Raw genomic sequence first — 72,089 nt, 5'->3', positions numbered from 1 at the left:
TTACACAAACCACGATGGAAATATAGGCACAGAGAAATAGATGGTTCATGTTTGTGGTGATGTAGATAGTGACCAAAATGAAAGATATTGAACGAATAAACCCAAAATACCATAATCTTACCAAAATTGCACCTTATCAGCGCTATATCATGGTTTTCGAATGGATTTATGATAATTTTTGGGTTCAACTTCATGCGTTCTTTTAGTATTTCCTAAAAATGACTTGTACATTAGAAATACAGAGAGCTCATAAGATTTCTTTCGAAGTCTATTTCCTGAAAAAAAAAATGTGGTTTAGGGCTTAAAGTCAAGTCAAGAGTGATGTCTATGGTTAGAAATCGTTGCTTACCTTGAATTTGCAATGACAGTTTCTACAATCATGACAGAAAAACAAAAAAAAGGTCACCGTTGAAATTTAGAGCTTGAAATCATAGGATGTCTCCTATCTGCAAAATATCAAGATCGAGAGTGAGTTTAGGGATTAAAATTGAGAATGTGAGTGAGATTTAGGTCTCAAAATCGTTCCAGAGACACACACAGTCATAAAAAGGTGAAAGTGTAAAGGAAACATAGAAAAACTTAAATCAAGTTTTTCATTTCAAAGAAACCAAAAATCGAGAAAAATGTTTGACAAAAAAATAATCTTGGGATACCATATATAGTTAACATATTTACATTATTTTTCCAAAACAATTTTACTTTATAAATTTTGAAAAAGCAATTTGTAATTTTTTTTATTTGATTTCAAAACCAGTTATAAACATTACATTATAATTTAAGGCTACGAAAATTTTAATTTAAAAAAATAGAGCTAAGAGTATTTTTAAAGTAGTATAAAAAGATAATTTAATCACATCATATAACGAATTACTAATTGCCTTTCAAGCTTAACTTTGAAAAAATGTATAACAAATATTTATATACGAACTCTTCTCATTATAAAATTCAACATATAAAACATTAAATATAATGAAAGATCTTTGAACTTAGAACATGTCAAACTCATCCAAAGGGACATCTAGATGTGGCTTATGACAAACAAAAATGGTCCTACATGGTAAAGTCAAAATACAAAAAACAAATCAAAAACAAATATCTGTACTAAATTCAAAAATCAGAAACTAACAAAGTAGAAACTTAACCTTAAGAGTCATTAAATCAAAACCATATGAGGTAATCTAATTTGCGAACAAATTAGTTATGGAATAAAAAGAAAATTGATACGAATTGTTGAGAGGGTATGTTGCCATATCTTGCATTTAGGCGTATTATCCGAAATTAATGCAAGATATAGCAACATACTTTCGTCGATTTGTTGATAATAATATCATATTTACATCATTGTATTTTAAGCATCTACACTATATGTACACACACTCAATTGCACCCTATTTTAATATTGTATAAAAGAATATAGTGTACCTCATAGTTTATTGTATGATTATCTCATAGCACAAAAAAACACATCATTAAGAATCAATTAAGTAACTGATAGAATAGACACAACTAATATACTAAAACCTCTTGAATATAAAGAAGACCATAGAAAATGAAGACGTATTAGATCTTCCTTAGGCTAATTTAGCAAGCAAAAAGAGCAGAGCTACCGACAAAAGCAAAGGCTATAAAATAGTAAAATGCTCAAAATAAAACGAATATATGCCACAAACAATGTTTTGCACCAAATCTACAAATATAAAAATATTGTCATAATTTCCAAAAGCTTGTCTGATTGAAATACCAAAATTTTTTCCAGTATTCTTCATTGATAGAAAAACAGGCATGCAGACATAAGGGAAAATAGTCATGTAAACTGACAAAAGCTAAGTCCATGAATTTGAAAATATAATACATTTATACGAGTTCCAAACAAACTACCTTAGCCATGAAGAATCTTAGTCTCTCAGCATCATTTTTGGTACAAATCTGGGAATATAGAAAACCCAACAAAAGACCCAAACAAAAACCATATATTTGTGTAGATTAGTAACCTGAGATAATAAATAAAACCCATAAAACAATGCTTCGATTCAGTTGAATATAATGAAGCAAAAATCAAAATAAAAAGACATAACGGTAAAAAAAAAAAGCAAAATCAAAGGTGTTCTACCTAGATCCGGGTAAACAGGAGAGATAGATCCAAGATTCAAGCCTAGGATTGAAAATCATAATATAAGAGGTGTCTGGTCGATTTGGGGTTTGTGGCAAGGTACAAAGCGATAGCAGCGAGCAAAGCATGTGATGGTCGTGGAGCAACAAATGATGGTGACGATAATATTTGGTGGTGAAGGGCACAACGTTTTTGAACAACAGTGGAGCAACTGATGTTACCAGTGAGGGAAACAACTTCGTAGCTCATTCTTTCCGGTAGTGGATGAGGTGGAGTGACTATCTTGCCTGCCCCCAAAAGTCTTAGAGAAGAGATGAGGCGAAGATGGCAATTTAGAGAGGTGTCGAGAGCGACAGACACCAGAGGTGATGTCGGTTGAGGTCGTGGAGGAAAGTAATAACACTAGCAGCTTGTAGTGACGTCCTTGGTGGCAGTAATGGACATTTCTGGACATTATTTGACATAAACCAGTAGCAATTCATAAAACACTCGCTTAATATTTGGTGGTGGACCAATCAACGAAGATGGAGAAAAATGGCGATGAAGCTAAGAGAAACCCTAATATAAAATACCTGGTAGTGCAGGAGTGCTACGATGCTAGCAACGATTTCAGGGTAGAATTGGTTGCCTGAGATGTGGGCTGGGTAGTACTGTGACGGCTACAAATGGCAGCGAAGGTTTGGGATTATGGTTGAAATGTAGTCACTGGTTAGAGAAGCAGGAGGTGGGAGCGAGGTCATGAAGCTGGTGGTGAGTGGTGTGATGGCTAATTAGAGTTGGAGAGAAGGAGAGATGATTGAGATAAGGAGGAAGGTTATATAAATGGTGTAGAAGATAAACAGGCAAGGTTCTAAATAACGTAAGGCGTGACTTGGCGGCAATGTCAAGCCTCAAGCTTTTCCGAGCCTTGGCGAGTCACGGCGTTTGTAAGGCGTGACTTAAGGTGGCATTTTCTATATAATTAATATTTTTACATGTATTTTCAACTATTATTCATTTTTATACACATATATGAGTTAAGGCGGCGTTTTGGCAAAGCTTGGTGGCAGGTGCAAGCCTTGGAGCCGTGGCGCGCCATGACGGAGCCATGGCGAGCTTTTTAGAACCTTGTAAACAGGTATAATATTGTAAGGCAGAAGAAAGGGCGACATGGTAGGGAGTCGTTGGACGGGATAGGAATAAGGACCGGGTCAAAGCCATAACACTTTGACAGGGGCGATAAGAACTTAGTTTGACTTTTTCACACGTTGACCAAACTAAGATCTATCATTTGGTAATGCATAAAATGATTGTAAACAATGCAATAAGGCTTGTACGACTTAAAATTCAGCATTTGACTAAAAATCCTTCATAAGGTAATATATATATATATATATATATATATATATATATAAGTTTATATATTTATACGAGTTATAGAACCTGTATCTTAGGCTCGTTTATGTGCTTGTACTCTATGTTTTATCAACTGCTTAAACAAGTATCTTACGTTCTTACACATACGCTTATCAAATATACTTGTCATCTATCCGTTTATCCGAATTCGTGGTCGTTAAATACAACCTTGGCAGATGACTCTATCTGTCTATCCGTTACTATAAAATTGACTACATGTTTATTACCTAAAAACCAATCAATATGTCTATTTGTACAAATTCGTTATTATAAACTGGACTAGACTTTTATTACCAAGAAATCATGGTTTATATTTGTATCTTTATATGCAACATCCTAAAATTCAAGACCAAAATTTTCATTTTTAGTTTATTAATTCATAAAACCAACAGTATAAAAACATCCATAAAACATCCCATGTCAAAACCAAAGTGCCAATAATCAAAACATGTTATCATAAAACAATATCAGATTGCAATCCCAAAGATCTCATGTGCGGAAAACATAGTGTGATGCGCTGCGATCGAGCCGACTCCTTTCCTTTGAAAACGAAGTACCTGAAACCAAAACTAAAAACCGTAAGCATGAAGCTTAGTGATTTCCCCAAATACCACATACCATACATATCAACATACCGCCTAGCATATCTAGGTGCTGGCCTACCCCTTCGGTCTCTTTTAACAGGATACTATCTAGCATTTAAGCACATAATCGTATACTGTCATATATATATATATATATATATATATATATATATATATATATATATATATATATATATGATCCATACATATATCATAATCAGTAAAGATGTTATGTGCCAAACGTAGTCTTGCCATTATGCCAAGGGCCGTCATAGGGTCTTTCTTGCCAAGTCGGGGGCCACCCCCTCGGTCATTCATACATATTGCCTAGCGCTAACCCCCAGGTCTTCCTACCATACATAATAACATACTGTATGCCAGGAGCCGCCTCATGTTCTTTCATGCATAATGTCTAGGGATAACCCCTAGATCTTCCTATCATACATAAACTAAATAGGCCGACATTGGTGCCTTAGACCCAGACAAATAGTGAGGAGACTCACCTCACACTGCTAAAGTCCCGCGGATAAAGATGTGGTTGCTGGCTGACAGATTCCCAAATATGTCAACATCAAAATAACACCCAATTAACAATTGGGTCCCAATACATATCCATAAGTCCATGCTTGGGGTAAAATACTACTTTACCCCTAACTTAGCTTGATTCAAGCCTAAAGACAATCCGAAGGCCTAAAAGTCAACTATGAGTTAAAGCTCAACATATGGCCTAATTTTCCAAATTGGGCCCAAACCTCCACATGGTCTTCCCTAAGGCCCAACCATTTATTCCAGTCCAAACAATTGGCATTTCTAATGGCACAATATCTCATAATCATAAAGACCCAATTATGGTCCATCTATGGCTTAATTTTCCAAATTAGGCCCAAACCCCTCACATGGGCCTTACCTAAAGCCCATTAAATTATTCTAGTCCATATGATTGTTCTTGGATGGCTCATCAATATCCAAATCACCAAATCCTAATAGAAAGGCCCAACTCAAAGCCCAAGTGAAATTAGGGTTTTCTCATAAAATGATGATTAGGGTTAAGTGTTTCTCACTTAACCCATTAAGGACTTAATCCATTAAGTCCATCACTCTACTTGATAAATCATATGGTGTGATTGGGTGTAATTCACAATCCCATTCCAATGGCCCAAAATGCGGGTCCCGATAAGTCAAACCAATAATTCCAAAATTAGGGTTTTCTAAACCCTAATTAGGGTTTCCAACCCAATAGGCCCAAAAGCTAAGTCCTTACTGTTGGATTAATGTCTAAGTCCATAACTATAAATGGTAAGACTTGACCCGGCTCGACATGGTCCATTTGGGTTGCATGGCATCGGGACAATTGGATGACAAGATGAGGAAAAAAAAAGATACTAGTGATTTATATTAATATATTATAAGTTTTAATATATTAATATATAATCATATTATTTAATTAGTATTGATCAAGAATTAATTTATAATTAATTAAGTGATAAAAAAGGAACTAATTAAATATGGACTCTAAGATATATGTGTGTGATGGGCCAAGTTCATTTAGGTTGGGCTAAGCTTTCATGGATAGTCCATGGAGTGTTTAACCCATGGATCATATGAAATGAAAGGTCATGGGTATTAGGGTTTAACCCTAATCTCCACACTATATAAAGATGTCCTTGGTTGGTGAAATTGACACTAGTGTGTGTACACAAAAGGGCAAGGCCGATTTCACTAGAGAGAACCAAAAGTATCCTTATTCTCAAGGTTATTCCAAGTGTTCACGATGTTGTGTGAACCATTTGAGTTGTCACACTTGGGGCACTAGGCACTCAAGCTTCATGAAGACAAGTTACATGATAAAGTTATGTATTCTATCTATTTTATTACCCAAGTATCAAAGATTGTATGCTATATAGGGTAATACCTTGGAATATTCATATTTGCATGTATAATAGAGAAAACATAGATCCAAAGTATTTAGGGTTGCATGTACACCATAGGAGTGTTAGAATGCTCATAACCCAACACTTAGATCCATTAGGGTTTCATTAGACCCATTAGAGTTTCGTTAGTCGGGCACCACCCACTACCACCTCGAGTAGTGATGGTCAACAGTAGCTCATGGCAGCGGCCACCACCCCACGGTGGTGGTTATGGTTTCTAGTCCATTTTTTGTCCAAGCATCCAAAAAGAAACTAAATGCAAGCAAAAGCACACCGCCACCCAACACGACGGTTGGTGGTGGTAGGAGGCGGGGCCACCACCTTACGGTGGTGGTTGTGAGTTTTCTTTATTATATTATTCACTAATTACAATTTACAATGATTTAACCCAAAAATAAACACACACACACACACACACTAATAGATGAACACACACACAACCACCCTTATGGTGGCTGGCAGTGGTAGATGGTGGCAGCTACCATGGCTGGCGTCCATGGTGGTTATCTTTTCAGTTTTCCAGCCATCAAACACCACATACAACACTCCATCAGAAATAAACACGTACAAAACACCAAAATCTACATATCCATCGCTAACAATGCACCAATCTCGGACACCGCTGTGGTGGCGTGAGGCAGTTAAACGGAAAAGTGGTAGAGACTCGCAAAGGTAGTAGCAGCGATACTAGCGTCCACAACGGCGGCGCCAACGACCGGGGAAGAACGTCAGCCACAACAAAATAGCGTTGGACGATAGGTTGGTCTTCAACGAGAACGGTAGCAGCGCGACGTCAGAAAGTGGAACAGCGTCGCGGTAATGGCTATGGTGGTCGGAGAAGCACCGACGATTGTCATGAGGCATTTGTGGATGGCGGCAGATGGCAGAAGAAGAAGAAGAAAGGTGGAGTGGGGACTGTGTTGATGACGGAGAAGGGTGCTGCAACTCGACCAGTCTAAGGGAGTGGCGGTGTTCATCGATTTCGGCGAGGCTAGGAGGTGGCGGCTGAAGGGTGGATAGTGTAAGTGGCGGCTAATATTGTTCAATAAGGGTTAGGGTTACATAGGATATATACCTGAGCCCTACAAAATTATTGCCATAATGGCAAAAATGGTCCCTCCCTAGAAACATCCTTTCAAATCAAGTCTATAACTTACCTTTTTAACCCCGCCTTCTGGAGTCCTTACAACTCAAGTCCGAATTTTACCAATCAGCCCCTCCCTTTGCAAATTATTTCTAGTCAAAGTCCTTATGTTACAATATGGCCCCTCTTCTATAAAACATCTTCAACTTAGGTCCAAATGATACCAAGCATCCCCTGTCTTCTAAAAATCTTTACAAAATAAGTCTCGAACTTATACTTCAACACCCGAATAATCCAAATTATAACATTTTGCTCCCCAAAACAAACACCCCACTAAATATTATGGATTTTAGGGCTACTATTCATCCATTAAATTTATTTATTTATTTAATAAACGGGGTGTTACAACTCTTGCCCACTTAAATTAGATTTCGTCCTTGAAATCATTCCTTACCATTCCTTACGCGCCAAACCACTCAAGTAACATGGACACAATACTGGGTACACCCTAGCCTTTCTAAGGCAATCCAAATCATCCCTCACAGGGTTCTAAAACCCAAAAATAAATGAACCCCTTGCAACAATCACGTCTACTCGGTCTGAAATCTGTAGTCTCGAGATGGCCTGACTCCTTGGCAGACCACCTATGCTGAGCTTTACCAAGCTCAATCTTCTTCGATTGACTGAACAAATGCACGCTTTATGCCTCGGTTACCTCAATGCTACCATTAGAACAAAATAACTGACAATAGTCAACAATAGAGCACTTATTCTTGACAGAAGGCTCAAATAATCCTTCGAGTAGAAGATCCATCCCTGTAACGGTTAGACTCAGACGAGAGTTGCGCAACAGGATCAAATCGACTACTCTGAGATTATTTAATCCCACTGTGATTGACTTGTTACTTCCCAATCAATCAGCTATTTCATCCGTACTTGCAACTACAACACAAATACTAATACTGCCAAAACACTGAAACCTCCCGAAGCACTGAACTACCTGAAATAGCATGCTGCCCCATGGCCGCTTTCCAAAATCTACCGAGACCTCCCTGGTCTCAATTCGTTCGCCAACCGTCTAAAATACAGGGTCCCATCCCGGTTGCTGAGCTAAAAGGACTCCCACACAGTCGTCCCCACACGAATTTCGAACAAAATCCTCTTCCGTCAATAATTACCACTTGTTATCTTACCACTGTGGTTCTAACGGCCTTCTGATCTAACTGATCGGGTCCATACTTTGAGTCCCGACGTCACCAAATCCAAGGCTAAAAGTGATTGCTACCTGAATAGTGGTAGCCTTATATCACAAGCAATCCTATACGGTCAATTTCTTCCCTGATCCCATAAATGTAGTGGCGCTCCTATAGTCTTATCACCGGCTCAACCAGATCTAATCCATTTGGGTAATTCCAAAATCCAATACATGGATTTCCATATCCTCACTGCTGTACTCGAACTGGTGGGTACTACTGTTCCTTCCGCGTTCTAACAACACACTCATGTCATCTACCAACCTAGTGAATGCTAAGGCTACACCCACAGTCTCACGACACTCTATCACTATCTGCCAACCTCATGAGTGCTACGGCTACACCTACAGACTTACAACATTCTATCACTACCTTACCGCTAGTGAATGCTACGGCTACCCCCGTAGTCTTACAACGCTTTCCATGCTAACTGATTGCTAGTGAATGCTACGGCTACCCCCGTAGTATTACAACACTTTCCATACTATCTGACTGCTAGTAAATGTTGTGGCTACCCCCGTAGTCTTACAACACTTTCCATACCGGGTCGAACACGCACTAGACCTAACACTCAACTGAACTTAAATTCTAATTGGACCTCTAACTTGGTTCCCTAAACCTGTTATTCGATGCCAAGGAAAAGCGTGAACCAAATGTTGAAACGTTTTCTAAACTCCCAACTCACCAAATCCTCAATCAAGACGGCCACTCGACTGCCTTCCTTCTGACGAGGATGCGAAACTCATCCTAGTTCCACACCTATTATGGCTCCTAAGTAATTGTTCGCTTCTCCCCCACTTAGATTCAACTAAGTCTTCACGACACGTGAGAATCGAAGGATTCCCAATCCTTCTTGCTTTCTTATAATCCACCGATGACAATCTATACTTACCAATGCTAGCGTTCACTTACCAGTTAAACCTAAGATCGCCCATCCTCTGAAATCTTGAAGAATACTCTTGAAATCTGGTCCATCCTGACACCTCAATCCATCTCTCATGCTGAAAATTGGAGACCTTAATCCTCACCCTGGTTGACGAATACTCGTTCCCACTTCAAATCTCGTAGCTCCAATGAACTCTAACCGAACACAACCCATGCATAAGTACAATTCTCTTGAACTTCCACTAACCAACCGCTTGTGCATATAACACTCGTAATTGACACTACCATCTTCATACTACCAGTCATTTCCTAGCATCGGTAGTGCCTTGAACTCCAAAGTTCTTTCATAGACAATTGTCGACCATACCTGTACAATGATAGAACCACTGAACTCTGAATTCAATGGAGAACTATCGCTCTAACCCTAACCTAATATCCTCTAAATAACACTCCTGCATAGGTCTCGATAAGGATCCGGAATGATAACGGTACATGCGGAACCCAATTCACAAGATACGTCCCTCTGTAGGTTCATCAAGGACTTTCCGGTATGCAGATTGGCGTATGACAATCCTTGATAACCCAGACAGTAGCAGAGAACCGACCCGAGATCTGACTTTTCCAAACTCACTCACAATTCCAAAACGATACTAATTCCCGACATCCACCTAGTAGCAGTAGAAGATGACATACTCACAACATCTGAAGTAATCCTGATCACCTTCTCCAGGGATACTTAGACCATCCTGAGAACACGGTACACAACTCTCTCCGATCCCGATGACAGGAACTAACAATAGGATCCTCCTTCCTGAAGGATTTTGAGGATCCACAGGCTTTGGGCTTCAGATGAGCCCCTAACTGCCTCGCGACAAATCTGGCCTGAAAGGCCCCAAGACGACTATAGAGATCTCCCTAAGTCCCTTCCTTGGCTGAATGAAAGACCACCAAGGTCCATTCCCAAAACATCGCGAGTAATCTTCGATGAGATGAACTTTTGCGATCGCGTATCGAATGGTCCAGGCCCTGCTCCTGAGTCGAAACCAGAATCTGAATCCCATTATTGAGTGCTATACACCATAATGAATTGACATTCCAAAGATCTGAATGTACCCAAGAATCCTTATCCCACAGGCTTCCTGGATTCTCCAGGACTCTCCCTGATTCGAGTATGGATCTTGTGCTTTCAGTAGTACGGGCCAATACTACCTTCCACACCTATCCATACTTTCCTCAAGAATCATCATGAATCCTCCAAGTCGCCTTCTCAAACTGATATACGCACTTCTCACTAAACCTCACTACTAACCCACTGAAGCATATCCTAGGCTTTCCTAGGTTCCTAAACCCACCCAGTCCTCAACTGCTGAAAGATTCCCAATAATATCAACTAGCTACCTTTTGAATATCGCCACATGCAACAGAGATCAGATAATCCTTCGAGTAAAAGACTCATCCCTAGAATGGTTAGACTCAAACGAGAGTTGCGCAATAGGGTCAATTCCATCACTCAAAGATTATCTGGCATGTGTCCCATGTGACTTAGCATATTCACTTAGTAGCTAACTCACATCACTAGGAGTCCCATAAAGCACAAAGCAAGCAACATTCAGACATTGGAAAATCTAACCATCATACTCCAATCAAACCATTCTATCCTCTAATCAGGAATCTATACATGCAATACAAAGGCTCATATAATTAGGCATAACCTAAACAGGCCATCCTATCACTGACTGATCAGTAATAGCATGTAGATCTACAAGCACATATAGTAGACATATAAGGCATCCTTCCTAGATCCTTATCCCTAATCTAGCATGAAGTTCTCATAATCATATCATATCATAACATAACATGTATGGGTATCTTGGGGAAAACTTACTTGAGATCGGCTGATTGCACTCATCTCACACCTTGTTCTTTTCAAAGTTCTTTTCTCTTTTTCAAATTCTTTACAAAATTTTAATTATAAAATGATTTTTCTTTTCAAAATTTTCATACCAAGTCCTCAGTCTGAGTCCAGACACACCCGAGAGTGTGCTCGAATTCCCCAAACTAAGGCTCTGATACCAACTTGTAACATCCCAAAATTCAAGACCAAAATTTTCATTTTTAGTTTAATAATTCATAAAACCAACAGTATAAAAACATCCATAAAACATCCCATGTCAAAACCAAAGTACCAATAATCAAAACATGTTATCATAAAACAATTTCAGAGTGCAATCCCAAAGATTTCATGTGCGGAAAACATAGTGTGATGCGCTGCGATCGAGCCGACTCTTTTCCTTTGAAAACGAAGTACCTGAAACCAAAACTGAAAACCATAAGCACGAAGCTTAGTGAGTTCCTTAAATACCACATACCATACATATTAACATACTGCCTAACATATCTGGGTGCTGGCCTACCCCTTCGGTCTCTTTCAACCGGATACTATCTAGCATATAAGCACATACTTGCATACTGTCACACATAACCCTGAGCCATACATATATCATAATCAATAAAGATGATATGTGCAGTACATAGTCTTGCCATTATGCCACATGCCGCCACATGGTCTTTCTTGCCAAGCCGGGGGCCACCCCCTCGGTATCACAAACAAGTGCCAAGAGTCACCTCCTGGTCTTCCATGGAAGCATCACAAAGACAACTAGCATACATACTACTCTACTTAGCTAATCAACATATAGTGTGCCAAGAGCCACCTCCTGGTCTTTCATACATAATAGCATACAGTGTGCCAGGAGCCACCTCTTGGTCTTTCATATATATATGTGTATATATATATATATATATATATATATTGCCTAGGGCTAACCCCCAGGTCTTTTTACCATACATAATAACATACTGTATGCCAGGAGCCGCCTCCTGGTCTTTCATGCATAATGCCTAGGGCTAACCCCCGGGTCTTCCTATCATACATAAACTAAATGGGCCGAAATTGGTGCCTTAGACCTAGAAAAACATTGAGGAGACTCACCTCACACTGCTCAAGTCCCGCGGATAAAGCTGTGGCTGCTGGCTGATAGATTCCCGAATCTGTCAACATCAAAATAACATCCAATTAATAATTAGGTCCCAATACATATCCATAAGTCCATGCTTGGGGTAAAATACTACTTTACCCCTAACTTAGCTTGATTCAAGCCCAAAGCCCAATCCGAAGACCCAAAAGTCAACTATGAGTCAAAGCTCAACATATGGCCCAATTTTCCAAATTGGGCCCAAACCTCTACATGGTCTTCCCTAGGGCCCAACCATTTAGTCCAGTCAAAACATTTGGCATTTCTAATGGTCCAATATCTCATATTCATAAAGACCCAATTGTGGCCCATCTACGGTCTAATTTTCCAAATTAGGCCCAAACCCCTCACATGGGCCTTACCCTAAAGCCCATTAAATTATTCTAATCCATATGACTGTTCTTGGATGGCCCATCAATATCCCAATCACCAAATCCCAATAGAAAGGCCCAACTCAAAGCCCAAGTGAAATTAGGGTTTTCTCATAAAATGACGATTAGGGTTAAGTGTTTCTCACTTAACCCATTAAGGATTTAATCCATTAAGTCAATCACTCTACTAGATAAATCATATGGTGTGATTGGGTGTAATTCCCAATTCCATTCCAATGGCCCAAAATGCGGGTCCTGGTAAGTCCAAACCAATAATTACAAAATTAGGGGGTTTCTAAACCCTAATTAGGGTTTCCAACCCAATCACAACCCAATAGGCCCAAAAGCTAAGTCCTTAGATCCATTAGGGTTTCATTTGGCCCATTTGGGTTTCGTTAATCGGGCACCACCTACTACCACTTCGGATAGTGGTGGTCAACGGTGGTGGTTATGGTTTCTAGTCTATTTTTTGTCCAAGCATCCAAAAAGCAACCAAACGTAAGCAAAAGCACACCGCCACCCAACACGACGGTTGGTGGTAGCAGGAGGCGGCAGCCACCACCTTACGGTGGTGGTTATGAGTTTTCTTTATTATAATATTCACTAATTACAATTTACAATGCTTTAACCTAAAAATAAACACATACACTAATAGATAAACACACACACACAACTACCCTTGTTGTGGCCGGCGGTGGTAGATGGTGGCAGCCACCATGGCTAGCAGCCATGGTGGTTATCTTCTTAGTTTTCCGGCCATCAAACACCACATATAACACTCCATCGGAAATAAACACGCACAAAACACAAAAATATGCATGTCCATCGCTAACAACGCACCAACCTCGGCCACCCCTGTGGTGGCATGAGGCAGTCGAACGGAAAAGCGGCAGATACTCACAAGGCAACAACAACTATACTAGCATCCACAGCGGAAACGCCAAGGACCGAGGAAGAACGCCGGCCGCAACAGAATAGTGTCCATCGACAGGTTTGTCTTCAACAAGAACAGCAACGGCGCGACGTCGGAAAGTGGAACAACGTCACGGTAATGGCTACGGTGGTTGGAAAAGCACTGACGACTGTCGTGAGGTGTTTGTGGATTGTGGCAGAAGGCAGAAGAAAAAGAAGAAGAATAAGAATAAGAATTAGAAGAAGAAGAAAGGTGGAATGGGGATTGCATTGTTGATGAAGAAGGGTGTTGCAACTCGACCAGTGTAAGGGAGTGGCGGTGTTCATCGATTCCGACGAGGCTAGGAGGTGGCGGCTGAAGGGTGGAGGGTGTAAGTGGCGGCTGATATTGTTCAATTAGGGTTAGGGTTACGTAGGATATATACTCGATCCCTACAAACTTATTGCCATAATGGCAAAAATGGTCCCTCCCTAAAAACATCCTTTCAAATCAAGTCTATAACTTACCTTTTTAACCCCGCCTTCTGAAATCCTTACATCTCAAGTCCAAATTTTACCAATCAGCCCCTCCCTCTACAAATTATTTCCAGTTGAAGTCCTTAGACAAGCTTTTAGACGGAAGATTTGTCATGGATTACAAACGACTTAGCTATCTAGTTTTTGTTATCTGCCTATTTGTTTAACACAACTACTATCTATTATCACTTGTAAGAACCTTGTATTCAAACCTTATGATGAAATATATATATATATATATATATATATATATATACATATATATGTTGTTTTGTTTATCGTTTTACTTGTGCTATATATTTAATTAATCTGTGATCCAAGAACTTAGTCGCATGTCCGGCGTGTTTCGCCTTGGCCGTGGGTGTGACACATGTAAGGGGTTTGGACCCAATTTGGAAAATTAGGCCATAATTGGGCCTTGGTTGATTTATTAGGCTTTTGGGACTTTTTAATTGTGAGTTGGGCCTTAGTCTTGGACCAAGCTAGGTTAGGGGTAAAATGATCTTTTTATGCCACGTATGGATTGTAGGATATGGTTTGGGACCCAATTGTTAATTGGGTGTTATTTTGGTATTGTTTAGCTCGGGGATTCGTTGGACCAGCAACCAGAGATTTTCAGTGAGATTCAACAGTCGAGGTTAGTTTCCTCACTGGGTTTAGCAGGTCTAAGGCCATAATGCCAACCCTTATTGTTATGTTATGATACCAGGAGTCTGCGTGACCTTTACATGTGTTATTGTGTTGCTATGTATATCGGGCGGGGCTCGATGCCGGACAAGGCTTAATGATTGAATCTTATGCTATCGTTTATGATCATTGTATGTGTTAGCATGATTATGTGATGTGTATTATATGTGTAAAGTGGGAGGGGCCCGATGTCAGGTGGGGCCTAAGAATAACAGATCTGTATACCGAGCGGGACTCTATGTCGGGCGGGGCTTGATGTAGGGCGGGGACTCAATATGTGATATATTATGTATGGTATGGCGTAGTTTGGGGAACCCACTAAGCTTTTTGCTTACGGTTTTCAGTTTATGTTTTAGGTACTTCTAGTTCCAAGGGGAAGAGCTCGGGTTGACTACATCACACACACCACATGGATTCTACTGTTGAGATGTACTATGATTAATATGATGTTTGATACACTTATTTTCATTTGGTTGAATGGATAATGTTTTTGGAATATTGTTTTATTTAATTTAAAAATAAAATTTTTGGAACATATTTTTGGGATGTTACACGCATGACACTAGAATCGACCATTACCTTTTTTCCATAACAAATGTATTGATGTATGATATTTAACGACGTGAAATTTAATTTTTTTTTTTCATTTTTCAAACATAACATTTCTCATATAAATCAACTCAAAACACAAGTGTATCAAATGTTATCACAATAAAACATATCCTAGAATCTCAAGTACAAAATCCTTTGTCAGTGTGTACAATCATGCTGGCGCCTTCCCGCGATCCTCGCTAGTACCTGAAACACATATCACACAATACGATAAGCATAAATGCTTAGTGAGGTCCCAAAATTACTACATACAACACATAAGCCACTCGAGGCTAGTCAATGTGTCTTAGGGGCCCTCCGGTCCCACAATCGGAGTAGACCTTTCGGTCCTACTCTGTCGACCTTCCGGTCCATACCATATTGACCTTCCGGTCCATCCACTGCTAAACTTCCGGTCCATACACTGTTGACCTTCCGGTCCATACCATACTACTCATAACATACATAACATATACATATCACATAGTAGCATATATCATATACTCGTCATAGCACATAAGACGTTCTGTTCAGACATAATTACCATTCTAGGTAAGGTATAGTGAGAAGACTCACCTCGTATGACGTTTAGTAACTCACGTGCTTGAATCCCCGAACTCAAAACAATGACCTAGCCCCCACCTAATTACATAAAGTAATTACCTCAAATCAATAACGACTCTCAAGGCTAGACCAATCCTTCCCTATGTTCTCTCCAGGCACTCTACTGTCTCTTAAATCAAATCAAAACACAAGTGTATCAAATGTTATCACGGTAAGACATATCCCAAAATATCAAATACAAAATCCTCTGTCAGTGTGTACAAATCATGTCGGCGCCTCCCGCGATCCTCGCTAGTACCTGAAACACATATCACATAATACGGTAAGCAATAATGCTTAGTAAGTTCCCCAAAATACTACATACAACACATAAACCACTCAAGGCTATAGCTCTACGAGACCTTCCGGTCAATGTGTCTCAGGGGCCCTCCGGTCCCACAATCGGAGTAGAGCTTCCGGTGCATACCATATTGACCTTCCGGTCCATCCACTGCTGACCTTCTGGTCCATACCTTGTTGACCTTCCGGTCCATACCATACTACTCATAACATACATAACATATACATATCACATAGAAACATATATCACATACTCGTCATAGCACATAAGACCTTCCGTTCACCCATAATTACCATTCTAGGTAAGGTATAGTGAGAAGACTCACCTCGTATGACGTCTAGTAACTCACGTGCTTGAATCCCCGAACTCGAAACAATGACCTAGCCCCTGCCTAATTACATAAAGTAATTACCTCAAATCAATAACGGCTCTCAAGGCTAGACCAATCCCTCCCTATGTTCTCTCAGAAGGCTAAAAGACCATTTTACCCCTCTAATGGTCCAAAAGTCCGCACGTTGACCAAATCTTAAAAGTCAACGAAAGTCAACTGTAGGGAGTTACACTGCGTGTACCAGCTCTATACGTGCGGCGTGCTTCGCGATCATCCAAAATCGTGGTACTCGACCCCCTACGCGGTGCGTACTGGGATTACGCCCAATGTAATGCCCAAAGTCGAAACCTTTAAAGGTCACCAATCACTTCAAACACATATCCTCTTTCCCCATTAAGCCCTAATCTCATGCATGTCTTAATCTTAACGTCCAATATTAGATTTTTATGGATCTACAACACAAAATACACTGAAATGGGGTAGATCAAGGTCGATGGAGTTCCTTTGCTCAATTAAACCCTAAAAGAATGCTCCTATATGATGTTAATAACAAAAGAGTGGTAAAATTTGAAGTTTTTTACCTTTGTGAGAAGCTCCCCACTCAGTTAAGCTCAAATCTAGAAGCTTGTACTCCAATCCTTCCTCTTCAAGGCCCTCTCTTCTTCTTCACAAGCACACAAAGACACTTTCAAGCTCCAAAAACACACACACTGTAACGCCCGTAGATCAAGGCTAGTCAATTTAGAGATAATAGGGGTCGAAAATGAATTTTCAACAAAAGATTATTTAGAATAAATAATCTTAGCCAAGTTGTAGAATATGTCTCAAGGGTTCCGTACATATAAAGAGTGCCGAAATCCGAGTTATAACGAAGAAATTATGACCCGTCGAAGTTTCGCGATGGAACCGACATGGCACCGGGAAGACGTAAATAGTGAATTTATGATAGAGAGACTTTTAGCCTTTGTAATCTAAATTAAATTCATAGAATATGTTAACCTGAGAGCGTCCATAAAAAGAACGCCCAAATCAGACTTCGTATGAGGAAGTTATGATTTTTCTAAGTTTCGGCTTTGCAGTGTACAAACCGAACTTAGAGTATTAGATCGAGCGGTTTTTAGCCGACACAACCTAAACGAGAATCGAAGATCTCATTATTAGTAGAGTAACGATAAAAAGACAGATGAAAATGGACATCGGATGAATAAGTTATGAGATTTTAACGGACCAATCCTATCCCGGCCTATTAAAAATATAACTTTAAAAATAAAGTCAAAATTAGCCGATGGAGTCTAAACGAAAGATGTAGAGTACTTCTCCACCTACGCGTGGATATAAATAACGTCAAAAACGGAGTTCGTATGAACGAGTTACAAATTATAATAGCATATTTACGTATTAAAATAAAGTATAAATCATATATACGTACACACACACACACACACACATATATATATATATATATATACATATGTATATATCATTAGAAAGGTAACGACGATGCGATCATTATAAGACTAATGTTGAGTTCTTTCGATATTAGGTTAGTACAAATATCGTTAAATCTATTTAAAATAGTATTATAAAAGGGTGTTTAGTTGTTTATATAACTATAAGGTCATTAAGTAATTATGGAGGGTAGTTTTTGAAAATTCAGTTAGTATAAATAAGAGCATCTAGCTCTCATATTTCTTGCACCATTCTCTTGATTCAAGAGTCTTTCTCTTCTTATCCCCCAAGCATTTCGGTCCCTCGTGATTCGACTTCTCTTTCTGTAGTTTTAGTATAGTAAGGTGAGCGCTGCACGAATCTTTCTTAGAAAGATTCAGCGACGAAGTTTTGCCCCTGCAGAGCCCGAATCCTAGCTAAAATCCCCTTGTAAGTAAGTTATGCTTACCCTATTTTAAATATAGTTTATATTTAAAATTAGTATTGTTATTATGAACTTATAATAAATATTTGAGCTATTATTATGACTTATATAAGTGTCGTTATAATATCTTTTTTACTACTCGCGGTACGGGGAATCTGGTTTAAAGGGCCGCATAGGGTTGTTGGATTTCAGAAGTGCTATATGCCAAAATGGTCCTGCCCTCCGGTGTTTTATGTCTGGCCCCTGTCTGTACATAGTGGTTGGAAAATATTGTTTAAACGCTTATATAATAATAATAAGACTAATAATTAGTCACGATAAATATTAGACTAAAATCTAGTGGTAATAATATTAGGTTTCGTCGAAGGAAATTATTTTAAAGTAAACGAAGCGTTGTCCGAGTACCGAGTCACCACCTTATCAAGTGAGTGCATAGTTACTTTCATCTTACACATAGATATGAAATATTTTATATAAATTACGTGTTATGTGTGCATATTATCTGAATACTTGTTGTCTATGCTAGATGAACGATTTTATACACATTTTAAATGATTTAAACTGTATATGTATTTTATATCTACGAAAATGTTGGGGTAAAACATGGGTAGATGTAATAGATGGAATATGAGTTGGACAATGAGTTGAGAGGTGTTATAGACCGTGAGGTGAGGGTGAAAGGTGGACGATGTGAGAAGCCTTTTTCCCAAATGATGGCTCCGTCATTCAGCAGAGTATGGATGACAACCACGGACTATTCTAGACAGTCCAGTGGAACACTAGCATGCTCACAACCTGTAGGTGTTGTGAACGATGTGTTCACCCGGTGTACTCTAAACCTTGGCGACCATGCAGACTTGGTGCCTAAACCTTGGCGATCATGCAGACTTGATACCTAAACCCTGGCGACTATATAGACTTAGTGCCCGTTGTGTAAACCTTGGCGATCATGCATACTTGATGCCTAACCCTTGGTGACTATGCAGACTTAGTGCCTGTTGTGTAAACCGTGGCAACGATGGACTTCGTGACGATTCCTTATGATGATCCTTAGGAATAAATGAATGAGGAATAGCTGATTCTTAAGGTAGATCCTTAAGAGTAAAGAAGATAATGGGGATGGGTAGGGGTGATTGTTTGATGTTTAAACATAATAATTATATTATTGTGGGTTGAAAACCCTTTGTACTCACCAGGTTTCCCAACCTGACCCACTCAGTTTATTTGTATCACAGGTGTCGATATGAAGTTACATTACACCGAGAGATTTAAAAGAGATGTAGGTCACTAGTGGTGAGGGTTTCAGTATACCCGATGTTGTAGAACATTAAGAAGAGCTGACCAGTGGCAATGGAATCAGGATTAACCATGGAGTCTTCATTTGCAAGCCCTAGAAGAGAGCAAAAACGATTCTTGGAGATTGAAGCTTTTTGGTTTAGAATGTCGAAGAAAATTTTATCTGCCCCTTTGTCATACGTTGCAGTGGAGTAGATTTGAGAGAGACAGGACATTGGAACAACTTAGACTGTGGTTAGGGATTTGACGAGTGGGGAATATTTCAGACATTCCACCACTTGATACATGTACGTATCATAAAGGAAAGGTGAGAGATCGATCATCAGGTTCTGATTGGGCTTGATGGCAAGAAGAGTGGAGCGAGCAGCTGTTTCTTGAACTGAAGATGATTTTGCCATTGATGAAGCTTGTCGAGGAAGAAGATGAACAGTGAGAAATTGATCGCCTGCTTGTGCTCTTGAGAATTGAAGTGTGGTAAGGAATAGTCGCACATAAATTAGCCCTTATATATGATCCAGGAGAGAGAAAAATCGTAAGTGATGATTGCTGAAATCTTGGAAACGACTCCTGAAAAAGCGTGATTTGACAACTTACAACCCCGATAAAGTAGTGATGACGATGATGACCGATTCAAATTGTGGCGCCTTCCAAACTTATCCATAAATCAAATCGTCAATCGTTTAAACTTCCTGCTGAGTCATCAGATGAAGCTTGAATAAAATTGCGATTTCCATAATAGCTCAAAAACGTTATAGCAACCCAACACTTTTAATTTGGAAACTGTTTGCATGAACTCGTAAAGAACCAAACAAAACCTTTTGGGGAATTTAGAAAGTGTGTGCATAAGAGTGTAAATAATAAAGAAAGAAAGCAAACTTTTTGTGGAAACTTGTGATGTCTGTTAAGACATAAAGTGATTGATCCCGGGCACGAATCTCTTCTTTCAAAGTCAAGAGAGACTTCAAAGTGCTTGTGTGGCTTCCCATTAAATAACGATCAAGTACTTGTTAAGAAGCATAAAGGGTGGCTTTCGCTTCAATTCATGATTTCGGTACTCGATATAAGACCGAAACAGAACGAAGTACTTGTGAGACCAATGTGGCCTGTTAAACAAGTAGGTAGGAAACATATTCAGTAACTTGTTGACAATTGAGAAATCCAAAAAAATATAACTGGATCCTTAGGGAAGAAAAGTCTTGGTTATAGACATTTTCAGAAGGATCGCTCAAAATAAGAAGAGATTTCAATTATGAGAGCTAGACCATGGTAATGGTGCACCGTCACTTCATTAAGGGTTTTGAATTATAGGTTTCACTTAGTACGTAGTGACACGAGACTAAGATCATTAACACAGATTTTTGTATAACCATAAACCTCAGTGGTGAGTGCTGAGAGTCTCAAGGGTTACATTAGTGAGATGAAGTGTAATGAAGAAAAATGATATAGGTGGTGTAAGAAGCGAATGTACCTCTGCTATAAAAGAAGGACCAAGCAGAAAACTCTAAACTCAATATGAGAAGAGTAAGGTAGCTCACGATTAGAGTGAATGTAACAGACTCGTTTGGGAAAACATGATTTGTATATATCATATTATTAAGGCTTCCTCAAAATCTGTAGAGGCTTTGGTCAACATGCAGCAACATGTATCTAGGGACACTTAACTAATTCATAGAAAAGAATTTATACCTGCTCGAGGTTAACCATTGAGAGTAGCATTTATTCAAAGAAAAACATGAGAACAATGAAATAAAATGAAAGATATTTTTGTATTTTGTGAAAATTTTTAATAAAACAAAAAGAAAAATATTTTGGATTTTATGAAATGAATAAAAAAAAAATGAAAAGAAAACATAAAAATGAGGATGGAAAAGAGTATACAATAGAATACAATCAAAATCCCTTTCAATGAAGACGAAGCGAACGAGTTCAGAAGGACCGAACCCGAAATAGACTGAGCGTTCGCTCTATTTCGCTTCTTACCTTTAGCGAAGTGAAGACGATTTTGGTATTGATTCTGTTTCCATCATTCCTAGGACTTGTAAGATCTTGTTGAAACTTGCTTCAGGTAAAGCCTTATTGAATATATCTGCTAGTTGATCAGTGGTTCTAACGAAATGAATTTCTACGTTACCATCTTCCACATGATCTTTGATGAAGTGATACCGCAATGCTATGTGTTTTGTCTTAGAGTGTTGCACTGGGTTATGACAAATCCTAATTGCACTTTCAGAGTCGCAATATAGTGGGATTTTCTTCATGTTCAGCCCATAGTCCATAAGCTGACTCTGTATCCAAACAACTTAAGATGTGCATGAGGCGGCGGCTATATATTCAGCTTCAGCCGTGGAGAGAGAAACACAAGTTTGTTTCTTTGATTGCCAGCTAACCAATTTACCATCAAGAAATTGGCATCCTCCAGTAGTGCTTTTATGATCCTATCCATAACCACCTAAGTCAGCATCTAAGATTGCTAGGACAAAGAAACCTGAGTTGGCTGGATACCATAGACCGAGAGAGGAAGTTCGCTTCAAATAGCGAAAGATGTTTTTCACGGCTAGCATGTGAAGTTCGCGTGGGTTAGCTTGGAATCGGGCACAATAGCAAAATGAGAACATGATGTCTGACCTGCTGGCTGTGAGATACATCAGTGACCCAATAATCTGACGATAAAGCGTCATGTCAGCGGCTGGCTTATCCAAAGATGGTGTAAGCTTAGTCCCAAAAGCCATAGGAACTTTCACTTTGGAGTCTCCCATCATGCCAAACTTGGCAAACAATGTCTTTGTATACGCCTCCTGATTGATAAAAATGCCTTCGGGTCCCTGTCTAATATTTAAGCAAAGGAAAAAGTTAATTGGACCCATTGAGCTCATCTCAAACTTAGTTTCCATCAACTTCCTGAATTCGGCTGTTAAGCTAGGATTCGTGGAGCCGAAGATGATGTCATCAACATAAATTTGGACTATCATAAGGTGGTTACCCTCTCTCTTATGAAAGAAGGTTGGGTCAACTGAACCTTGTTTAAATTTGGACATTTTTAAGAATCGAGTGAGAGTTTCATACCATGCTCTGGGAGCCTGCTTCAGGCTATATACTGCTTTGTCTAGAATGTAGCAGTGATCTGGATGCTTCTCATTCACGAAGCCTGGCGGTTGCTCAACGTACACAGTTTCTTCAAGTTCTCCATTAAGAAAGGCACACTTTACGTCCATTTGATAGACTTCAAAGTTTTTGTGTGCAACATAAGCAAGAAAGTTTCGAACCGACTCTAATCTTGCAACTGGAGCGAAGGTTTCTTCATAATCTATACCTTCCTCTTGGCAGTATCCTTTTACGACCACCTGGGCCTTGTTACGAATCACATTCCCCTCCTTATCCATCTTATTTCTGAATACCCATTTGAGACCGACAACCGAAGCATCCTTTGGAGTTGGAATTAAACGCCATACTTTGTTTCTTTCAAACTCGTTCAACTCGTCTTGCATGGATTGAACCCAATCAGAATGGTCAAGAGGTGAATTCACGGTCTTCGGTTCAACTTTGGAGACGAAAGAGTTGAACATGCAAAATTCTACTTGAGAGAATAGTGTAGCTTGTTTCGCTTTGATCTGTGATCAAGTTAATACCTTTTCTGAAGATTCCCCAATGATTTGACTTTGAGGATGGTCTTTGGTCCATTTAATGAGAGGAGGGTAATTTGGATCACAAGAGGGATCCAGTTCTGCATTGACTTCTTCTTCCAATTCTGATTGTGTATCATCATCATTGACATTTGTATTCTCCGCTCGAATGATGACACTATTTCAATTTCTGGATCAGAACGTTCCCCTTCGTTTGGACTTTCGTTTAAGCTACATGATTGTGATGATGAATTCTCCCCCTGAATTGATGAATCATGATCATTTTGTAGAGAGGACCCCTCCCCCTAGATAGAAGAACAGTCACCCGAAGGTTCGCTTGAGTCAGGCCTTTCGGTTGCCTTTGGTTGTTCAGCTGCCATCTTCTATGCAACATCGTCAATAATTTGCTTCAAACTGTCGACTTTGTTATCTTCAGCCGTGGATTCAGAATTGATAGCTTTTTCAGGTTCATCAAAGAGAAGCATATATTGCTTGAAAAGATTTGAGATAGGCACAGTGACTTGACTAGACTTTGAAAATTTCCTGCATTATACCTTCAGGTGTCTTCAACTTCTTGACATAATTGTCATCGAAAGTGACATAGTATGTCTCTTCAATCTTATTTGAGCGTTTATTCAAAACTCTATATGCCTTAGAGTGCAAAGAGTAGCCCAAAAATATCCCTTCATCGGCCTTAGCATCAAACTTGTTTCGATTATCCTTTGAGTTGAAGACGAAGCATCTTGAACCGAACACGTGAAAGAACTTCACATTGGGCTTGCGGTTGTTCAAGATCTCATAAGGAGTGATATAGAATCGCTTGTTTAGATATGATTTGTTCTGAGTGTAACATGCAGCAGCAATAGCATCAACCCAAAAATATAGAGGCAAGGAAGCGAAGCTTAGCATAGTTCAAGCCGCTTCGCATAGAGATTGGTTTCGCCTTTCGACAATTCCATTCTGCTGTGGAGTATATGGAGTAGAGAAATTGTGAGTCGTTCCCTTCTCAGCCAGAAAATATTCAAAATCCTTGTTCTTGAATTCTAAGCCATTGTCGCTTCTTACGTTACGAACCACCTTTTGCAGTTGAACCTCTACTTGCTTTATGAAGAGCTTGAGTTTAGGAGTTGCCTCTGATTTTTGCTTCAAGAAAAATACTCATGTGAAGCGAGAGAAGTCATCAACTATGACAAGAATGTAATTATTCCCACCAATGCTTTCAATGGAGGAGGGACCACATGGATCGATATGTAACAACTCCAATGGTTCTATCACCTTTGTGTTGATAATAGAAGGATGACTTTGTCGACTTTGCTTTCCCATTTCACAAGCTGTAAATAGATGCTCTTTGTCGAATTTGAGAACTGGAAGACCTCTAACATGATCTCCCAATACCAGCTTTTTGATATCCTTGAAATTGAGATGAGAGAGCCTTCGATTCCATAACCAGCTTTCGTCTGAGTGAGCCTTCGTTAGCAAGCAGACTGCAGGTTTCCCTCGAATTGGATTGAGATTCAAAGGGTACGTTTCCCCCTTTCGCTTTGACTTCAACAGTATGTTATTTGACTTCTTTTCGACTATCTCTGAGCCTTCATCATCAAACGAGACCTTTAATCCGGTCCCAACTACTAGCTGTGATACACTTATGAGGTTGTGCTGCAATCCTTCAACATATGCGACCTTTCTTATTGAGAAATCACCATTCGTAATCATTCCATAGCCTTTGATAGTTCCAAACGAATTGTTGCCATACTTCACTGTTCCACCATCCTTGAGAGACCGAAACTCCCTTAGTTCTTCCTTTCGTCCTGTCATGTGACGCGAGCAGCCACTATCAATGTACCATTCTTCGTCAAACTGCTCGTCACGTATAACCTGCAAAATATCAAGAAGATTTAGGAACCCAAAGTTCTTGGGCCCTTGTGAGCCTTTTACAGGACAGGGAATAGTAAGTGAAACATCAATCATATAAGTTCTTTTCTTAGAGTTGTTTCATCTTTTCTCTTTATTGTAAAAACTTTGATTATGTTTGACTTAGATTCATTTGAATTAGACGTAGGATTTGAAATTTTGACGTCTGCATGCTTTTGGATCTCTTTCGGGCATTTGTTATCTTCTGGAGAGAGCTTTCCTTTTCCCTTTGAATCTTTTGAGGAATAAGACTTAGAGTGAGAATGAGAAGAATAAGGTTTAGAAGCGTTATCAAAGCGTTGATTATTGCTCTTCCTTGGTTGAGAACGGGGACATTCTTCCCTTCGGTTCTTCTGATTGAACCTGGTACTGAACCCCTCCTTTCGGCTGCTATTATATTAAGGACCGAAACCTTTCTTTCAGTTGCTTACCTGCTGTGGACCGAAATCCTTCTTTCAGTTTCTTTCATGCCAAGGACCGAAACCTTCTTTTCGGTTGATTCTTGGTTCTCCTAGTGACTTATGTGTCATTTCATACCTTACGTAATGAGGATTCATAGATCGCCAAAACTGTTTTCTTTCTAAGAGACTCTTCTTGTATATCAGATTTCATTGGTGTTTTCGTTCTGCCACCCGTTTTGGATTTTTATGAATATTGGTCTTTCTCTTTGGTACTCGGGCATGGCTTTCACTCTTTGACGAACACGTCTCACTGGACGTTATCACTGGTTCGCCCGAGGATGTTTTGGTTCCACTTGTGCTTGGTACTATCTTGTAGGTTCAATAAGCGGTTCCGACACATACCTACCCTTCACTCTCCATGAGGTTTTCTGAGATAGGCCTTTTGTTTCATCAGCGTTATCTATTGGTGCTGACCAGAAGAACTCTTCACATCCATTTGCCTTATCTTCTTCTACCATTGCTGTCAGCTCTGCTGTTTGTTGAGGAGCGACTCCCTGAACTGTGTAGACTTGATTTGGAGTGGTTTGAACCTTTTGATATACAATAGATTTTGCCTTGAGAATTTTGGTCTTGTCTGTCGATGAGCGAGCGAACTCAACGAAGTTTTCAGAGATCAGATTTTTGTTAGGTTCAGGTTCGCTTTTGACAAATTCTGAACAGTTCACCACGTCCTCTACAGAGGTTTCACTCATGTCATCATCCTCATTAAGTTCAGATGCATTTTCAACATCAATTTTATTTTCTGAACTTAATTTGGCATTTAACGAGCCAAATTTCTGTACAGTTTCGATTCCTAATTTCTATTTATCATTTTCATCTAACAGATTTTTGAGCATGTCCTTATGGTCTTTTTGACTTTATGTAGGACTCTATTTTGTCAAAACCAATTTTGTAGGCAGGAGAGATTTCGTCAGAAGATACAACATCTTCATAGTTGTAAGCTTCAACATCGACTTCATCCTCCTTTAACTCAAGGAAGGGTAAAATCATGCGATGTATCTTCTTTCCTATTTCACAATCGAGATGCAATTGAGTGATATTAAAATAAAGTCTTTTCGCAATCAAACAAACAATGTGTCGTTGTTTTAAAATCTTAAGATTGTCTCGTTGCAAATAGATTGACTCATCCCTTAGACCTAATTAACTCTTTCTCCTTCTGCTCAATCCACATCCTCCTCTCCTCACTCTTCGAAGATATCCTACTAATTTGATCAGTCAGGTTAGAGTTTGTGACACGAGTTTGGGTAAGACTACTACTTATACTAGAAAATTTAGATTTTAAGCTATTCAGTTCCTTTTCATAGTTAGTAATAGGTATTTTTAGAGAAGCAATAATATTTTGTACCTTCTTGATCAATTCATCACAGTCGTTGATCTATGCACTGACAAGTTTCGCAGCGAAACATCTGTCCTCTCGCTCCTTCTCATCTTCCAGCCCACCATATGTTTTGTATCCTCACATCTGTGATACACCTTCTTGTTGGATTAGTGTCTAAGGCTGTAACTATATTTGGTAAGTACTTGACCCGATTGTGCATGGTCCTTTTGGGTTGCCTTCACCATAGCAACTTGACAGGGTGATTTATATAGAGAGAAGAGATATTAAAATTAATGTATTATAAGAATAATATGTTAAAGGAATAATAATATTATTTGATTAATATAAGTCATAAATTAATTAGGAATTAATTTGGTGACTTAAAGAGATTAATTGAAGAAAGGGGTATGAACTGTCAAATGTGTGATAGTTGTATTTTGAGCTAAGAATCCTTATGGATATGGGGTAGACGATCTTAGGGATGTGGATCACCTAGAAATCGTCCAAGGCCTTATCTAGAAGGGATATTGGATTGCTTTGAGGCTAAGTTATCCAATTAAGGTTTTAGGGTGAAACCCTATGAGCTCACAATATAAATAGACCCTTGGGGTTGTGGAAATCGAACACCTTGTTACTGGAGTAACCCTAGAGCTGATTTCCCTCTTCCTTACCTCTCTCAAATCATCTTCTTGCTAGTTGGTGTTTGTAAGCCATTAGAGGAGTGGCAATTGTGACTCTAAGCTCCAAGAAGAAATTTTCAAGCAAGTAACTCAAGGTATAATTCTAGATCTGTTTTCATATGTTTTGATTGTTAGTTTACATTAGATCTAGCCATGAAAGTCTTGGATATATTGCATGTTCAATTAGAGAAACCTAGATCCAAGCTATAGGGTTGTATGTGCACATAGGAAAGATCTTATGTCTAAAACCCATCAGTGGTATCAGACCCATGATTGGTTTCAATTGAATGTGATGCTTAACTTTTTTGCTTGCTGAAAATCATTTTTCTTCACCTCTGTCCGACCCAACTCGGCGAGTCAGTGTCTGGACTTGGCGAGTTGGCCCTACTCGGCGAGTCCAAAGCTTGACTCGGCGAGTCCCAGCGTCAGACAGAGGATACTTCGGGATTTTATTGCTGTTTTGTCTTGGATTGATACCTAAATCGTTTTATTAAGTATAAATCCGAATTTTAACCTAATTTAATGATTATCCTTGACATAAGAATAGATAATTTCAAATCTTGTGAATATTAATTATTTATATGATAAATATGAACTATTTAAGATTATTTGGTAATTATCTAATGACTAAAATTGAATTAGGTCAAATATACATAACTATGAAATTAATTGTTTAATTTGAATTATTTGTTATTTGATTCCTATTGTTTTGAAAAGTTCAATATTTATCCCGAAGTTTTGAAATTTGAATTTGGTGATTAATAGTTTAATTTAGAAGAATTTAAATTTCAAACCCTAGAATTTTAAAAGTTTAAAATTCAACCCTATACTATTATATTATTAAAAGCTTAATAAATATATAAGTAAAATTAAAATGCTAGTCTTACCGTTAGTAGGCCTCATTCACGAAGCCGGTCTATAAGGTGGGTATAAGGTTGCTGCCTATAAAATAACGCTTAATGGGTGTACACTTACACCCACCGCTTGCTTGACTGGTGGAGGGTCGTTAGCCGAACGGGTAGGATAGGGCAAATCTCTCTCCTCATTAATAAGTATAATGAATCTATAAAGTAACTAAACTATTTTATAAAATTCCCAATCTTAGCTACTTTAGGAAAAGTGAATTGATGCAATCCCATGAAATTGCACTTTGCACCCTTGCTAAGAAATTAGTGGAGCGTGTGTGGTTTACCCGCACACTAATTGGTTCTAAGAAAAGGTGACAAAGGGTGATTAATTGTTTATCATAGTTCGATGGAGCGTGTGTGGTTTACCGGCACATCGAATGGGTGATTGTAACAATGAAGGCACCGTGTAGATTTTCATGGTTATTCACACCCGCTTTGTGATCCTCGGTATCCCAGTCACAAACTAGAGGAGCATATCGAGATTTAAACATGCCATTGAAAGGTTCAATGAATCTCAAAGAAAATCTAGGAATTCTCAATAAAAACTTAAGTTTATGTTTTCAAGGTGAAGAATTAGTGAATCGTCATTCACTTCCCTCCAAATTATTTGCATGTTGGATTACGACATCCCTTTTCTAATATGTAAATAATGTTGTTGGGTTCTAGCCCTAATTTTTCATTTTGGGTGTTTAATTAGGGATCCAATTCTAATCAAACTTTGTCCTTTCTAATTGTAGATGTCGAACGCAAACAACGCTGCTGCTAACTCATTCACGTTGATGAGTCTTTGCCAAAAGGTGACCTTCGATGGTACGAACTTTAGCGAATGGATAAGATACATTCACACCATTGCATGCTACGAGGACAAAGAGTATGTCCTCGACGAAAAGCTTGAGAAGGTCAGCCCGGAAATTGCTACTCCCGAAGAGATGGCTGTCTTTGAGACACACAAACATGATGCAACGAAAGTCCATTGCATCATGATAGCCACTATGAACCAAGAATTCCAAAATTCCTATGAGGACATGTATCCCTATGAAATGCATCAAGACTTGATGGAGAGGTACCACCAAAGCGCGAGGCAAGAGCACTACGAGATCATCACCAACATGATCACCACCAAGATGGGAAGTGGATAATCGTTAACCGTGCACTTGCAAAAGATGCAAAGATATGTTGATCGTCTTTGCAAGTTAAATGTTAACTCTGGGGAGGATTTGGCCATTGAAATTGTTGCTCACTCCTTGCCTTCATGCTACAACCAATTTAGGATGACCTACCACATGAACAAGGAAGAGGTCACCCTAAGCAAACTCCAAGGACTGCTGAGAGCAACCTAAAGGACAAGTCTGTTGCACCAACTCCCGCACCAACCGCTGCTCCTGTTTTGGCTATAAGGCAAGGAAGGGGTAAGAAGTGGAAGGCTCCGTCAAAGAGCCACCGCAAGGGAAAGTCCCAAGATGGTTCCTCTTCTAGTGGGACTAAGGTTTATCCTGCTAAGCCCAACCCTAACCCGAAGGAGGCAGAGTGCCATCATTGCCACAAAATAGGGCATTGGAAAAGAAGCTGCCCGGAATATCTGCAAGCCATCAAGGATGGAAAGATCAAGCCATCTTTTGCAGGTATATACACAATTAAATCTAATGATTCATCTCATACTATTTCTTGGGTTCTTGATACAGGATGTGGTTACCACATTTGTTCTGATTTGCAGAGACTAAGAAGAGATAGAGATGTGGAGCAAGGAAGAATAAATCTAATCATGGGAAACAGAAGATCGTCGCCTGTCACCAAGATTGGAGTGTATTCTTTAGTGCTTAGTAATGGATTAGGTTTTGATTTAAATAATTTTTGCTACTCGCCAGATATGGCAAGAAACATCATTTCATTTCATAGTTTCTTTAGACAAGGATTTAGATATTCGTTTAATAATATGAATGGTTCTATTTATGCTTATCTAAATGGTGTTTTATACTTTGAAGCAATGCCTTGTAATGGAATTTATGAAACTGTTATGGTTGTAGATAACCTAGGAAATGATGTGTTGTGTATGGATTCTTCCAACAGTGTGGATAAAGCATCTTTGTGGCATTGTCGTCTTGGACATGTCAACAAGAAACACATAGCCCAACTCCAAAAGGATGGAGTGTTGGAGTCATTCGACCTTAGGGAAGATGACACGTGTGAATCTTGTTTACCTGGAAAGATGACCAAGTCACCCTTCACTGGCACTTGTGAGAGGGGTGAGGGTTTATTGGATCTCATACATACCTATGTATGTGGGCCCTTTAGATCCACCACAAAGGATGGAAACTGCTTCTACGTGACTTTCACCAATGATTATAGTAGATATGGGTATATTTACTTAATCAAGCACAAGTCTGAAACATTTGAAAAGTTCAAAGAGTTCAAGAATGAAGTGGAAAATCAATTGGACAGGAAGATCAAGATGCTTCGATCCGATCGAGGAGGAGAGTACCTAAGTCTTGAATTCCACGACTATCTCAAGGAATGCGGAATAGTTTCGCAATTGACGCTACCTAGGACACCACAGTTAAATGGTGTGGCAGAAAGGTGCAATCGAACTTTGTTAGACATGGTTCGTTCTATGATGGGTCGTGCTTCACTACCTATCTTATTTTGGGGGTATGCCTTAGAGACTGTCGCCCATATCCTTAACCGAGTCCTTACAAAGAAGGTTGCCAAAACACCTCACGAGATGTGGACAGGGAAAGCTCCCTCGTTGGCACATATCAAGGTTTGGGGTTGTGAAGTTTTTGTAAGACGAGAAACTCATGACAAGCTCGAACCTCGTAGTGAGCGATGTATTTTCATCGGCTACCCGCAGAAATCCTTTGGATATCTCTTCTATAGACCGAGTGACAATGTTGTCTTCGTAGCAAGAAGAGGGGTTTTCCGAGAACGAGAACTCATAAACCAAGGAGACAGTGGGAGGCAGATCGATCTTGAAGAGATTCTAGATTCGAGTGATGAAGGAACCTCAACCGCTGGCGCTCAACCCGAGGAGGAAACTATGGTTGAACCAGTTGACGAGTCCTTACCTCTTAGACGTTCTGAAAGAGTTAGAGTTCAACCCCAATTGTATGGTTTTCATATTACTACCGAAGGGGACACGTATATTAGTGATAGTACACTAATAAATCTAGATGAACCTAATTACTATAAGGAAGCCATGGCAGGCCCGAAGTCTGTAAAATGGAAAGAGGCGATGGACAGCGAGATTCAATCCATGTATGACAACCAAGTTTGGAATTTGGTTGACAATGTGCCCGGACGTAAGACAGTTGGGTGCAAATGGATCTTCAAGAAGAAGACCGACATGGATGGGAATGTGCACACGTACAAGGCACGACTGGTGGCGAAGGGCTTTACTCAAACTCCTGGAGTTGACTATGGTGAGACCTTCTCACCAGTTGCTAAGTTAAAATCCATTAGGTGATGCTAGCCATTGCCGCATTTCATGATTATGAGATATGGAAAATGGATGTTAAGACTGCTTTCCTTAATGGGAAGTTGGCTGAGGATGTTTACACTGCTCAGCCAGAGGGTTTTGTCGATCCGAAGCATCCAAATAGAGTGTGCAAGCTTGAGAAGTCCATTTATAGACTTAAGCAAGCATCTCGTAGATGGAATCTTTGCTTTGATGCGAACGTCAAAGAGTTTGGATTTGTACGAAGCGAAGATGAATCATGTGTATATGTCAAAGCCAGTGGGAGCATAGTTAGTTTTCTCGTTTTGTATGTCGATGACATACTGCTCATAGGAAACGACATCCCGAATCTGCAGGAGGTAAAGTCCTGGCTCGGGAAGTGCTTCGCTCTGAAGGACCTCGGAGAGGCTTCCTATATTTTGGGAATAAGGATAGTGAGAGAAAGAAGTAAGAGACTAATAGGACTTAGTCAGAATACTTACTTAGATAAGGTACTAAAATGTTTTAGTATGGAGAACTCGAAGAAGGGAGAACTACCGATACAAAGTAATACAAAGTTGAGTAAGACTCAAAGTCCGAGTACCGAAGCCGAGATAGCTGAGATGAGCTGAGTACCTTACGCTTCCGCAGTTGGCTCAATCATGTATGCTATGACTTGTACTCATCCTGATGTGGCCTTTGCTTTGAGCATGGTCAGTAGATATCAAGGGAATCCTGAAAGAGCGCATTGGATTGCGGTCAAGAACATCCTTAAGTACCTTTGGAGGACCAATGAATGGTTTCTAGTCCTCGGAGGGAGTGACGACTTAAAGGTGCGAGGGTATAGTGACGCCAGTTTCCAGACCGACAGGGACAACTACCGTTCACAGTCGGGATGGGTATTTACCCTTAATGGAGGAGCGGTAACTTGGAAAAGTTCCAAATAGGAAACTGTAGCTGATTCAACGTGCGAATCAGAGTACATTGCAACGAGCGAAGCGTCAAAGGAGGCAATATGGTTGAAGAACTTCATTGGCGATCTTGGAGTTGTGCCTGCTATAAAGGAGCCCATGGAAATTTTCTGTGATAATGAAGGAGCGGTTGCCTTGACCAAGGAACCGAGGGATCATGGTAGATCTCGGCATATCGACAGAAAATATCACTTTATTAGACATCGAGTAGAAGAAGGACACCTCGTGGTTAAGAGGATATCATCAGGAGATAACCCAGTAGATCCCCTTACAAAGGGACTGAGCAGGGTTAAGCACTTGCAGCATGCTAGGAGTATTGGGCTGAAGGATGATATTAGTTTAGATTAGATAGTTTTAGAAACATGTAATAGGTAAATGTAATTGACATTTGATGATTAAAAAAAGAGTATTGTTTATAAGTAAAGTTACTATCTTATGTTAATTGTTTAGCTATTGTTTTACTTTGCATGTTTTGACTTCCAAAATAATTGAGTTTATTAAGAATAATCGAATTATTCAAACTGTCCACAATCGTTCATATGTTGGAAGTAGGTATGAATGAAGATTGTCATGAATTGGTGTGTAGATTGTCTAAATGGTATTAGACATAGCAAAGTTTTGCTGCAACGTTCATGAGTGCTTATGAACAAGTTTTGAGCATTGGAATAAACCCGCGCTTGCTGGAATCACTTTGGGGTTATCGCAAGACGATAATATCATATGGTCTTAAAACCTAGATATATGGTTTATTATGTACTAATTGGTTGTACATTGATAATGCGAAACCACATCATTAAATTGATGTCATAAAACACATTGTTGTGTATAGTTGATTAGTCGATAAGTAAATGCATATAAGTCGAAGTTTATCTGTTACTTTTATCCTAAGAGGGTAAAAGCGATATCACGGCCGCTCGATGATTTGATTTGACTTATGTGCCGCGCCCGGTCAGGACTGAATTGATGTGTTCAATTAAGTGCTATGTCAAATAAATCTGAGATCGAGAAAATAGTTGCTGGACAATAAGTATGACAATGTTTCATGAAATCATCTGCATGATATCAAAACAGAGGACTGTACGATCCCTTATCTAAAGGACAGGTTACTGATAAGATCAGAGTTGACAGCGTCTTTGAGAGCTACGATTGCTAATTGGATTGTGTTTGCGTTTATAGTTACTAGACTTATCCAAGTGGGAGACTGTTGGATTAGAGTCTAAGGTTGTAACTATATTTGGTAAGTACTTGACCCGATTGTGCATGGTCCTTTTGGGTTGCCTTCACCATAGCAACTTGACAGGGTGATTTATATAGGGAGAAGAGATATTATTATTAATGTATTATAAGAATAATATGTTAAAGGAATAATAATATTATTTGATTAATATAAGTCATAAATTAATTAGGAATTAATTTGGTGACTTAAAGAGATTACTTGAAGAAAAGGGTATGAACTGTCAAATGTGTGATAGGTTTATTTTGAGCTAAGAATCCTTATGGATATGGGGTGGATGATCTTAGGGATGTGGATCACCTAGAAATCGTCCAAGGCCTTATCTAGAAGGGATATTGGATTGCTTTGAGGCTAAGTTATCCAATTAGGGTTTTAGGGTGAAACCCTAGGAGCTCACAGTATAGATAGACCCTTGGGGTTGTGGAAATCGAACACCTTGTTATTGGAGTAACCCTAGAGCCGATTTCCTTCTTCCGTACCTCTCTCAAATGATCTTCTTGCTAGTTGGTGTTTGTAAGCCATTAGAGGAGTGACAATTATGACTCTAAGCTCCAAGAAGAAGAAAGTTTCAAGCAAGTAACTCAAGGTATAATTCTAGATCTGTTTTCATATGTTTTGATTGTTAGTTTACATTAGATCTAGCCATGAAAGTCTTGGATATATGGCATGTTCAATTAGAGAAACCTAGATCCAAGCTATAGGGTTGTATATGCACATAGGAAAGATCTTATGTCCAAAACTCATCACTTTTGTCACCATCAAACATCTTCCCGCAACGTATTCTTCTTTCACCAGCATAGCCTTGCCATGAGTCGGCCTTCTCACTTCTTCGTCCTCTGAATCCGTGGACTACACTTGCACTCCACCAAACTCATCATTGTCACTTGTATCCTGTATAATCAAAGCATTCATGGTGTTATTGTTAGCTGCTAATTTCCTTTTCTTAATCTCCTCCAATCGTCTCAGGAGATTTACTTCCTCATCATCTTCATCAACCTTTTAAGACTATTTCTTTAACATGCAGTCTTTGGCAAAGTGATTCTTGCCTCCAAAATAATGGCAATCAAAGCCTGAGGCACCACCAATCTTCGACTCCTTCTTGGATTCTTCTGACTTTGAACCCATCTTCGGTTCCTCCTTCACTTTTGCAGAGCTATTACTTCCCTACCAGTTTCGGTTCTTGTTGGCTGGGAACTTTCTTTTGATAAACTTTCATGGATTAGAAACCATCAGGGCATACTCTTCACCAGTTAGATCATAGTCAGCAAGATCTAATTCTTCTTCTTCTTCAACAACACTTTTTCCTTTTGAAATAAGAGCTAATGACCCCAAACAAGAAACCACGTTCGTTTCCTTTGACACCACACTTTCATCGGACTTCAGACGTCCCACCAGTTTCGCCAGAGAGTATGATTTGAACTGTTTGTGTGCCTTCACTGTGGACACAACTGCCATCCATTCAGGTCTAAGACCGTTCATGAAGGTGACCTTCTACTCAATAACCTTCCTATCGATCCCGTGCTTTATCATCTTACTGAGAAGATGATTAAACCGATCAAAGGCTAGAATGAGTTTCTCTTCGGGCTTCTATTTGAAATCACCAAACTTAGAAAGCAGCATGGTTTGAATCGAATGTTCCAGATCCTCATCAGTAGAATACAATTCTTTCAACCTATCCCATATCTCTTTTGCTGTAGCACATGAACTCACCAATCAAAACGTGTCCGATTGTAAAGCAAACCTAATCATTCTTAAGGCTTTGATGTTGCACTGAAACTTTTCCTTCTTGTCTTGAGGAATGTCTTTTACATCTTTCACGAGTTGATTGTACTCCTTTTGAGTTTTGACAATCTTTGAAGTGCTTGAGTGAGCAAACAGACCAACTGTGATTGCTTCCTAGATTAAGTACCCATTATCCTCTGAGCCGATTACGTAATCTTCGAAGTGGTGCGTCCAAACTTCATAATCCTGAGTGTATAAGATTGGAATCCTTGTTGTTGATCCAATACTGTTGGAGATGTTGATTGGATTGGTTTCCAAATCATCCATAGACATTGTGATGATGTTTGATCAATAACCTGTTTAAGATCAGACTTGTAATTTATTGTTAGAGTGAGATCCACAATTAATGAGACACGACAATATGGAATGACAACTCAATTAATATCAATCAATGCGGAAAAACCCTAATAATTTTTTCAACAAAAGAGATGTGTATGAATGACACAGCCTCCTGCTTTGATACCAATTGAAGAGAATAAATCTCTAGATCGTTTAGATCTTTCACAGGTAAAATTATAAAGAGCAAACAATTCAATCACAATATTATTAAGAACACAATATGGAATCAATATGAAGCTTATGATTCAAATATAGTCACGCCTCAACAGAGCTCGATAAAGAACTTCCACTGTAGAGGCGAGCTAGGGTTTACAATACTTTTGATAAGAAAATTATGAAAGCCTTACTAACTAACGATGCATGCATGCACCTTAAATACCAAAATCCTAGAGTAAAATAATGCATGGTTGGACAGGCCCAAACCGGCTACAAAACTGGGCTAAGGACCGAGCCCATGACACAACACTATACAACCCAACATAAGTTCTGTTTATGCTTATGTTTCTGTATTGATGATGACATCCCAAATGTTTTAAAATGAATAAAAATACATTTCTTTAGGAATGCTTTGATAACGTATTTATCGTGTTTTTCTGGGAATAAATTCCGCAACATTTTTTTTAAAAGAGGTACTCTGATTTTCATAAAGCATAAACAAAATCGGTCTTTTCTGACCGTGAAAATGGGGATGTCACAGTTGGTATCAGAGCATTAGTTTAAGCGAACTAGGAATTTGTAGGAAATTTCTAGACTTAAACTTAGAATGCTAAGCGATGACTGTGAGATGAGTGTCTGCTATATTTTAGACACAAGCACTAGTTTATTTTAGGAAAGATGCCTAAAATGTTTTATGTGCTAAATGTTTTATGTTATAGCTATAAAGATGCCTTATATGCTATTATTTGTTCGGATTTATGTTCTGTTGCCGACCGGATCTGGAAATTTTATGTGTTCAGATTTCTAAACGTTTGATTACGGTATTAGAATTGGCATATAACTTTTTGGCGTGATCGGAGATCTATACGTCTATCGTAAATAAAATCTTTCCTATCTTAAAATTCTCGTCTCGGTACACCGAACGTCTGCTTGGGTGTACAAAACGTCATGGTGAAGACAGTCTAGGAAATATCCGAGAAAGATGACAACCTGAGCCTAAGAATGTGATGGGTCATGCATCGGTCGTTATGCCTGCACCCGAACCTATCACAATGGCAGAAGTTCAGAAAGTGATGCGAACCATGATAGACTGAGAAAATAGATGAAATGAGATGGCTTACGATAGTGAATGATACCTATTGGAAGATATCATAGGAGAGGTATCTTGCCTTTAGAATACGTCTGATAAAATAGCAGTACGTCTAGAGAAGTACAGTACATCTGAATGTACACATTTGATTGGCGGGGTGATAGAACGATTGGTGTAATTCCTAAAGTTTTCCTATCATCTGGAATTTCCATCACCAACCAAGTTGAAGCAGAATTGATGATTGAAGATACGTATGGAAGAAGTCCTAGTAGAGTCTAAGGAAATTTTTATGATTATTTGGACACACTCGTATGTGTTAAATGGTTTTGTGATTTTAGGACTTGGGGACTGCGATACAATACTTGGGACGAGTATGAGTAGGTGTGAAAGGTAGTATATGCATATACTACCGAAAGCACATGACTTACGCTTGGATCGGGGAAAGTCACAAGGTTACCAAGAAGCTAGTAATTGATTCCGTTTTGTTCATGTATGTCGTTAGCATCGTTTCGGTAATGACTAAGAAGATGATTGTTATTCCAACCCTAGTGGTCATATCAATTTGAGTCCGACTACGCTGAGTATGTTATGTGGTTCAAAGAATCAAGTTCGAGGTAACATCTGACTTAAGACGGAAGATTGAAATAAAAAGCGATCAGTAGAGGTATCGCGAAAAGTTGCTTGTAGCTAGAAATCCTACCTTTTAAGATGTGGTTAGAACATGAAGGAAGGTATAGTCTGTTCTGGAATTTGACTTTAAAAGACATGAGTCCAAGCGATGCATCATACAATGAGGTCATTAGAACATGACCCATCAATCTATTATGATAATCGAAGGAAGAAACTTATCTCAAGTTTGTTAAAAAGGAGTCTCTAATAAAGATCGAGAGCGACATGCAGATCATGATTGGAAGTCTAACATGAGATATAGAGCGGGTCCAAGATCGGGCACCGCCTGCAGTCAGGAAGTCTTAGAGTTAGATACTCATTCGAAGAAACATCAAAGTTACGGTTATTACTTAGGATGAAGAGATAACGTATGGAGTCATCATGTGAGTCCTGTTTCGTTGATGATTCCGGGACGTAATCATCCTAAGGGGGAGATAATTGTAACGCCCGTAGACCTGGGCTAGTCAATTTAGAGATAATAGGGGTCGAAAATGACTTTTCGACAAAAGATTATTTAGAATAAATAATCTTAACCAAGTTGTAGAATATGTCTCAAGGGTTCCGTACATATAAAGAGCGCCGAAATCCGAGTTATAACGAAGAAGTTATGACCCGTCGATGTTTCGCGATGGAACCGGCACGGCACCGGGAAGACGTAAATAGTGAATTTATGATAGAAAAACTTTTAGCCTTAGTAATCTAAATGAAAGTCATAGAATACGTTAACCTGATAGCGTCCATAAAAAGAACGCCCAAATCTGACTTCGTATGAGGAAGTTATGATTTTTTGAAGTTTCAGCTTAGCGGTGTACAACCCGAAGTTCGAGTATTAGATCGAGCGGTTTTTAGCCGACACAACCTAAACGAGAATTAAAGATCTCGTTATTAGTAGAGTAATGATAAAAAGACAGATGGAAATGGACATCGGATGAAGAAGTTATGAGATTTTAACGGACCACTCCTGTCCCGACCTGTTAAAATATAACTTTAAAAATAAAGTCAAAATTAGCCGACAGAGTCTAGACGAAAGTTGTAGAGTACGTCTGGACCTACGCGTGGATATAAATAACGTCAAAAACAGAGTTCGTATGAATGAGTTACAAATTATAATAGCATATTTACGTCTTAAAATAAAGTATAAATCATATATACGTACACATATATATACATATGTATATATCATTAGAAAGGTATCGACGATGCGGTCATTATAAGACTAATGTTGAGTTCTTTCGACATTAGGTTAGTACAAATATCGTTAAATCTATTTAAAATAGTATTATAAAGGGGGTGTTTAGTTGTTTATATAACTATAAGGTCATTAAGTAATTATGAAGGGTAGTTTTTGAAAATTCAATTAGTATAAATAAGAGCCTCTAGCTCTCATATTTCTTGCACCATTCTCTTGATTCAAGAGTCTTTCTCTTCTTATCCCCCGAGCATTTTGGTCCCTCGTGATTCGACTTCTCTTTCTGTAGTTTTAGTATAGTAAGATGAGCGTTGCACGAATCTTTCTTAGAAAGATTCAGCGACGAAGTTCTGCCCCTGCAGAGCCCGACTCCTAGCTAAAATCCCCTTGCAAGTAAGTTATGCTTACCCTATTTTAAATATATATTTAAAATTAGTATTGTTATTATGAACTTATAATAAATATTTGAGCTATTAGTATGACTTATATAAGTGTCGTTATAATATCTTTTTTACTACTCGCGGTACGGGGAATCTGGTTTAAAAGGCTGCATAGGGTTGTTGGATTTTAGAAGTGCTATATGCCAAAATGGTCCTGCCCTCGGGTGTTTTATGTCTGGCTCCTGTTTGTACATAGTGGTTGGAAAGTATTGTTTAAACGCTTATATAATAATAATAATAATAATAATAATAATAATAATAATAATAATAATAATAATAATTAGTTACGATAAATATTAGACTAAAATCTAGTGGTAATAATACTAGGTTTCGTAGAAGGAAATTATTTTAAAGTAAACGAAGCGTTGTCCGAGTACCGAGTCAACACCTTATCAAGTGAGTGCATAGTTACTTTCATCTTACACATAGATATAAAGTATTTTATATAAATTACATGTTATGTGTGCATATTATCTGAATACTTGTTGTCTATGCTAGATGAACGATTTTATACACGTTTTAAATGATTTAAACTGTATATGTATTTTATATCTACGAAAATGTTGGGGTAAAACATGGATAGATGTAATAGATGGAATATGAGTTGGACAATGAGTTGAGAGGTGTTATAGACCGTGAGGTGAGGGTGAGAGGTGGACGATGTGAGAAGCCTTTTTCCCAAATGATGGCCCCGTCATTCAGCAGAGTATGGATGACAACCATGGACTATTCTAGACAGTCCAGCGGAACACTAACAGGCTCGCAACCTGTAGGTGTTGTGAACGATGTGTTCACCCGTTGTACTCTAAACCTTGGCGACCATGCAGACTTGGTGCCTAAACCTTGGCGATCATGCAGACTTGATGCCTAAACCCTTGCGACTATGTAGACTTAGTGCCCATTGTGTAAACCTTGGCGATCATGCAGACTTGATGCCTAACCCCTGGCGACTATGAAGACTTAGTGCCCGTTGTGTAAACCGTGGCAACGATGGACTTCGTGACGATTCCTTAGGATGATCCTTAGGAATAAGAATAACTGATTCTTAGGGTAGATCCTTAAGAGTAAAGAAGATAATGGGTATGGGTAGGGTTGATTGTTTGATGTTTAAACATAATAATTATATTATTGTGGGTTGAAACCCTATGTACTTACCAGGTTTCCCAACTTGACCCACTCAGTTTATTTGTATCACAGGTGTCGATATGATGTTACATTACACTGAGAGATTTAAAAGAGATGTTGATCACTAGTGATAATGAATGTAAGTTCTGTTTATGCTTATGTTTCTTTATTGACGATAACATCCCAAATGTTTTAAAATAAATAAAAATACATTTCTTCAGAAATACTTTGATAACGTATTTATCGTGTTTTTTTGAGAATAAATTCCGCAACATTTTTATTAAAAGAGGTACTCTGATTTTCCTAAAGCATAAACAAAATCGGTCTTTTCAGGCCGTGAAAATGGGGATGTCACACACACACAAGTTTAGAACGAAGGTTTAGCTCCTCTAGGGTTTCACTCACTGGAATGGTGGTTGGGATGGAGGCCATAACATTCCTTTTACAGTGCACAAGTCTCATTTAGGGTTTCATGACCGAGTCCAGTACGCCCAGCGTACACTATGGTATGCCCAACGTACTGGGTAGCACCCGCGTCAAGATCACGCTCATGAGTACGCGCAACGTACTCTTTAGTACGCCCAACATACTCATTTGCTACCATTTCCTTCCATGGACTAGTTTTGACAGCTTGGAAAAGAAAAGGGATTAAATAGATATACATGATTTCTGGATGTTACATGATAATACTGCATTATACATACTCGATTCCATTAAGACCCTGTTTGACAAAAATATGCTAGTATATTGTGATTTACTCTTTTGTTAAGCCACAAAATAGCTTATTTTAGATTATAAACTAGCTTATAAGTTAGGTTTTGATAAGCTACTTTGACATAGCATTTGATAAGCTTATGGAGTTTTTTCAAAAATATTTCAAATATACCCTTAATTATATTTCTTCTTTTTCCTTTTAGTTATAAATCTAAATGCCCATTTATGTTATTTTATGTTTACAATAGAACTTATAAGCTACTTTTTACCAAACATTATTATTCATAAGCTCGATTATCAACTATCAACTTTCAAATAGCCTACCAAATTGGGCCTAAATGTTTGATCCCTTGGGGTCTTGGCATCCTCATTTTCCTTAATAATTGTTACACTTCCCTACCTCTGATAATCTCCCTTTTTTTCTCTAGGGACATGTGAATGGATGTTATATACGTTGTTATCCATTCCACCTCATACCATTGAATTTTTTAAAACCAGATTTGAATGTTCAATCATTAGGTTCAACTTCATTTAATCAACCAAAGCTGAAGTGAAATTACAGAAAGTGATTGGGGAAATGAGTCAACGTTCTAGATAGAAGAAGCAAGGGAGTGAGAGGTGAGCATCTATGTTATCGATTAGGTCTAGGGGTAAAGAACAACCAGATACCATTATAGAATGAGGAGACGAGGGATTATGTGAATCAAAGTATGATTTAGTGTCTTAGTTTATTCTAAGAAATTGGGTTTGAATAATTGTTGTAGGTTCGATTTTCTAGGTCGAATTGTTGTATATAATTGGTTGATCATCGAGAAGAAAGTGGATGTGAGAGTGGGAGGATGTGAGAGATGTGTTATATATGGGTGGGATATGTTTGTGTTTTAATTAGAAATAAACAAAATATTAAATTAGTTTACTACTAGAAAAACAGCCTTTTACGACGCTCATTGCGTTTCGTAAAAGGCTCAGACAACGCGCAAATGCGCGTCAAGGAAGGCCCTGTCATAAAGAGAGACGACGCGCATTTACGACGGGCAGTTATGACGCGCGTTTATGACACGCAATGCGTATCAAGGAAGACCCTGTCATAAAGGAAGACGACACGCTTTCGCGTGTCGTAACCTTACGACGCGCGTGTTAATGACACACAATGCGTATCATTAAAAGCCCTGTCAAGAAAGGCCATGTCATAAATGAAGATGGCACACATTTTTGCGTATCGTAAATTTAAATGTTTAAAAAAATATATTTATTAATTTTTAAATTAAATTTGCATTTAATGTCTCATAATAGAAATAAAATACCATATACAAAAAATACAATCCATTGCATAAAATTTAATGTCATACAATTCTAGTTCTTACAATATATAAATTAAATTTACATTGTTATTAAGAGGTTTTCCCTAACAATATAACCTAATACTACATTGCTATAAAGGGGCACCTTCTTGTTTCAGTAACTCGTTATTAAGCTGTCTGAAGAAGATCTAAAACCCTTCATCATGTCTCTTAGCTTCAATATCAATCCCAAATTGGTCACGAAGAATTTAGTTTCTAGCATTCAACTTATCTAAACTTTTTTCAACATGTGATTGTGAACCAATAATACCCTCACTATCTTCTGCCTTCAACTCTTCAAGCATCCCAATGTTCCAATCATCGTTAAATCCAGCATCCCAACTTTCCTATAAATCATAATAAATGAGATAAAAGAGAAAAAAACATGAAACTAAATACCTAAAATTGTAAGAACTAATGATATTATTACCTCAACTAAATGATGATCTTGAAATTGTTCTGAATCAAAACGTTCCTGTAAATCATAAGAAATGAGATAAAAGAGAAACTACCATTTATGTCTTTGAGAAGTATTTTGATTTGTATTTATGAAATACCTACAAGATTTGGGGATTAGCCTGCACCATGGCTCGAAGTGCTTGAAACTGGAACACTAATATAAATTATATTTTTATTTTATTGAGATAATTAATAATTAATATGTATGTAGATATGGTTGACTAGTTTATAAATAAATAAATAAATAAGTAAATACCTGTGGACTGTTACGTATAAAATCCAAGTTGCCAACAGCACCAACAGGAGCATTTGTGCCCATACAGGAAGTCCCTAGACCAAACACGACAAGATTACAATCTACAGGGTCTAAAACGAAAATTGACAAAATGAAAGTCAAAACAAAATACTGAATACATGAGGGAAGAGATCCAAAGGGTTTGAATTTGGTCCACCTGGAGGAACAACTGTAGCTGGCGAGGGCTGGGCAGCCTGTAGACCTGGCAGTGGTGAAACTCCGGTAGCTGGCGGGAGTTCTGCTGGCTCCGGTATACCCTGACAATATACATGGTAAAATTATAAATTTAAAATCTTTTATATTTAATTATTAAAATAGAAAGAAATTGAAGGAGTTTAGGCTTACACAAAAAGGAGTTGGAATCAACAGTGACTGCTTGAAATTGAAAGTCAAACAAAAAGTCAAAATCGAAGTTTTATTTGTTAATTCAGTAAATTTTGACTCAAATTTTGTTCATGTTGGTAACGGTTGATGTAGTTTGAATGGAGACACTTCGTATCGATTGGGTCAAAGGCAGAATTGTAAGTTTGGAGTTTCAATTTAATTATGAAGTCGCCAATTGAATGTGCATTTGAGGATCGAAAATTGTGGTCAAATAATGATTTTCAATGATTAAGCTTGAATTTCGATAGATAAAGCTTTACAGTATCGATAGTATTTTGAAGTTTACGGTCGAACATAAAAGATTTGATTTAGAATCGAGTGTTCCATCTCTCTAAAAAATCACTATTTAGGTTGAAAGGAGATGGCCTCAGCTAACTTAACTAAAAAAATCACTATTTAGAAAGAGGCAAATATAGACAGATGGACTAAAAAGAAAAGCCATACCTTATAAATTTTATGTTTACATCAACGCTTGAAAGGAGTAAATTGATGGCATCAACTAGTTGTAAGAAAAGCCACACAAAAAATAACCAACTTGAGATCTTTTAGGTTGCATAATAGTCACACGCCATCCACACAGAACTAGAAGCATCACAATCACAATCCGTTTGAAACTTCATGCAATATTAGCAATGAGACTTCCACACACCAACAAACATCCAACGAAAGCAACACCCAAGAAGAAGGGAAACATTAAAAGAATAACATCAAAACATCTCTACACCAAAGAAACCAAGCAGGGATAAAAAGGTCCAAACTGCATAAACTCTACAAACTACAACCTTGAATATTAATAAAACCAACGAAAAAAGAGCATAACTGTAAAGCAAATTGTGAACATTAAAATTTATCAGTCCACTACTTAACTATCAACATCCAAGAAAAAACATTAAACCTTAACCTTTAATAAAATCAATATACCTTAATATTTCCCATGCGTTTATCTATATTACCTACAACACTTCAATCTCATCCCTCATTAACCTACATTGCCCTCTTCAAGCTGTCAAACACACAAAGGTCAGTAGTCGGCGTAGAAATCAAAGCTTCAAGGTAGAAGTAGGACTCCAACCATCAACTGTTTACCTGCTGCCAACAAGATGATTTCCCAAAAATACCCTCAGATTCTACTGTTGTACCTTGTGCATCAACACAAGGTAAAGCTTTATCCATTTTCTTTAAAGCAACTTTCCAGACAACAGGGCCAAGATTAGCAGCAAAACAAGTTAAACTTCTTGCATAACCATCACCATCACCATCACCTACCACCATTAACTGCTTCTTTTCTCCATAAAAGTTGGAGACATAACATTGCTTGTAAGTGTCATGCCTACTCTCATCTACAATAAAATCTTTAATAATTCCATATTTCATATTCGCCCTCCAAATGCGCACTGCAGATTCATAATATAACTAGTTTAATATGGAAGGGCATTTTGGGTATTTAAGTATTATTAAAAAGGTGATGATCGAACCTGGAAACTCTTCATTCCACTCTGATAATAATTTAGAGTAGGGTTGTTCTCTGTTGCAGCTGTTATGCAACATGGGTCCTCTTTTTAGATTGTAAGGAGTAGACTTGGTTGTGTTGTCTTTAGGAGTTGCCAGAGTGGCAGACTTTGGACCGGCATGATCCAATGGGTGTCTGCCAGGTGGTTTTTCAGGTGCTTACTTGGCAGTCTGCCTCGTTTCACTACTTTCGGTTGCAGCTCGCCATCTTCACCCTCTTGCCTCAAATTCCCAAAGTCCTTTTTTTCTAATTCTTGTATGGTTCTTGCCTAAAAGATTATAAATTAAAATTCAAGAGAAGTGAATTAAAGAAAATATGATGAGTACCTGATGAAAGTAAATGGTATCAGATAAGTTGTACTTCATTAAAGAAAATATATATAGATCTGATACTAAATGCTATGAAAACAAGTAGATGGCAATACAATACACCAATATCTCTTTAAGTTTGTTTGAAAATATATGTGACTCAGCTAAATAAATATGGGATATGTTAAAGAAAAAAAAACAAAAAGGGGCAGAACATGTCCATAAAAATAGAAGACTACAATAAAACAATTTTAAAGCATCAGTTGTGGAGGCTTGTAACAGATGGGCAATTTGGGATATGCAGAAAAATGTAAAAATATAAGCTCCGGAAGAGGCATCCATTATTCACGTATTCAAGGAGGGGCAAAGAAGGAAAGTAAATGTGAATAAGCAAGACGTGAACAACAGGGGTAGTGAAAGAAATGGTCGAAGTTCTGCTTTTCTTGTTTTGTCTAAATATACTCTCATCATGAATGATAAACAAGAATCTTGGGGGAAAAAGCAAAAGATGGCAATGGACAGTTAAGTAATTTAACAAATAAAATAAAAGGAAACCTTGTGGGACAAAAAGGATAAAAGACAAGGGGAAGATTAACATACTAATATCAAACATAGCTTTCTCCACTAAAAGTAAGGGTAAAAAAGGAATCAACTTTAGATAAAATCATATAGACCCATTAGGACCACCAAATTAGGACGCGACTATGTGGCTCCAAGGACAGCATGGCGATTGGGTTGAGCTTCAACACCCCATTAGGTCTTGGTTTAATAAAATTATATTACATTAAAAGAATACATCAAAAAATAATAAAATAAAGGACCAAAAATGAAAAATGGAAAGCAAATGCGTACATCAGGGCTGTCTGTGTGTGCTGCTACTATTTTGCTATTTTGAGGAAGCTCCCTGATGCGGTTTACCTTCATAAATACAATTAAATGTCAAATTAATATGTTTTTAATCTTAATCTTTCTTATAAATTTGGTAATTATTTAAATCTTAATCTTATTAAAAACATCATAAACAAAATAGAGAATACCTCTCCAGGATGAATAATGGTTTTAAACTTCTTCACAAAAGGAGATCGTGCTTCTTCATTGAACTACAACAACATCAGCAGTAGTCAGTAAACTAATTCACAAAAATTAGAAATCGCAATTTGGTGTTTGTGTAAGAGATATAAAAAAGAAGGGTTAAATGCAAGAAACAACATATTCTTATAAGTGGTTCGAAGCACACAGGGCATGAGAACAGATCACGTTCGCCTAAATCTTGAAGTTGAGTGATTGCTTCCTGTAATTATGAAGTACTTTTGTAAATACTATGGTCAAAACAAGAGTTGAGTCAATTAATATGTACATATTATATAGGCACCTCAAAAAAGCATAATGATCACTAAAACTATAAAGCAAATATACACAATCAAGACAGAGTACAACTAGAACCCTAAAAATCGAATATAGAGAATGAAATACCAATTCCAGTGAAGCCAATGGATGATTCCGATGTAGATGATCGACATTCAGATGATGATGGAATTGAGCATAGTGAAGCGGAAACAACCCAGTAGAGAATGAAGGGAGATCTAGAGGAGAGAGTATCGCAGGGAGGTCGATAAACTGTTCTCCATGTGCATCCCCTTCAACAACACGCTCAACACGTCAGACGCTTAATCCCAATTTTGACGCCGAATCAGTTGTCGAAGAAGGTATCACAATTTATTATGATGTTCCCACCGCAAACTCCGTAAATCTCGCCCCGAACCTCTCTTTAAAGTTTCGTTACAGATAATATGATTCTTATAATGTTCCTCTTCCTCGATAACGTAATAGTGACGGCATCATTGGTCTTACTCCGATTTGCCTTCGTTATTTGTCTCTTTTTCAGTTTGTTAATGTCTTCGTTGGGGAAGGACCAGCAGTCAACGGCAAAGGTGAGGAAACAAGATGTTTGATGAGACCGATAAGAAGGAGGTCTGGAGCAGCGGAGAAGCAGATATGAGAGGAGAGAGAAGTAGGGAGAGGGTAGAGTCGATTGGGAAGATGAAAGATAGAAAGAAGGTAGAAAGAACAAGGCGGACTTTCAAAATTTTGGGGATTTTGTTTCCCCCCTTGTCTTCTAAACGCGTGTTTCATTAAAATTATAAAGCAACGGGAACAGACGACGCACGCTTTAAGATAAAGCGACCTCCGTGTTTTTCATTTTTTTTTCTTGAGACACTAATTTAAGGGCACACAATAATGCGTGACGTAAATCCTTAAAGTTTTTTGAGAGATGATACTATTTTAAGGACAGTCTGTTTTGCGTAACAATAATTAGTGCGTGTCGTAAATTGCGTGTCATTAAGGGCATATATTCTAGTAGTGATTGAAAAGCAATGATATACGGGCATTGTAGTTCTTTTAAGTCTAGCGGAAACTAAAACCGTAAATAATACCATAATATAAGTTTGACTTGAAAAATAAAGTTAGAAACCAAACATATATACATGAAACATTCATTTAATTACTGGATGATAAAATATACAATTAAAGAAGGGAATAAATAATTGAATGAGACCTACAAATAGTCCAAGTGTGTGTTATTTGAGAGGTCATGGTGTCTAGTCTTGATCTCTTTGGGGACACAATTATTTGTATAACCAATGTTATTTCAACGGATAATTAATTTATAAAATTACATTTTCTACGGTAAATCGGTATAATTCCCACGGCTATCCATCCGTTGCTAATTTATGATCTTTTTACTATTGGTATTTCGTTGATGTACAGTCGGCATTTCCGGAGGAGAAATTTCTATAGGAGAAAACACGCATGCTTTCCCGGTTGTGTATTGTTGTCACAAAGAATCCAATTGTTCATAAATGAGGAAACATATTCACGTACCCGTCATTTTTTTAGGTAAATGTTTATAGAAAATCAACCCCTCGCTTGGAACTTTTCAAATACAAAGGCATTTAGTGGACATGTATGAAGGAAAGTTTACCTTACGGCCAAAATCGTCGCCCTATAAATAAGTCAACTTGCATGATATTATGTAGAGAAAAATTTACATCAGGTTGCTTTCGGTGTCGTGTAACTCAAGTAAAATCAGGTCTTGAAAAAGAAGCCCCTTGAAGTCTAGCGATCTATGTAGAAATAGTGTAAGCAGTAAATGAATTGAAGGTTATAAATCAATCAAAAAATTACACTGCTACATAGAGTGTAGTTAGGACATAAATTAAAAGAAATCAATTTATTCTCCATTATTATTATTCTTTACACAAACAGGAAACAAAAGACAAAAAATATGAATCGCCATATAAAATGCTATAAAATAAATGAGGAAAAGCAACAACACCTGAGTAGACTTGATATATAGAGCTTCACAAAATGGCAACAAACCTTATTATTCTCGATTATTATTATTATTATCTTTATTGTGCGAGACCTCGGCGTTTAAAGACGGGGATACTCTGTGGGAACTTAAAGAAATTCTTAGGATCAACTTTAGCCTTGATTCGAATCAACCTCTTGAAATTCTCCCTTTTCCAGTACCTCTCACCCCAAACACTTGCTTCCTTATAATTCGCAGCCCCAACACCGATATCCAGATCATTGTTATTGACATACGACTCCCTCGGGTTCTGTGACACATAAGGAGTCAACAACTCTTCCAAGCTTTGCAACCAGGCTAATCTTCTAAGCGATACAGGGGTTGTATCGTTAGCTTGACCTACAAAATTTACACTAGTAGCCAACAAGTACAAGGTTCCAGCTCTGTGAGGATATGGTGTTGCTGTCTCTGCGTAATCATCCATTCTTCCACCAGAAGGAATGATAAGCAAACCACCTGACAAATCGTTTTCAAAAAACTTACTCCAGATTTTTTCCAGTCCAGATATGGGGATCGGTGTCCTGACAAAGTTTGATTTAGTTTTGCTGTTTGACTTGGGTATGGCAGATCGGTTTGTAAGAATCTCAAGCGGGGTGGTGCTTGGCCTTCCAAAAAACACAAGTGTCGATTGGACGCTTGTCATTTCTTGACAAATCTCTCGTGTAACACCGAGCTCTGGAAAAACTTTGTCCATTACTGGAATCAATTCGTTGGTTGTGCCCTGATAAATTCCTTGGAAGATGATTCGCATGGTTTTTTGTGTGGTGTTTCCAATAAACTCCGAAGCTGCCTGGGATCTTATGTACAAATTTCTATCTTCAAAAGTCGCAAGAGACTGATATTTAAAGAAAATTTCTGTTGCACCTTGTTCGAGAGTTCTATTCACTATAAAGACAGTTACTTTTTCTGGAACAGGAACCAACTGCAACTTCCATGAGACAACGACTCCGAAACTGGAAGCAACACCTCCTCTAATCGCCCAAAACAAATCTTCACCCATCGACTTCCTATTGAGAATCCTTCCATTGACATCTATGATACGAGCATCCAAAACATTATCACCGGCTGTAGCATATTTCCTTAACAGGTTTCCGGTGCCACCACCACCTATCAACCCACTGATCCCCACCGTAGGCCATGTACCTCCGGGGAAATACAAGGTGTTGTTGGACTTCTGTGCAATACTGTAGTAAAGCTCACCAAGCACAGCGCCTGTCCCCACCCACGCAGTCCTTTTAGCTACGTCTATGTCTATAGATCTCATGTTGTTGAGATCGATCATAACGAATGGAACATCCGCAGTGTATGAGAGACCCTCGAAGTCATGCCCCCCACTTCTGATCCTGATCTCGTACCCATGTTTCTTGGCACAGAGAAGAGATGTTTGGACGAGTGATTCATCCGTAGGTGTCACGATGATTGATGGTCTAGGAGTGGAGGGTTTAAGGAACCTGGTGTTTTGGACTGCGAATTGCCAAATGGGTTGGAAAGAAGCATTGCCAGGGGTGTAAATGAGCTGGGAAATGGAGCTCGCATTGCTTGATTTGGATTCTACGCAGCTTATAAAATCTCGAGAATATGCAGATGAAAAGGAAAGAGCGAGAGTTAGAACCAAGAGGAAGAAAAAAGATCTCTCCATGTTTAATTTGGCGAGTTTGATCTATGTGACTGCCAAAAGCATTTTATTTTATAGAGCAGAGACGAGCATAAAGCCGCCATAGACTTGACTGCAAGTGTGAGAAAGAGAAATAAAAGATGAACAACTCATTTGATTAAATTGAATTCAGGTTTGACTTTTCTAGGACGACGAAATTCTATGATAAACGGCAAAATAATGGAGTCAAAGTTTGATTTTATTATTATTATTATTATTTTTGGTAGGATTTTTTTTCCCATTTTAATAATCAATCTAACAATTGATATTCTATATTTTAGGTTTTTATCCTTTTCTCTTTCCTTGCTAAATTTCTTATTTTAGATATTCTACAAATAGTAACGTTGATAATTCAAATCATTATATTTAAGTTCAATTATATACACATGCATTCAAACATGACGTTTCTTTTTTATAAGTCATTGATTTGAACAAGTGCATCGTTTTAAAATCTAATGAGATATGATGATTATTTATTTATTTATTTATAGTTAAATTAATGTAGATGTGTACTTGAAAGTAGTTAATGTAATTATTGGAAAAACATTTAATTAGAAATCTATTAATTAAAATATATATGAGAGATTTATGTTATGTTTGACATACTTACTGAAAAACTAGTTGTTAGCTGAAAACTAGCTAACAGTTTAAAAACTAGTTGTTAAATAAGAAATTAGTTGTTACCTAAAAAATTAACTGATAAAAAAATAACGTTTAATAAAACTAGTTGAAAAATATAAAATGACATAAAAAGACATTTAAAAGAATGTGTTTCTATAATTAATTAAGGGGTATATTTGGAAATTTTTTAAAAATCTCCTAAAAAGCTAGTTTGTAACATCCTGTTCCGAATTGATTCCTAGTCTAAGGCTGTGGTCCGAAGATCAGTCATCACAAAGATTATGGCTTTTGAAAAAGGTAAGATCTAGGCCCATTTAGGTGTGGGTGATGTATTAGAAGTGATATGGGTGTTCGATTCGTATTTTAGAGCGTAGGGGTATTTCGGTAAAGTGTCAGTTTGGGCTTTTGTGGAAAATGGATTCTCGTTCGGAAGGTCTTAAGAAAGATTTGAGTTATTAGAAGTGTAGAGCTTCTCGTTACCTTTCCGTTGATATAAGGATCGTCGGAATCAGGCTTATAACGAAGAAGTTATGCTCTTCGGCAGTTTCGAGGGTTTCAGGCTTAGCCGAGTACGCAGGGCATACACAAAGTGTACGCGGGGAGTACTAGTGAAAAAGGAAGTACGTTAGGCGTACCTTGGAGTACGTTGGGTGTACCTTAGAGTACGCTGGGCGTACTGACCAGGATGGTCGCGAATGTTCTTCGGAGTACGCTGGGCGTACCAGAATTACGTTAGGTGTACGCCAGTCAGATCAAAACCCTATTTTAGGGTCTTGGACCCTATTTAAGCTCCTTATCTCATAAACTAACCCTAATATCTTCAGCCTCCGCCCTCTAAAACCCTAGAAATCGTCACATATCATTCACGGTAATATTTTGAGCTTATGGAGTCCATTTTTGGGATGTTTGGCCCATTTTCAAGAAGATGGAACTTGTTACAAAGATGGGAATCAAGGAGGAGCTTATGGATCTGGCTTTTAGGACTCATTCTCAACTTGATGAAGGTATAAAGCTTTGAACTTGATCATTCATCTCTTAGATCTACCATTTTTTAGTTTTGGTTACTTTTTGGTTCCAAGGATGAAGCTTTTGACGGGTTTTAGCTATAAGAACATCCTATGTGCTCATACAAACCCTAATGCTTGGATCTAGGTTTCTCTATTGTACATGCAATTCATCCAAGACTATAAACCCTAGATCTAATATATGATAATCAATATAACATATGAATTAGGGCTTAGATCATACCTTGATTGTTATGTAGTAATAACAATCTCAAATTCTCCTTGTAATGACTTTAGAAAGCTTAGAGTCACAAATGTCACTCATCTAATGGTTCACAAACACCAAGAGCAAGAGGATGAAGTAGAGAAGAGAAAAAGGCTGCCCAAAATGTGTGGAAACCCTAGAGAACAAGTTCACCACGTTTTTGGGGCTTAAGGGTTCTTTAAATAGTGAGGCTATTAGGGTTATCTAACAAAGAAACCCTAATTTGGATGCTTAGGCCCTAAGCAACCCATGAACCCTTTTTTAGTAAGTCTTGGACGATTTCTAATGGGTTTCCCCATAGAATTTGTCCAACCTTATATTATAAGGTAGTCCATAGCCCAATTGCAATTATCTTATAAGTATAATTCCAGTCCCTTAAGTTTAATTAATCTCTTTTAGCCACAAACTTAATTCTTATTAATTCTTGACTAATATTAATTAAACAATATGATTTCTCCTTTAATATATTATTCTCATAATATATTAATAAATCATATTTAATCCTTTCTCTCCATAATTCATCCTATGAAGTTGCTTTGGTGAAGGCAACCCAAAAGGACCATGCACCATCGGGTCAAGTACATACCAAAATAGTTATGGACTTAGACACTAATCCAACAGTCTCCCACTTGGATAAGTCTAACAACTATTCCACGTATGACTTCAGATCCTAATCTGCAATCGTAGCTTTCTAAAGCCGCTGTCAACTCTGATCTTATCAGATACGCGTGTCCTTTAGATAAGGGATCATATATTCCTCCATTCTAGATATCGTATAGACTGAGACATGGATCTAAATCATTCTCTCTGTCTATGTGCTATTTCCCGAATTCAGATTTATGACGACTGACAACAGACTACAATTGAACATATCAATTTAGTCCCGGCTTGGCCAAGCGCTTTGGTTCCATCACTAAATCATCGAGGGGCCCACATATATCGCTTTTATCCTACTTTGGATAAAAGGAACATATAAACTTTGACTCAATGCTCGCTTGCACTCACTCACCAAATCACACACAATAATATGTTTTATAACACCAAGTTACTGGTGCGTTTACATATTATCAATGTGCAACCGAATCACAAGATACAACTCACACATCTCGGTTTCAAGAATATAAGATGTTATCGTCTCACCAATCACTCGTGATAAAATCCATGAAGTGATCCAAGTGAGCGTGGGTTTAATCCAATGCTCAAATCATATTCATAAGCACTCATGAATGTTGCAGAAAACAATTGCTTATGTCTAATACACTTTAGACAATCCACACACCAATTCATGACAGTCTTCATTCATACCTACTTCCAACATATGAACTACTGTGGCCCGTTCAAATAATTTTGACTGTTCTTAACCAATTAAATTATTCAGGAAGTCAAAACATGCAAGGTGAAACACAAGGATAATACTAATCCCATATGGCCTCAAACTTTTGAGTATAAATAAAACACCTTTTATCTATCACCATATTGATTACTCATTATTTGTTGTTTCGGGCAATCCACTTCTTACTTGAATTATAACTATACTTGTCCCATGCTCTTAGCATGCACACAATGTTTTTATTTATTTTATTTTTTTATTTTTATGGTTCTTACTTTGTGAAATAGATTAAATGAACACATTTCCAATCATACTCATTTCACAACTCCCAATCCTTTCTACAAGTGAAAGAATATCAAATTCTCGCCACTTATAGAATATGCTAGATTCTAACATTTTATGCAATGATCCTTTCGTAATATCACTGCACTAAAGTCAAAAGGACTATTGCCAATGAATTACAAAACTCTCTATCGGAAATTGTTACAAGACAATTCCATAGATGTGATGTCTCTTATTCAAAGTACATTCCTTTTGAACATCCTTTTGCATAAAAGTTTCTAATCTAGACATAGATTCTCAATATCTAACTCCCAATATGGAAACCTTTCCATACTTATCATATGACAACTCATTCTCAATAGAATCCTATCTATTCATAACAATGCCGATATGCTCCATCCAATATCATACTTCCAACTACTCACAAGCGACCAATCCTCGGCGAACTTTGGATTGTCCTTTGATAGTTGTTTAATTATCTTAGTCAAAAACCGATTCTTGTCCTTTTTCCCTCTAAATGCACTAGACATTTGGAAAATTTTTAGAATGGTCAAATATTATAGCATTCGCAATCGATACTATACCCGAAGCGTATGGGACACGATGCATAATGTCTTACATGAAGATTTAATACTTTATCAATCTTCTGCCATAATATTTTATGTGCTACATTCTTATAATTCGAATTATGAAGAGGGATGCCGTAATCATAATCGAAATTTAAGAACGCACTATGTATCCTTTGACTAAATTTATTAAAATTTCTCAATCTAAGCTTTAGATTTTGAAACGAAGTACACAATATTCTCTCCCTTAATTATAGCAAAACAAATATTCAACTTTTACGACTTTGTAAAGTATAACTCTTGTTTTCTATAATTAATATTGCTAACTTGCAATACTTGCCTTAATAATCATACAATCATAACATTTATGCTCCCACTATCATGATGATTATTATAAACATAACACTTATGCTCCTACTAGCTTTGACATGTATTTAGAAAACAGCTTAACTTGTAGAAAAACAATACCTATTGAATTTCTTAAGTTCATATTTCTAATACTTAATGCTTTGATAATCTTTTATCTAAGCTTCTTAATCTCTTTATCCAAGATAGCTCATATGTGAGTCTTAAACAATTCAGACTAATTGCCAAATCTCACAATTCGAATTATGGAAAGGGATACCGTAACCATAATCGAATTCGAGAATACAATTTCACAATCATTATCTTTTTAAAATCTCTATTAGTGAAAGCATTTCCTCACAGTCATTTTCATGAAGGAGAAAATCTTATGACACTTAGATTTTAATGGTGTATGTGTTCCTATCCATGTGAATTGTCAAAACCAAAGTTTGCGACAAATCCAAACTCTTATGGACCGAACTTTTTCAATCTTGATCTTTTGCCTTATGGTAACACGGCTGCCCACCATGTCTTCCAAGTAGTTAAGCAACTCACTCTATCTTATCAATGTACTTTTCATTGATCAAGGTGCTTGCCTTTTTATGCGTTCAAATGAGAACTCATAGAACTTACATGCATAATTAACTCAATTGGAACAACACAGAGATAAGATAATGTCAATACGATAAGTTGTAAACCTCAAGTCGTGTGCTAGTGATGATCGATAAAGTTTATTCTTGATTAGTTCTTAAAACTTTTCAAGATCATTAAGACTCCCACTGACTCCTTGACGTATAAGATTCTTTTGTCAATAAAACATTTCTTGACAAACAAATATTCAAGAGTTAGTGTAGCTTTTATCAAGACAAACATTTCATAAAATTGGTTCTAGTTGGTCTTTGTCTTATCCAAGACATCACAACTTTCCACATTTGATGAATGTTATCAACCTTCCTAATACTTGTCACTCAATGTCACAATCTTAACTCTAAGACTTGTTTTGGAACGAAGTATGATTGACTTTCTGATTTAACCATTTCTTCAATTCTTGATTCCTCTAATTGCACTAAGACTCACTTAGAGGATCAATTGAGATATGGTTCTTAATCATTAAGACCTATCATAAAACATAATAAAAGGTACTCTCCCTTCTTCTTAGAATAGAGAAACTTTTATCTTTCTGCCTACTAGATTCTTTTTATTTGTTCTGCTATTGATTTAAACTTTTTCAATCAACTAAGAATTACACTTAATCTCATAAGTGTAATCATATTTACTTAACCTTAGTAAATCATGATGAATATCTTTTGTTACTCTTGCGGTGAACTTGATCAACATACAACCTAGTGTACTTGATCTCCTAGTCATTCACTTGACACTTTGTCAACGAATTAGTCTAATTTCCAAATATGAAACTTCTCATTCATCATGCAACACTTGTTGTATGATTCCAAGTCTCTATCCAACTGAAACTTGGGCGATGAGAAAGTTTCCCTATTTGGTAAATTCTTGACCTTTCCATAATTAAGAATCACATCCATTCGTTGTAGAAATATGCGAACATTAATTTTTCATAATGATTTCATTACAAGGAAATAAATAAATAAATGAGTCAAACCAAAATTTATTTTATTCATAAAAAACAGCGGAAAACATTTGTCCTTACAATGCAAAATCAATTGAAAAACTATGTAATAAATATTCCTAACAACTCTATCATAACTTTCTAAGCTCAAAATCTAATCTTCGAATCCATGTGATCGAGATCCATTTCTTCGTGATTAGACTCATCTTGCTCTATCATCAAGCTTCCTCTTCTTTTCACTGATCCTGCAAAACATTCAAATGCAATCTTATCACATAATGTATTAAGAATCAACGAATAGGAACTTAATAGAGTTAGATAGTGGATTTTACCTGAAGTACAGCCATACTCTTTGACTCTCCCATCTTCTGGACTCTTCAGGCTCTTAGGGCAGACTTGTATCCAACGCCCTTTCATTTGGAAGCATACACAGGTCGGTTCTCCTAGAACGTCCTCGGAAGCATGGTTTGTTGACTTTCCCAACAAATATTCTCCATTGCTTTGCCAAATCATTTCTGATTCAGCAGCAAGGAGCATGTAAGCTAGGTCAATGAGGTTTGCATCATGATCCATCATATAATACTTTCTTTTGAACTCATTATACGATTTAGGGAGTGACTGTAGAACCCAGCCTATAACCAACTCATCAGGGAATGACGCACCCAACATTATCAACCTATCGATGTGTGATTTCATTTCTAGAACTTGGGCACACATGAGTTTACCATCTTCATGTTTCATTTCCAATAAGGCTTTAGTAACATTGAACCTTTCAATTCTTTGATCTTGTGGGTTAGGGAGAACAACGGGAGGAGGAGGAGGAAGTGAAACATGATTTTTTGTTCCTCGATCGAATCGTGGAATATCATCTTCATGTGGAATGCTTGTTCCACGGGATTTGGGAAGACCATAGTTGTCGTACTTTGACATCTACAAAACGGGAGAAAACAAATTCAAGTTAGTTGATTTATTAAGTCCTTAGTAAATCACCCAAATGATATACTAAAGCTAGGACCCAACACAATATTCTACAACTTGGGAGAGGGATGTCGTAACCCTAATTGCAGAACATTTGAAGGTAAGTGAATGACGATTCACTAATTTTCCACCATTAAAAACGAAAAGAATCTTAAGCTTTAAATGTATTGAAAATTCCTAGATCCTATGAGATTCATTGAACTTTTCAATGGCATGTTTAAATCTCGATATGCCCCTCTAGTTTGTGACTGGGATGCCGAGGATCACAAAGCGGGTGTGAATAACCATGCAAACTTACATGGTGCCCCCACATGTTACAGTCACCTATTCGATGTGCCGGTTAAAGACACACGCTCCACCGAACTATGACAAACATTGAGTCACCCTTTGATACCTTTGATTAGAATCATTTAGTGTGCCGATTAACCACACATGCTCCACTAACGTCTTCGCAAGGGCACAAAGTGTAATTTCATGGAATTGCATCAATTCACTTTTGCCTAAAGTAACTAAGATTGGGAATTTTATGAAAACATTTAGTTACTTTTATACTTCATTATACTTATAATGGAAGGTTTCTGTCCTATCCTACCCGTTCGGCTAACGACCCTCCACTAGTCAAGAGTGCGGTGGGTAATAGTGGATACCCATTCAATCGTCATTTTATAGGCAATTTCCTTAAACACCCCTTATAGACCAGCTTTGTGAATGAGGCCTACTAACGGTAAGACTGATTTTTACTCATACATATATATATATATATATATATATATATATATATATATATATATATATATATATATAATGTTAGACCTTTAATGTTATATATAGTATAGGGTGTATTTTACACTTTTAAAATACTAGGTGTTCTAATTTAATAATTTATACTTTTAATTTAATTAAATTGGAACCTAAACTTTATGGATTTATTAAATCTCCTTTAATTATACACCTTAATTAATTAATAAAACCATAAGGGTGTGATTTGAACTTTTCAAAACTATACTAGTGTTTTAGAATTTAACATTTCTAAATTAAACTTTTAATCAACTTTTAAATTCCAAAACTTGAGGGCAAGTTTTGAAACATTTCAAATCATTAGGGTTTAGAATTTAAATATTTCAAAATCAAACTTTTTTATCAAAATTTAAATTACAAAACTTGAGGGCAAGTTTTTGAAACTTTTCAAAACATTAGGGTTTTAACTATTTAAATTTCAAAAACAAAACTATTAAGTTCAAATTTAAACTATAAAACCTAAAGGGAAAAATTAAAACTTTTTCACAAGATAATTCAAATATAAATTACAAATAATCAAACTTTATCTAATAAAACAAGTGATTATCTAAATTTTGACAATTATCTTCTATTTAGGTATGGATAATCACCATCTATTGATAAAATTCGGATTTTATAACAAAAACATGTTTATGGTAATTATCCAAAGCTAAAACAGGAAGAAAATCGCGAATATGAGCTGTCAGACGCTTTAACTCGTCGAGTCTGGACCTGGACTCGTCGAGTACAGCTGACTCGGCGAGTGCACCAAGTGACTCGGCGAGTCAAACACTCAGAAGCAAATAATTTTGATTTTCAGTGCTGATTTCGATCAAATATGCATCAATACAATAGAAACCAACCTGACTCTGATACCACTGATGGGTTTTAGCTATAAGAACATCCTATGTGCTCATACAAACCCTAATGCTTGGATCTAGGTTTCTCTATTGTACATGCAATTCATCCAAGACTATAAACCCTAGATCTAGTATATGATAATCAATATAACATATGAATTAGGGCTTAGATCATACCTTGATTGCTATGTAGTAATAACAATCTCAAATCCTCCTTGTAATGACTTTAGAAAGCTTAGAGTCACAAATGTCACTCCTCTAATGGTTCACAAACACCAAGTGCAAGAGGATGAAGAAGAGAAGAGAAAGAGGCTGCCCAAAACGTGTGGAAACCCTAGAGAACAAGTTCACCACGTTTTTGGGGCTTAAGGGTTCTTTAAATAGTGAGGCTATTAGGGTTATCTAACAAAGAAACCTTAATTTGGATGCTTAGGCCCTAAGCAACCCATGAACCCTTTTTTAATAAGCCTTGGACGATTTCTAGTTTCCCCATAGAATTTGTCCAACCTTATATTGTAACATCCAAAATTTCAAAATAATTAAAACTTTTCAATACCATCCATTTTATTAACATTGTTACAAAAAGGTTTTCAATACATTCTTTAACAGAGTAATTTCCCAGGTTCAAAACATAAAACACCAACGCGAGGAACGGTACGATCACGCCTTTGCCTTGTCACAGACTCTTGAGAACCTGAAACATAAAACCACAACTGTAAGCCCGAAAGCTTAGTGAGATACCCCCAGAATACCAACCACCTATACGCCTTTCCAGGCCCTGACCTTCCGGTCCTCAACACAACATAATCGCCTTCCGGCCCATAATATATATTGCCTTCCGGCCCATAACATATTGCCTTCCGGCCCATAACATTTTGCCTTCCGGCCCATAACATATTGCCTTCCGGCCCATAAGCATACAATGCATACATAACATAACAAATAATCATATAGCAGTTCATAGACAACAATCAATCAATAGATCACATACCATAGCATTACTCTAACCGAGATACCGGTCTGGCCGGTCACTAGCATACCTTACTCTATGAATCAGTCAACATACTAAATGTATACATACGCCTTTCCAGGCCATGACCTTCCGGTCCACATAGTAATGCCTTCCGGCCCATAACATATATTGCCTTCCGGCCCATAACATATAACAACTGACAACTACCCGGATTTCCATCCGATAAAAGGGTTGGCATTGGTGCCATAAACCCTAGCGATATAGTGAGGATAACTCACCTCGAAACTGCCAACTGAACAGATAGCTCAAGCTGCACCGATCACTGATACGATCTCCACTCCTGAATAGCCGCCAATGCACTGAACTTAAACGATAAACAACAATTACCAAAATACCCCTGGAACCACTGGTCAATCATTGAACAAAGACAAGGTCAAAGTCAACCCCTGACTGACCCTACTCGTCGAGTCAACCCTGTGACTCGCCGAGTCCCCATACTCAGAACTTCACTCAACCTGCGACCTAACTCGCCGAGTCACCCCAAGACTCGCCGAGTTCAACGACTCTGAGTCCACTCGTCCTTGACTCACCGATTCCTTAAGATTCCCTTCCTACTCGTCGAGTATCCCCTTTTTACTCGACGAGTTTATCCTGGAAGAATCGCGGGGCCACCCCGACTCCACTCGCCGAGTCTGAAGAACAACTCGGCGAGTCCCAGTCAATCTTCAAGCCACTCGTCGAGTCTGAAGAACAACTCGGCGAGTCCATGCCATGCAGCCGAGCAACTGCTTCCTGAAATACGTATGGTCCCGAAATACACAATCATGGGACCTTCTGGACCTCTAACCATTCTATTACTGGGTTACAAACGCTTGGGTAACAATATAATAATCCATCTAATCACCAAATGGGTTTCATAAACCCTAAATTCGTGCACACATCAATATAGCAGAAATGATCCGAAATATTACCTGAATAACACCCTCTCTGTGTCTCCAAACCTCAGAACTCGATCCCCTTGATATTCCTTTGGCCAAAACTCTTCTTCTTCTTGCCTAACAAATTCTTCAAGGTTCCAAAAGCTTTCTCTCCTTCTCTAGACGTCCACAACGATTAGGGTTCTTCTCAATCGGCCAAAAGACGGACAATGACGACCTAAGAGGCATTATATACGATCCAACACCAAACGGCTAGGGTTTCTGCTGAACAGCGTCGACTCGCCGAGTCCATATCTGGACTCGTCGAGTCCAGTCGCGAACCCGCGACCAAGTCTGCGGTCCTACTCGGCGAGTCTAGGCTCCAACTCGCCGAGTCCCTTCTCAAAACACCCCTAAATCATAGTTATATCGATATTTGAAATTCCGGGCTGTTACAACTCTCCCCCACTAGAACTAGACTTCGCCCTCGAAGTCTCATTCTGCAAATATCTCCGGATGCTGCTCCCGCAATCTCACGTTCCAGCTCGCCGGTCATTCCCGGCCCATCCGGTGCTGCCACCGAATTAATACTAGAGGTATCTCCTTATACCTCATAGCCTCGATCTTCCAATTTCTGATGACCACTGATCTCTCCGCATAATTCAGGCTCGCATCCCTTGAATATCCTCTAATGGAACCACTGCCGACTCATCGGCTATACACTTTCTCAGTGGCGACACATGAAAAGTGTCGTGGATCTGTCCCCACTCCGCTGGCAACTCAAACCGACAGGCTACCCAGCCTATCCTTGCAATCACTCGAAATGGCCCAATGTACCGGGGGCCCAACTTGCCCTTCTTCTTGAATCGAATCACTCCTCTCCAAAGAGAGACCTTCGGGAGTACGAAGTCGCCGACCTGAAACTCAAGCTCGGATCGGTGGCTGTCTGCATAACTTTTTCTGTCGGCTCTGGGCGGTCAATAACCTCTGTCTCATCTGCTGAATCTGCTCTGTCAACTGAAGCCCGATCTCTGTACTGTCCATCGCTCTCTGTAACCGAGAATTACCCAAGATGCAACTCTGCTCTAAATCCCAACAATCACTCGACCAATAAGGGTTAGGAAACCATGAACCACCGGATCCCCGATCCAAAGCCCACTTTGTCCATCCCGGACCAACTGAGAGATCCGTTCTCACTCTCAGAGTAACTCTCACAAGTTCTCCTCTTGCCATCGCATACACATGCTGAACTAGCCCCAACACCCGCAGGTTGGAAGACCCGATACACTGTTGATATCCTCGAACATCTCCCAAGCTGAACCACTACACCCACCCTACACTCTGATTAGAATCACACTGGAAATTCAAGATTCTCTCTCCCCCTGCACCCCTTCTGAGTCTCGACAGCCATCCCAACCCGGATGGGTTCCTACTTCACTGCCGCGAACGCGATGCTCAAAACCATACTCGAAATACTTTAACCATAACTCTGCTCTGCAGCTTTCACTTTCGTGAACTTGCACCCCCTTCGGAGTTACACACCTTCCTCTTTTCCTTTTCCAAGGAACCCTCTTGGCCATAATGCCACTCCAACCAGTGTCACGGTGCTCGCTCCAAGCGACACCACCCTTTTTGCGTAACCGCTATTCGCATACTTTGGTTATCATTGCAGGGGCTCTCAATCCCATGCACTCTCTTCACTCATCAAAATCACTGCCTCAGCTAAACAAGATTACTAACCCGGGGCCAGACCTTCCAATGCAACCACACTGTAACATACACGATCCGCAATTTCAAACTGATCCAGCAATACCAACAGAGCCTCCAGCATGACTGGACCGACTCTCATAACACATACTAGCCACTCGAGGCTATATCTCTGTGGGTCCGTACACCCAAACTCTGCGAACCCTCAGGTTCTAACTCTGGGAACCTTCCGGTTCCAGCTCTAGAACATGCACAACATAATCCCGTGGGATTAATACAATACAACCCATCGCGTACCTCAAACATACCAATACCCTGATCACATAACCTTGGTTACTTACTTAAGCTTGATCCCGGCCTTCTCTCAGGCCTCCACAATCAAACGCCCCAGGTCTGTATCCCGCCCCGCATACCCGACACTCGCTCTCGTCGGCCTATACTCTGAGCTGACAAACACTGCCGAATCCCAACAGCTAAATACCCTCACATACCCATCGATCTCCCGGAGAATTCTTCAATTCTCCCCCACTAAAGCACTGACCAACTGCCACCGATCGTCATTAACGACCCTTCAGAACAATCTTGCACAAAGAGCACATTCACCCATTGACTGCTTGCCACAAGCATAAGCAACCCTCAGTAAAACACATCTCCTCCCTGATCAATCCACTCAAAAGGATCCGGTCTTTCAATTATCCACTTCACGACTGCAGATGCTACCCAACACTCAACCCAGTGCCGCATCTCCACTAACAACCCTCACGAACGATAACCAACGAGAATTTCCAACAATAACCCGTAACCAAACCCACAACCTGCCAAAGGATGAATACCACCTCGAAAACCGCACGAGGCTACCGGCACCAAAACACCAGACTATAACCATACCAACCCATCAGGGAACAACGATTGCCAAAGCGAAAACCTGAAGCACCAATCCATAACCATGCCAATCCCGCAAAACAACGAATACCGCATCGAAATCCACACTACCAGCACAAACAATACGCCACAATCAACGCAAGCTCATCAAGCCATCAAGAAAGCATCATACCCGCAGCTGCCTCCGGCACTGCTCCGTCTCCCTCTGTCGCAAGCAGATAAGCACGACCCCGAGCCCTTGGGGCTCCGCTCCATCCTGTCCTCCTCCTGAACTCCTCAAGGTGGCCGATGCTAGAGCCTGCACCGATCCTGCAGAAAGCTGTGGACAGTTGACCCTTAAATGTCCAGCCTGCTGACAATGATAACAAATCCTCGAATCCCGAATCGGCACTGACTGCCGACGGTCCCGCGCATAGTGCCCCTCTTTCCGCACTTGCGGCATGCACCACCGGACCAGCAACTCCGGTGTGACCCCTCCCACACTTCCCACAAGTGTGGCCGCTCCGATCCCCCACTCTAACATCAACAGTACTGGACCGTTTCGGCGCTGGCTGCGACTGCATCGAAGCCTGCCTCAGCTCACCCAACTGCAACTCCACCTCTAACTCACGCCGCATGGCGGCCTCCTGCAACATCAACAAGGTCTCGCACCTCTGCGCAGACACGAACTGTCTGATATCCCCCTTGAGCATACTCAGATATCGGGACATCTGAGCCTGCTCCGAAGCGAACTCAGGGCGAAACATCGCCCTCTCAATAAACATCCTGGTGATCTCAGTCACCGACTCCAAATCCTGCTTCAGCTCAAGGAACTTCCGAGCCAATCTCTCCTTTTCATCCTGCGGAAACATAGCGAGTACTGAACGTCTCTCTAACTGATCCCCTAAAACCGCAGCCCTCTGCGCGTCGGAAAATGACCTCGTAGTCAATCTCCATCAATCCTTCGCTCCTAGCCTCAACAGGTTCAGAGCACACCTCACCCTCTGATCAGCAGGGCAGAAACTCGTGGAGAAATACCCCTCCACGTCTGATAACCATCTCATAGCAACAATCGGGTCCTGAACCCTATCGAATGTGGGGGCTTCGTATAATAGAAGTCCCGATACTGAAAACCCCGACTAGCTCCTCCCCTCGCCGCTGCTACAGCCGTTGTAGCCGCCGCGGCAACCGTCTCCGCGAGAGCCGCATATCGCTCGTTGAAATACTCAATCATGGCAGTCTTGATCGACCCAAACAACTCTGGCGACTCGGCCCGTAACAATGCAGCAACCTCTGTACGCAGGATCTCGCGAATCCTCGCATCCCGCTCGCTCGTGCTCATCCAATCGATAACCCCCGACGGCACCGATTCACCCGGAACTCGCTCTCCAGCTCCCGATCCTGATCCGGATCCACTATCATCTTGCCTCGAAATCTCCATGTCGAAGACACCCTTCCTATCTCAGACACTTCCCAAAATCCTGGGATCCAACTCTCGCAACCCTACCCTAGAGACCATGGTTTCCCTGATACGCGTATGGGTCCTGTGCTTTCAGTAGTACGGGCCCATACTACCTTCCACACCTACCCATATTTGTATGAAGTACTACCACAATACCCTAGGGAACATGCATAACAACTATCAACCCTCACCACTAGAGGAACAATGAGAATATCCCATAAGGGACCCTAGGCTACAGGCATCACATATCAGGCAACATTATCATGAATTCCTGAAGATCCCTAGCCTAACTCTAGCATGCTGTGCTATCAAGCTCAAATAAACAATATCAAGTATGGTATCTTGGGGTTACTTACTGGCTCCGGCTGATCGTACCTCCGCGTCCTCCTTTTACTAACTTTGAAAACCATTTTAGTTTCTCATTTTAATTTTTCTTTTTAAAATCCTCCTCGATTTGAGACTGGAGTCACACGAATGTTTCCCCAATTCACTCAAACCAAGGCTCTGATACCAACTTGTAACATCCAAAATTTCAAAATAATTAAAACTTTTCAATACCATCCATTTTATTAACATTGTTACAAAAAGGTTTTCAATACATTCTTTAACAGAGTAATTTCCCAGGTTCAAAACATAAAACACCAACGCGAGGAACGGTACGATCACGCCTTTGCCTTGTCACAGACTCTTGAGAACCTGAAACATAAAACCACAACTGTAAGCCCGAAAGCTTAGTGAGATACCCCCAGAATACCAACCACCTATACGCCTTTCCAGGCCCTGACCTTCCGGTCCTCAACACAACATAATCGCCTTCCGGCCCATAATATATATTGCCTTCCGGCCCATAACATATTGCCTTCCGGCCCATAACATTTTGCCTTCCGGCCCATAACATATTGCCTTCCGGCCCATAAGCATACAATGCATACATAACATAACAAATAATCATATAGCAGTTCATAGACAACAATCAATCAACAGATCACATACCATAGCATTACTCTAACCGAGATACCGGTCTGGCCGGTCACTAGCATACCTTACTCTATGAATCAGTCAACATACTAAATGTATACATACGCCTTTCCAGGCCATGACCTTCCGGTCCACATAGTAATGCCTTCTGGCCCATAACATATATTGCCTTCCGGCCCATAACATATAACAACTGACAACTACCCGGATTTCCATCCGATAAAAGGGTTGGCATTGGTGCCATAAACCCTAGCGATATAGTGAGGATAACTCACCTCGAAACTGCCGACTGAACAGATAGCTCAAGCTGCACCGATCACTGATACGATCTCCACTCCTGAATAGCCGCCAATGCACTGAACTTAAACGATAAACAACAATTACCAAAATACCCCTGGAACCACTGGTCAATCATTGAACAAAGACAAGGTCAAAGTCAACCCCTGACTGACCCTACTCGTCGAGTCAACCCTGTGACTCGCCGAGTCCCCATACTCAGAACTTCACTCAACCTGCGACCTAACTCGCCGAGTCACCCCAAGACTCGCCGAGTTCAACGACTCTGAGTCCACTCGTCCTTGACTCACCGATTCCTTAAGATTCCCTTCCTACTCGTCGAGTATCCCCTTTTTACTCGACGAGTTTCTCCTGGAAGAATCGCGGGGCCACCCTGACTCCACTCGCCGAGTCTGAAGAACAACTCGGCGAGTCCCAGTCAATCTTCAAGCCACTCGCCGAGTCTGAAGAACAACTCGGCGAGTCCATGCCATGCAGCCGAGCAACTGCTTCCTGAAATACGTATGGTCCCGAAATACACAATCATGGGACCTTCTGGACCTCTAACCATTCTATTACTGGGTTACAAACGCTTGGGTAACAATATAATAATCCATCTAATCACCAAATGGGTTTCATAAACCCTAAATTCGTGCACACATCAATATAGCAGAAATGATCCGAAATATTACCTGAATAACACCCTCTCTGTGTCTCCAAACCTCAGAACTCGATCCCCTTGATATTCCTTTGGCCAAAACTCTTCTTCTTCTTGCCTAACAAATTCTTCAAGGTTCCAAAAGCTTTCTCTCCTTCTCTAGACGTCCACAACGATTAGGGTTCTTCTCAATCGGCCAAAAGATGGACAATGACGACCTAAGAGGCATTATATACGATCCAACACCAAACGGCTAGGGTTTCTGCTGACCAGCGTCGACTCGCCGAGTCCATATCTGGACTCGTCGAGTCCAGTCGCGAACCCGCGACCAAGTCTGCGGTCCTACTCGGCGAGTCTAGGCTCCAACTCGCCGAGTCCCTTCTCAAAACACCCCTAAATCATAGTTATATCAATATTTGAAATTCCGGGCTGTTACATATATTATAAGGTAATCCATAGCCCAATTGCAATTATCTTATAATTACAATTCCAGTCCCTTAAGTTTAATTAATCTCTTTTAGCCACAAACTTAATTCTTATTAATTCTTGACTAATATTAATTAAAAAATATGATTTCTCCTTTAATATATTATTCTCATAATTTATTAATAAATCATATTCAATCCTTTCTCTCCATAATTCATCCTATCAAGTTGCTTTGGTGTAGGCAACCCAAAAGGACCATGCACCATTGGGTCAAGTACATACCAAAATAGTTATGGACTTAGACACTAATCCAACAGCTTTATGGTTCAAATCCGATTCTTAGACTTAGGGTTGACACTCTCAGTGTTAAATGAGTCCTTAAGGCAGAAAGTTACCATCTTGGAGGTCTTAATGGGTTCATGCATGAGTTAAGACCATTTTCATGGAAGTAGATTATCATTGTTGGAGTTTGAGCTCATGTGGGACATGCAAAGTCACCAAGTCCGTGACTTTATGGATTTAAACATTAGGAGGAACTAAGATATGTGGTTTGGACTTATGGCTTAAGGTATTAAGTGCTTAATAGCCATTTATGCATGACTGACTTGTATGCTGCGCTTAGCAGCAGGTACGCAGAGCGTACTGACCAAACCCTAGTACGCTAAGTGTACTGAAGGGGTACACTGAGCGTACGCACTAAGAAGGATTTTGGGCTTCATGTGGGCTGTAAGTCTTTCTGGGCCTTGACCAGTTTTGGGCCTGGACTTGGTTTGGATCGGTGGACCAATTTATCTGTTTTGGGCCATGGTTGCTATGGCTGGGCCTTATTGGACCATATGACCCATTTAGATAGTTTTTCACATAGAATTTAGGCCCGTTAGTAAGGAGAGACTTTTGGGCCATTGTGAAAGGTTTTGGGCTAAGAAGGTGTTTGGACCTTTGGTTGCGGTTCAATAAGGAGTATGGGCCCAATTTGGAAAATTCGGCCATTAATGAGCCTTTATGGATTTTATGGTTTTGGACTTTGTGTTTTTGGGCCCTGTTGGGCCATCAGGTTTTGGGGTTGATATTTAGTTGTGGACTATTAGATTTGGGCCCAATTTGGAAAATTGGGCCATTAATGGATTAATTGGCCTTTGGGGCCTTTCAGATTATAGCTTGGGACAAAGTTTTGGTCAAGGAATAGAATAGGGGTATATTGGTCTTTTACCCCGGGTATGAAGTTATAGTTATGGATTAGAACCCAATTGCTAATTGCGTATATTGATTGATTGATAGTGACATCTTGGGAAGTTGGTGGGGCAGCAGCTAAGGATATCATTCGGGAAGCTTCTGCTTTCGAGGTGAGTCTTCTCACCATACCAATGGGTCTAAGGCACCAAGGCTGGCTCATTTTGTGTTATGTGGTACACTAGCTGTAATAGGGATATGTGGTATGATAGTTAGCTTTATGCTAAGTGGTATGCTAGTGATTATATGATATGTGGTATGCTATTTGTCTTTGTGATACTTGCATGGAAGACCATGTGGGGAAGCCCATGGCACAATGGTATAAGACCCTAGGGGAACCCACAACATCCTTACAGGTTTATGTATGTGTTATGTGTAGATACTTCTGTGATACATGATATGCTATTTGATTATATATATGATATTGGCAGGGAAGACCCCGGGGGGAGCCCGTGGCATTGGATGTAAGACCATGTGGGGTAGCCCACGACATTGGAAGTAAGACCATGTGGGGTATCCATGACATTCCTACGTAAAGACCATGTGGGATAGCCCATGGCATCAAGGTGTAAGACCCTAGGGAACTCACTAAGCTTCGTGCATACAGTTTTGTTTATTGTTTCATGTATCATCAGTTTGGAAAGAAAGAGGTCTGGCTTGATCGCAATGCACACACCCATATTTTCCGGAATGAATGATTTTGGGATGAACTCTGATAAATGTTTTAACTAACGATGTTTTGGAATGTTTGGAGTAAATGTTATCTATGTTTTGGCTTTATTAAAAATGAAATTTTTACCCTTGATTTTTGGGTCGTTACAAGTTGGTATCAGAGCCTTGGTTTGAGGGATTCGGACATATTTTCGGGTGTTTATGAACTCAAACTGATGATCTGTAAAGTTTTTAAAGGAAAAAAAATTTCCAGGAAAAGTTTTCTATGAAAAGAAAGGGTATTGTGCATGCAATCAGCCGAGATCAAGTAAGTTTCCCAGAATACCCATATATGTTATTTGTTATGACCTAATGTATGGATTTGTGAATCGCATGCTAGTGTCTTTATGTGAGACAACATGAATTGTGTCCCATATGCTTCGGATATACGATTGATTGAATGTGCTATAATATTCATACTTTTTACATTTTTTTCCAAATGCCTAGAGCATTACGAGGGAAAAGTACTAGAACTAGATATGACTAATTTGATTAAGCAATTATCGAGGACAATCTATGGTTTACCAAAGATTGATTGCTCAAGGACAGTTGGAAGTATGGTGTACATTTTGGAGAGGACCATATTGACATATTCTGAAAAGAGACAACACTTGGTCAAAAGTGATAGTCAAAATGAGAATATGGAAATATTCCCATAGGTGGAAGTTATTCATTAAATCTGTGTAAGATTAGGAAACTTAATGCATGAAGGATGTTCAAAGCAATGTACTTTGAATTTAAGACATCGTTTCCATGGAATGATCTCCATTGGAATACTCTGTAATGTCTGTTGACAAGTCTTTGTGACTTTGTGCATAATCATTACAGAGGATTAGTGCATATAAGTTTAGAATCTAACAGATTTAGGTAAACGACACGAATTTGTAATTCTTGCATTTGCGGTAAGGATTTGGGATTGTGAAATGAGAATCATTGGAATTATGTTCAATCGATCTATTTCACAAAGTAAAGATCATAGACAAACTTAGTGTGCATACTTGGTGTATGGCATAACTAATGTTTTGAAAAACATAGTATGCATACTTGGTGTATGGCATGACTAGTGTTTAGAAAAACCGCAATGTACATGCTTGAAGAATGAGACAACTATTGTTTCAATTCAAGTATAAAGTTGATAGTTTGAAACAGTATGCAATGAATAATGTGTAATCAATATGGTGATAAATAAAAGGTGTTCTATTTATATTCATAAGTTCTGAGACCATATTGGATCCGATTATTCTTGTGTTTCACTTTGCATGTTTTGACTTCCAGAATAACAAGGTCGTTCTTTATGAATGACTAAGTTATTAAAATCATCCACATTCGGTCATATGTTGGACGTAGATATAAATCAAGACTGTCATGATGCTAGTTTGTAGATGTCCAAGGTAGTGGACATAACAAGAGTTGCTACAACATTCATGAGTGCTCATAAATTCTGAGTATTGGATTAAACCCATGCTCATTTGACTCACTTCATGGATTTTATCACGAGTGATCATGAGACGATAATATCTTATATTCTTCAAACCTAGAGATATGAGTTGTTGCCTATGAGTTAGTTATACATTGATTGTACGAAAACGCATTAGTAACTCGATGTTATAAAACGTGCCTTTGTGTATGATTCAACAAGTAGTAGAACAAGCATATGAGTCAAAGTTTATCCATTCCTTTTACCTTTGAAGGGATAAAAGCGATATATGTGGGCCCCTCGATGATTTAGTGATGACACCCCGAAGTGCTTGGCCAAGCCAGGACTAATTTGATTTGTTCAATTAGTTGGTCGTCATTAATCGGAAATCGAGAAACAACAAATGGATAGAGAGAATGATTATAATCCATGTCTTAGTCCATATGATATCTAGAATGGAGGAATATATGATCCCTTATCTAATGGATGCGTCATTGATTTGTTCAGAGTTCGACAGCAGCTTTTAAGAGCTATGATTGCTAGTTGGGTTTTGAAGTCATATGCAATAATAGTTTTAGACTTATCCAAGTGGGTGACTGTTGGATTAGTGCCTAAGTCCATAACTATAATTGGTATGTACTTGACCTGATTGGCATGGTCCATTTGGGTTGCATGACATCGGAACAATTTGGATAGACTTTTGTGAGAAAAGGATATTTATGATTTGTTAATATATTATAAG

The 72,089-nt window shown here is 38.8% G+C and overlaps 1 protein-coding gene and 1 pseudogene across 1 annotated transcript; both read right to left on the bottom strand.

The window, feature by feature from the left end:
• Positions 1-43,126: 43,126 nt before the first annotated feature.
• Positions 43,127-49,153, bottom strand: LOC145091776 (uncharacterized). Its single transcript, XM_079029570.1, has 12 exons — positions 47,565-49,153; positions 47,301-47,382; positions 47,129-47,191; positions 46,944-47,009; positions 45,749-46,051; positions 45,360-45,667; positions 44,718-45,276; positions 44,009-44,146; positions 43,851-43,924; positions 43,693-43,748; positions 43,566-43,610; positions 43,127-43,482 (listed from the first exon to the last, which is right to left on the bottom strand). The coding sequence occupies exons 5-7, from the start codon at positions 45,819-45,821 to the stop codon at positions 45,253-45,255; spliced, it is 405 nt and encodes a 134-aa protein (XP_078885696.1). The 5' UTR covers positions 45,822-46,051; positions 46,944-47,009; positions 47,129-47,191; positions 47,301-47,382; positions 47,565-49,153; the 3' UTR covers positions 43,127-43,482; positions 43,566-43,610; positions 43,693-43,748; positions 43,851-43,924; positions 44,009-44,146; positions 44,718-45,252.
• A 151-nt stretch (positions 49,154-49,304) lies between these two features.
• LOC145091766 (tetrahydroberberine oxidase pseudogene) lies at positions 49,305-51,152 on the bottom strand (annotated as a pseudogene).
• Positions 51,153-72,089: the final 20,937 nt, after the last annotated feature.

The sequence above is a fragment of the Lactuca serriola genome, chromosome 1, assembly GCF_051521515.1.
Source record: "Lactuca serriola cultivar US96UC23 chromosome 1, Lser_US96UC23_V15, whole genome shotgun sequence".
In the NCBI taxonomy this organism is placed as follows: Eukaryota; Viridiplantae; Streptophyta; class Magnoliopsida; order Asterales; family Asteraceae; genus Lactuca; species Lactuca serriola.
This window is presented reverse-complemented; position numbering and strand designations above follow the sequence as displayed.

Bases quoted from the DNA above. Each gene is read 5' to 3' on its own strand.
- LOC145091776 (XM_079029570.1), bottom strand. From the start codon at position 45,821: ATGTTGCATAACAGCTGCAACAGAGAACAACCCTACTCTAAATTATTA. The intron at 45,668-45,748 runs GTTCGATCATCA...ATGAATCTGCAG, and splicing joins GTGGAATGAAGAGTTTCCAG to TGCGCATTTGGAGGGCGAAT. The intron at 45,277-45,359 runs GTAAACAGTTGA...TGTGTTTGACAG, and splicing joins AATCATCTTGTTGGCAGCAG to CTTGAAGAGGGCAATGTAGG.